Consider the following 72,089-nt stretch of genomic DNA (forward strand, 5'->3'; position numbering starts at 1 on the left):
GAAGAGATATGTGATGTTCACCTGATGATGCAGGAGAGGTTTTAATGGCTCTGATTTTCCATTGCTGAATGTGTTTACAAAAAGTGTCAACGATGTTACTTTATGAACATTTATATGGGTATAGCATAGAAGCAAAGCAGTGAAGTTTTCCAAAAGCACGTTTGTATCGTGAAAAATAGGTGCATAAGCTGGATTATAAATAAGTTAGCAATAGTAACGTAGAAGGAAATTCTTCAAGCATTCTCCTCTTTTGCCTTAATAAAGTGAAACCTTTATAGAAAAGCTTATGTGTTTGCCTTTCCTTGTAGAGAAACTTTGCAATAAGAGTGTCCCCACTTGCCACTAATTTTGAGCTTCTCATAGAAGAATACATAATTTTCTTTACCTTTATAAGTAAGATTCCCCTCATGATGCACTAATGACGAGAGATGACCAACAAAATAATAATACACTAATTGAAGAGATTGAAGAGGGAGTTGATTTCTTGAAATCTTACTTTTTAACACTAATTAAGCCATTTGGCTTTCTAAGTTTATAGAATAATAATATTTATTTTGTATATCATATTCTAGTTTTTTATAATTTTCAATAATTTTGATTAATTCTTTTAAGTGAGATTTTTCTTGAACTTAACAATGTTGTGGTTGAGGTTGGAAAAGTGTTTTTTTATGAAAATTCCACATGTAACAATTTGTTGAAGAAAGGTGCACCATTGATGAGCTTAATTTTGTTTTAAGGAAGGTCTAGGTCATAGAGTAGACTATGAATGTAACAAATAATTTTTCCAATCTTTCTCCTATAGTCCTATTAAAACCTAGTGAGATAGGGAAGTATTCTATACAAGACAATTGCTCCTCAATTTCTCTATGAACGATGGAAGAAAGAAAAAAAAAAGTAAAGAAGATTAAGCCATAACTTAAATATTAAGTTTTTTTTTTACTACATGATTCAAATTTTGAGAGTTATTTTTTTAGAGATTTTTTCTTTTTTTCTTTTTTTCTTTACACAACTCACCGATCCTTAAGAGACATTATTTACATAAATGAATCTTTATCATTATTGATCATCATGATTTCTCTCGTGAAAATATTTGTCTGAGCAAAAGTTCAGCACCCTATTTTTTTAGGGTTAAATATGTTTTTGATCCCTCAAGTTTAAGTGAATTTTGGAATTAGTCTCTCTTCAAAACTTTACACCAATTTAGTCTTTCATCTTTAGAAATGTGTGGATTTAGTCCTTCTTACCAAATTTTGTTAAGTTTATTTAACATTTTAAACGCATTTTATGATAATATTTGAGTTAACATTGAAACGAAAATGTGTCAAACGGTGTAAATAATTGAAATACTATCATGAAATGCGCTTGAAACGTCAGATAAACTTAACAAAATTTGGTTAAAATGACTAAATTCATGCATTTTTTAAGATGAAATATTAAATTGGTCAAAAGTTTTGAAGAAAAATTAATTTCAAATTTCACGGAAACTTGAGAAACCAAAACATATTTAACCCTTTTTTTTTATGATGTGCTTAATACACCACAACTTAGAACATGAAAAATTTGTGCTTATATAAATTATGAGTGCAACTGTTTCATCTGACAAACAATAAAACATCATGCAAATCTTTTCATTATGTCTAATACATGATTAATGATTATTAGACGATAAGTACAACCTAACATTAAGTTGACACAAAAAATAATCCTAAAGTTTAATTTTGTGATGACGAGAATTGTGTCAAATATAAGCTTTTTTAAATGTCTCGTATAATGTGAAGTTGCATTGTTTGCCAATATCCTACAATGCACACTTAATAAGATATCCATAGTTCAAATATACTCAAATATAAGCTTTTTTAAATGTCTTGTGTAATGTGAGCTAAAGTTGCATTGTTTGCCAATATCCTACAATGCACACTTAATAAGACATCCATATGGTTCAAATATACTCAAATGGCAAAAAAATTTCAGCAATGACTTCTTCATGATCCTATTTAAAGACATTACTTGGAGAAAAAAATAACCATTCTTACTTTTTTTTCTTTCCATTTTCTATCTATTCCTCTATTTTCTAATCAAAATATACTTACATTATATTATATTAATAGTATAGCATTTATATTTGTGTTATTTTAATTTGTAAAATTTAAAACAAAAGAAAACACTCTATATAATAGGAAAATGGACAAAATCAACTTGTCATTAATTTCTTTAAAATGAGTTGGATGAAATTATTGTAAATTACAAAAATAGATTAAAAATTTTAGTCTACTCTAATTTAGAAATAGTTTACATACCAAGAAAACAAATCCCAAAAAATAAAATATTTATTCATAAAATTAATTTAAATAAACAAATTTACCTTTTTTTTTCATGGATTGATAAACCAATTACTTCTCAAGTGGCTCATGTTTCTTATCGAAAATAAGAGTGATTGACATATGGGTACCATATTTTACCTTCAAACTATAAAAGACTTTTTTTTACCATCAACCTTTGACAAGGAACTTAAAAAACAGAAAGAAAAAGAAAGAAATCACACAAAAATTCAAACTCCTAATAGTCAAAGTGTAGGGTTATTCCAAATGGAGACCAAAGTGAACCTAGGATCTCATTTACCACATTAAAGATTCTAAACAACCCAAGTTACATTTGATAATATATCTTACCAATTATACTATGAAGTCAAAACAAGATAAACATATAGTTTTATAGAGTCCAATGATGTCAACCTATTATTCAAGTCTTTATTGTCCCTTTGTTTTGTCCTCCACAACCAGTGCCAAGATTAACAAATCCATACAACATTATTTTTGGTAACAAAAATAAAAATGCATGCAATGTTATTTTGATGAAATTGGATAATAAATTAGATAAAAAGTAATCAAAATTGATTGGAGAATTCTTCTAAAACCAACCATTAGAAGATAGCACTATTATTTTAAAGGAGTCTTGTCTCCATCTTATGTGCATCTTTGCTTTTATATTTTTTTATTTGTCAAACACAGGTGGAGGATTGGTGTGGCACCACTACATATTCCAAGTTATATAGTGGCAAACTTTTCAGGGATGAAAACAAACACCCAATCGATTATACTTATTCTATTTTTCCAAGTACAATTTCATATTTATTTTATATAATGACTATAATTCTCTTATTTTTGTCTTTGGTAGATAATGAGTATACTTATATTTTTATTATATTTGTTAATTTAAAATATTAATTAAATAATGTTTTCTTTAAAAAGATGAAAGTCTTTGCTTCGTAGTTGCACCTTGGCCACCAATACCGATTATGACTTCTCTCTTCCTCTTTCTCTTCTTTATCTTTTTGTTTTATATTTCTCATTTATCTCCACTTAATTTATAGAAAAAAAAAACAATATTAAAAATAATTATATATCTTTTAATTTAGTTTTAAAAAACAATAAAACCTTTTACGTTATGATAGAATTGGTTAAGCTAACTTTGCTAGCATTCAACATTAAACAAACTCTATTGATATACACACCAATTCGATACTAACATAAATATTTATTTATTAAAAAAGTTAAAAATAATTTTATATTTTTTTTAAATTAAATTTTTGCATTACTTAATGTCCGTTAAAAGTTTAACCAATACTAATATTTGAAAATTAATTTAATATGTTTTATAATATTTGTTGAACATTCTTAATCATCTATATATGTGTGCGTACTACTAGAACTTTTCCCACAGATTTGGTGTCACCGGCAACTTTCGCATAAAAATATGAAAAAAAAAAACTAATTTCTTACAAATTTTTACAAATATAAATTAAGTAATAATGTTATATAATTAAGACTAAGTTCTGACACACATATAATAATATTGAAAAGAATATAGGCAGTTATTGAAAGAAAAAAACACAGGAAAACGTAAGTTATACACATATGTGTATTCTCTCGCATACATATATATAATCGGTTTAATGTATTGAAGTGGATTTAATTTAAGTTTATAAATTGCAGTTTTAGTATGACATGATGCAGAGTGTGGTAACATGGAACAGCAAAAACCTTAAAATCCTAAAAGCTTATGCCAACTGGGAACAAATAATGGAGCTAGGAATGCATGTATTTGGCGTTATTCTTACCGTACTGTTACCGTAGACGTCCTATTGCACAAAACTCCATGAAACTGAACATGCATGAATGTAAACTTAGGAGACATAATTAGACCTACTTGATTCTCTTATTTGGTTTCTTCTTCTTCGAAACACTCATAAACTCAATCATCATTTTTCTTTATCACTTCATGGACACCCTGTTTCACATTATAACTTCCACTTCTCTCCTTTTCATGCATCTTTTTTCCCCCTCTCAAAACATCATATTAATCACACATATAATACATATATATCAGGGTTTTACATAACGGGCTTTTTTATATTTTTTTATCGTTTGATCATAAATTTGTAAAATAGAATTCGTTGATTCGTTTTTTTTTAAATTGGAATAAGTTGTCACGGGGAGGACAACATTAAAGATGAAGTTGTTCTCCCTCAGCTAGTTTTTTTTTTCTTCAAAAAGCAATGTCGTTAGGTTCGACTCTGATTTTTGTACATCTCATAGTGAGCTCGTTGTCTTATATAACAACTTCACTTTTAGTTTTTTTTTTTTTTGTTTTTTAACGTTGCAGTTTTATTTGTTTTTTTCAAATTTTTCACTTTTCAGTTTTTTTAACCTTGCATCCAACATACCCAAAAGATGACCTAAATGTGAAACTGGAGGACATAGATATAAATGACTGTCTTATTAATCTCTACTAACTTAATTGTTGTATTTTAATTTTTAATCAATGTTAAAATATATTAATGCTTATTTTTATTTTTATTCCAATTTTTTTATCACTTATTGTTCCAATACAAAAAAAAAAAAAAAACTAGAAGTGAAGTGGTCATCTATGAAGACGACTTCACTGTTCACATGAACAGAAGTCGAACTCATTCTTGATAACTTTGTTTTTTGTAAAAAAAAAAAAAATATGAAACTGGTTAGATGGAGGACGACTTCATCTTTAATGTCGTCCTCCATCCTATCGACTTGACTCTGTTTCGTAAAAACAAAATTAGACAGACCGTTTTTACAAATTGGAGTTAAAATCGATCCCCAAATAAAAAAAACTTACATAATGACTTCCATTTCATACTTATAATTTATTCTAATATTTTGTTTCTTCTTAGTATATATTTTGTATAAGTATTCTTGTAGTTTTAGAAGGTCAAGAAGGTCATGAATGACTAATATGTTCTACTTCTTTAATGAGATTCTTTAGTTACCTACAAAGTATATGTCACGTAAACCTTCATCTTTCCACTACAGTTTTATTTGAATCTTACTAAACTTTTTGAAGATTTTAATTAGGAGAAGTAGTCATAACTATGATCCAACTGAGACAAGTTCCTTTTTTCAATTCTTTCACAGATTTTTTCAAGCCCACTGAAACAATATCGTTTACAAATATGGTGATAGTGGTGTGTATTCTACATGAAGAAAAGCAAATTGGAAAGAGAGCAGAACAACCAAAAGCAAATGTATAAACTTCACTTCTGAATAAGAACTATGCAAATCCTTTATCTTCAAGGAAAAAGCTATAAAATATATGAGGAGAATGTGAAAGAAAGGAGTACCTTCTTTTGCACAATGGAGGGACAAAGTCTATCAGAAAGAGATTCACTACAACATATTATTCTGCAAAAACCACAAAAAAATGAGAAAAGAAACAACACTTGAGCATTTAAAGTGCAAAATCTTGACTAGAGAAAGAAGGCAGAAGCATATCAAAGTGATAAAACCAGTCTACTTGTCCATTTTCCAAAGAAATTCAACTTAGGGTGCAGAAAAGGGTAATAACCAAAAAGCTTTTAATTAATGTAAGACTTAAATTCAGATTCAAAATTGGAATAACAAGATAGAGGTTACCATAGGTACTAGGAGGAGAAGTCTATAATATAACTAACTACCCTGTTTTTATGCAGATGATTATCTATTGGGAAAAGAGACAATGAAAATGCAGTATGATGAAAGCATTAGTTTTAGCACAAACCTTCATGGAGTGAAATCCGAGAAACAAAGTCGAAGGATCGAAGGGCACGACCAAAAAGGAGAATTCTGAATGAAGATGGAGCAGACTATAGTGTTTGCTCAGCTATTACAGGATTATGTTGCAGGAATGTGAATCTCTGTATATGGGCTTCATAATTTCAAACCCTCTTTAATTTCTTACTTTCTCCTAATAATTCCATATAAGAATTCATTTTAGATTTTAACTTATTGCTTTAATTTAATATTTTATTATTCACAAGAATAGATGTGTCAAAAAAAAAAGTAATCTCATTTTATAAAGAACAAAATTGTTCTATTTTGACCAAGTGAGAATGAATTGAATAAAAATAATGAATATAGAGATTAAACAAAAATAATAAATATAGGACTGAATTGAAAAAATTAATAAATATAAAGATTGAATTGAACAAAATAAAAAATATAAGGACTAAATTGAACAAAGAAAAATAACACAACTACAAATTGACATGTAATGTAAGGCCCATCAAAATTCTGATTCTTTTCTGCCCTAAATTAAAAGGGTTGCCCCTAATTTAATGGGCCTAAGGGCTGGCCCAAAGGGGATTCAGACCCTAATCTGTCTTAATTCCATTCTTTCATTCACTTTACAGAAACACGCTCCTCCTTGCCTCCTTGAACAGCCGCAACTCTCTGCTAGGGTTAGCCATCAACCTTCTTCAAGCTAGCTCAAGCTAGGTTTTCACTCCACGTAAGTCATTCCTCAGCTCATGATTCCCCTTTTCTGGGCCCATTTTCGTTTTTACCATTAGGGTTTCGTAGTAACTCGTTCCTATTCTATTTTTACCGATTATTTTCATCTCTTTGGCCTCCTTAGGACAGTTGTGCTCACTGTGTGCGTATCGAAGTATTCCGCTAGCCCTTTTCCAGGTATGGGAAGTTAGGGTTTCTGCTAAATCGTTGGTGTCCATGATTGCTTATGTAATATTCGTGTGATTTGATGGTCTGTATACTGCTCTGAGTTTATGAAATGTGTTATTGCGTTGCTTGGATTGGATTTTGGTCTGTTATGCGAGTGAACAATGGGTGAGGACTGATAATCTCGCCCAAGCGGGCTTGCCTCGCCTAGGCGAGATGATCAGAGGCTCGCCCAGGCCTTTTCGCGCTAGGGGTCGCTCAGGCGACCAGCTCAGTTTGAGCGAGCGAGCGTCTCGCCTAAGCGAGAACGCGCAGAGGCCATTGTTCCCAAATGTCGAGCCCTCGCTTAGGCGAAGGGAGCTCGCCTGAGCGAGAGTCCCTCTCGCCTGAGCGAGACCCTTCGGCCTAAGCGAGAAGCTGGGCGAGAGTGCTATGATGTCGGTTGTTTTCTCTGTTCTTTGATAATTGGCCATGGTTGAACTGATTTATTATATTAAAAGCATGAGGGATATGATGTATGGGTTGTAAATGGTAATTGTGGTATGGTCTTGGCATGTGATTCTATATGAGAAGGTTGGTAATCAAAGTGGCATGGTATTGACATGAGATAAAATTATATATATTCATGATTTGGGGAAGAATGAGATAGTATGGATTCAACATGGAATGTGAATGAGGATGAACTACAGAGGTTGTTATGGGTTCTTAAATGCATGAATAATATTGTTTGGCTGCTTGGATATGTTTGGTATGAGGTCAGTACGTAATTCCTTGAAAATTCTTAGGTGGGATTTCAGGATCGTGCTTCAGTAGTCGGGACATAATTCCATGGCCCCTATTAGTGGGTGTCCATGGTGGTGCCCCATCTATATAATTCGGTAAGGATTCAAGGTAAGGATTGCATTCGGACACTCTAAGGAGTCAGTTGGTCTCACTTAGAGCGGACTAACTCTTGTGGTGTGAGTAGTAGGAGGCCTGAAACTCATTAAGGGCTAACCTTGTGTGTGGGAAATTGATTCATTGTAACACTTGTAACACATAGCTCGGGAGTAAGCAGAGGTATCCACCACAAGTGCAAGCATCTGCTGAATCCGACCAGATTATATGTATCCAGATGAGTCGAGTCAGAGTCTAGTGTATTGCTTGAGAAAGTCATAACATGTTGGATGATTTATAAATACTGCTTGGATTGAGTGATGGTATGTGACTGCCTGATGAATTGTTTTCTACTCTAGCTTACCCTACTATTTGTTGTTGTATGTTCTGTGGTGTGGTCTTTTCTTTTGCAATGATCATCAACTTGTTGATGTGAGCAGAGGTGAGAACTCCCCGAAATCATCAGGGTGATGGAGGTTCTGCTGCATAGTCTGCTTGGATTGGATCTAAAACTTTTTGGGCTTTCTTTATGGGCTATGGCCCATGTACTAGTCTATCTTTTAATTCCCTATTTTGATTATGTTGCACTTTGTTTCTAGTTTGGTTTTTGGGTACCGTGGTATGCCTTGGATTATTGTAAGGAGTTAAGTTTAAACTCCGGGACTGCACTGTTATATTATATTAGTATGACGTTTCCTTTAATTATGTTTATTAATTAAATGGGTGTTACATGTAACGTGCACAATTAATTATTTAAACATAAAAGATCAAATTGATAAAATTTGATGAAAATAAAAACTTAATTGAACACTCGATCAAAGGACCAAATTAAAAAAAAAATCAACAAAAATATAAACCATACTTATATTTAAACCTTAAAAAATTTCATTAAAAGTGTTACTTTCGAAGGACACACTTTTTCGCATTATAAGAGTTAATATTCCTTTATCTTTTATGTTTACTAGTTAAAGTTCACTCTATAATAAAGAATAATTTTTAAATATAATAAGTGATTCTATTTTGTAAATCTAAAATCCTAATCCAAATTGTGAATTAAGAAAAACACAAATAAAAAAATAAAGAGAAGTTTCATTTGGATAGATTTGTGGAATAAATGGTAACTAGTGTACTTCCTATTTACACCTCTCATCTCCTTCCCAGCTATCCTTCTGTTTTGGACCCTTTGGCCCATCCTTTGGACCCCAATTCATGCAATAATTTAACCATGGTGCCACTCTAATCTGTGACCCCAAACATTCAGCACCAACTATTTGAAACCCATTTGCCATATCCATCACTGCATCACTTTTAGCAGCATCATTCCTCACCCCTAACCCTCTCATCCCTTGCATAACAACCCCAGGCTTTGAAAACAATGCATGCCCATGCAAGGAAGAATAAGCCACAACCCTATTCCCATTTTGGAATTCCAACTCACATGCATCCACCCATTCACCCCCACTATGTTGTGACAAATAAACCTTCCACAGTTCTCCATTGAAGTTGCTCACCCTTAATGTCACATGCTCCCAATCCCCAACATGTTCCCCTTTTCTCCTTAGAGGAATGTTGGTGCATGCCACCTTTGCCCTTGCACCCCCATTAAATGGGTAGAAAACCCACATAACAATGTCACTGAAACTCCCACCCAACATTGCTTTCACATGAACATAAGCTTCTGCACTTGCCAAATCTCCTTTCTTTACTTTATCCCTCTTGGCTTCATCCAAAGGAAGGTCCAACCAATAGGTAACTTCATCATCAAAGGAACCACCTTGGGGAAGGTTTGACCCATTTGGTTTTATTGCATTCTCCCTTGTCACACCCTTTCTTTTCTCCATCAGCACTGCCCCATTGCTGAAAAACCAGTCCACAGAAGAAGGGAGGTACTCTTCCATTGGGTGCAAGTACATGTATGGAGAATAGGCCTTGATCATGGCCTCAACTTGAGATAAATTGGGCATGTAGGAAAACTTGGCCTTTGTGTTTTTCAAACAAGCTATAGGTAAAGGTTTAGTGTTTGTCCCTCCTCCACTTTGAGCTAGGAAGGTTCCTACACTTACTCCTTCAGCTTCAATGCCTCTCTTCATTGGTCTAACATCAAACACACCAAACCTCTTGCTTTCTGTTCTCCACAGCTTCATTGAATGGTGTCTTGTGCATTCATCAGTCAGGTATGATCTGACACACCTGATTCTGTCAAGAGAAGGCTTTTCTGGTGAGGTGGTGACGACATAGCCCACAGGTTTGTACTCATCTGGGGCTATTGGTAACCAAATGTAACCTTCTTCTTCATCTTGCTTTTTTTTCAAACACCTGGTGGTCCACACCAGGTTGTAATCAACTGGTTTGGCTAAAGCTCCATTAGAGAGTGAAGAGTTATCTTTGCCCACAAGAACCCAACCATGAAGAGGCTTGTTGTTAGGTTGGCAGTAACATCCCAGCATGAAGAATCCTTCGGATAAACCTGTTGGTTCAAAAAAAGTGACTCCAAGATTGTTCGGTCCACCTTCAAAGGATGTCCAAACTTTGTTGAATGTTGTGATTTGTGACACTAGCAACCCACCACCAAGGTCAATGGTGCCTGTTGCAAATCCACCACCTACAAAATCCATGAAGCATCACAGAAAATTACCATAACCAAATGAATCAGTAATTTTGGCCACCTTGTTTCTTATCTCATTATGCAGAAAAGAAATGAAGAAATACATGATTGAATGAATAATGCTGCTACCTTGTGGCCAAATTGGTATATCAGCAGGAAGTTTAAATGTGGTTCCAATGGGCAAATGTTTCTTTTTCTTCTGAGAACCGACCATTGTTTTAGAAGGTCGAATGTTATGATATGTCACTTTTGTTGTCCAATGAGGCTATTCATCAAACATTAACAAAAACTGTGAATTTTGCAAGAAGAAGAATATTCTTTTCGTGAAACTTAGCAACAAAAATATAATTGTAAAATGGGGTTTAGTAGTAATGTAATGAGAAAATCCTTCAAATATTTCTCTTGGCGTGAACGAACTAGCTAAGATATTGTGATCCATGCAAGATAGAGGTTATACTTTTGGGTATAGGTGATCCAGCACTTTGCTTTTTCTCCAAGAGATACTTTATTTTCATGAAGAATGAGAGAATCTTTTTTCTTTTGGAAAAACTATTCCACCACCAACCAAGATTCTATGAGAAACAGCCAGAAAAAAACAAACTAAATGAAAACAATTAATTCGTTTTATCTTAAGAAAGAAAAGCCCTTTGGATATTTAGTAAATTAAAAAGAAAATATGAACACCAGATGTGATTAGTCTCTTTATCATATAAACGGGTTTTGTAGCGTTTATATATCTTAACTATTCATTATCCTTTTCGATTGTTTTTTGTTTTCTTATGCTAATCAAGCATTATGTTATCCTTTTATTTTCCCTGTGATTAATATTTCTTGCTTCTTTTTCTATTATTTAATTAAAAATTGTGTGATTTTCCTTCTATTTTAGTTTTTCACTTTCTTTTTAATAGGATATTAACAAGGTAATGACCGATCTTTCTTTAATATTTTTTTATCAACAATAAAAAAATATATAAATTATAGAGAAGTATTTTAACCCTTTTACATATAGTAGATTATAAAAACAGGGATGGAAAGGTAAAAAAACAAAAGTATTTTTTTTTTCTGGTTTTGTTCTAGTCAAAACTCATCTTGAAGTGTGTATCAAAGCTTGGGCTCTTTCTTTTTTCACTTGATCTAGTCTTCTCTCTAGTTGTAATTTCTCATTAAGTTGGGTTTTAATGATTTATGATCAGGTCATGTCATCACGTTAATAATTTGACAATCAATTGACGGCAAGGTAAAATGTTTTGATTTTGAATTCGTATGAGAAAATTTTCAAAATTGAATATGTAAGATAAAATTTCTAAAAGCATATATAACAGTGTAGTTGTAAAATATTCATTTATGTCTTTTTACTATAAATTTAGTGGTGACATGTCCAATAATAAATAATATTAAATAAATTCAAATAAAATTTTAAATTAAACTAATTAAATTAATGTTAACTCTATAATTCAATTACATAATATATTTATTATTTTATATAAAAGAATAAGTGCACATGAATAATAGTTAATTTTGTAAGTCACTTTTAACCATAATATATTATGAACAATAATATTTTATTTCTTTTAATATTGTTATTATTTGTTCTATTTATTAATTTACTCTCAACATTTTATTTTAGAAAAAAAAGTATAATTTACTTAAACGCATATACTTTAAAAAAAGTATTGTATTTAATTAGAATACTTATATTAAAATAAATTAATATTTTATTTTGTTAGAGATGGTAATGAAATCTCTAGTTTAAGCTTTGTTAGACAATACATACGGAATAAGACTATTATACAGCAAACTTCTCCCAGCTTTATTTAATTGTGTTCCTTCATTTTATACCTTAACTAAAGGTCAAATTTATTCAATCTTCTAAAGTAAACTTTTTGTGGATTGTTTATTTATGTTTTATTTTGTTGTGTTCTTTCTTTGCCTTAACATTGTATTTTTTGTATGCATAGGTACTGAGAATGAAGAACTGATACCAGAATTTGTTTATGAAATCAAGAATCGAAAAGGTTCATCAAGAATTTGGATTTTTGTTAGATTTTTGGTATTATTACTTTACTATGTCTTTAAAATACATTGATAATATATTTTAAAGTCTCAGCAAATTTAACAGAAAATACAAACTCATTTATGAACTGGTTTGAAGAGATTGGTTGATGTTAGCTTTTCATTTTCTTAATATATTTTTCCAGTATACAGTTGGTATTACTCAATTCCATTGTCCACAGAATAATTATCATTCCTGTAACCAATTTGAAGTTTACAACCACCAATGTCTCCAAACTCTACAATCTTCACCTTTCATCTCCATTCCAATTATCCTTCACCTTTGGCCCTGTTGGTCCTTCCTCTCCCAGCACTTCACTAGGCAACTTCTTCACAATATTTTCTAAAGTAGATTTTAGCCTCCCAGGTAAGATCTTCTCAAGCTTCTTCACCTCTTCATCTATGTTATAATCAATTTTAGGACCCCATTCTCTGTAATAGTTCAGCCATGGAGGCTCCACAACTTCAGAACCCAAATACTCAGCAGAAACCAACTGAGATGCCCCCAAATCCAAAACACTGTCACCTTTATCAGTATCATTCCTTATGCCTACATCATTTTGCCCTACCAGGTGAAGGCCAGCATGAGGGTATGATGCATGACCATGCAGGGAAGAGTAATACACTGGTTTGTTCCCACTTTGGTACTCAATCTCAGAGGAATCAAGCCACATACCCTTACTGTGTTGTGAGAAATAGACCTGTTTTAGTTCACCATTGAAGTTGCTTACCCTCAGCGTCACATGCTCCCAGTCACCAACATGTTCACCTATCTTCCCCAGATTAAGGGTAAGGAACTCAACTTTGGCTCTTGCAGGTCCATTGAATGGATAGAATGTCCATATTGCAACATCAGTGAAGGTTCCTCCAAACATTGGCTTCACATGCACATAACTTATGGCACTTTTCAAATCCCCTTTCTTCACCTTCTCTTGTGCTGCTGCATCTGAGGGCAGGCCTATATAATAGGCACCATCATTGTGAGGATCCTGAGGTAGGTTAGACCCATTTGGTTTTATCATTTCGGGATTCATTTGCCCTTTCTTATACAACACTGCCCCATTGGTGAAAAACCATTCCACAGAAGATGGAAAGTAGTTTTCATCAGGATGCAAGTACATGACTGGAGAGTAAACTTGGAGTATTGCCTTGATTTGTTCCAAGTTAGGCATGTACTTTGGGATTGGATTGTTGTTTTTCAAACAAGCAATAGATGGAGGGTTAGGAGTCCCAGTTTGAGCAGCAAATGTGCCTACTCTAACACCAGGAGCTTGAATTCCCCTATTGTTTGGCCTTACATCAAACACATTGAAGGTGTCCAATCCCCAAATCAAGTTATTTGTCTCACACTGATCTGTGAAGTCTGACCTGACACACATGACTCTGTCAAGGGAAGGTTGATCTGTTGTGTTGGTGACAACATGGCCTACAGCTTTATAGCCATCAGGTGCAATTGGAAGCCAAACATAGATGGGACCATCTTGGTCAATTTTCAGAGATCCAGTGTTCCATACAAGTGTGTAATTAACTGGTTTCTTTAAGGTGGGGTTGTTGGTGTTTGCAGACACATCTTTTGCCACAAGACTCCATCCAAAGAGGGGCTTGTTGTTGGGTTGGGAGTAGCTTCCCAACATGTGGAAACCTTGAGGTATTCCTGTTGGTTCATACACTGAAAACCCTTTACCATCATCTCCACCCTCATAGACCCCCCAAACTTTGGTTAATGTTGATGCTGATGTTGACGCTTCATACACTTGCAACCCACCCAGATCAATTATTCCACTTGCAAAATTACCACCTGAATGTAGCAATTCATCACCAAATAATCAGCATGCGTTTAACTAGGTTATTCTGTTTCATCAACTTGAAACAAACATATGTTTCTGACATAAACCATTCTTAAAACAATCACTTGTTTAAGGTAGAAAACTGTTCATTTCAAAAGCAAGCAAATTGAACAAACACATAAGAGAAGTTGAAATCTGCTTATTTTAGTGAAACAAATTTTAAAAGATAAGCACATGCAAAATCACCCTTTATCAGAATCATAAGAGAATTTGAGCATTCTGATTATGTTTACCTGGAGGCCAAGCATTTTTAACAGATGCAGGAAGATTGAACGTGGTATCAATGGCAAAAGCTTGCCTTTTGTTGACGAATTTCTCTGCACAATAACATGAACTAAGACAATTACCCATTGTTGAGTTTCCAAAGAATGCGTGTCAATATATGCAAAACATGATTCCTATACAATAATACAAGTTTCTGCAAGAGCTATAGTATATTCCTTAGACCATAATTTGAAATTTTGAAGGTATTAAGATAAAAAAATAAAAATAAAAAGTGAAATTTCCGATGTTCTGTGCATTTATTTTATTTCCAACCACTGAAAAAATTACTTTATCCTTTATGTTGGAATTTTTCATAATTGTTTGTAGGGAATATCTGTGGTGTTAGTAGAATTATCATATATTATTGTATAAGCTTCACTTTTTTATGGACATAGGGTAGGAACTAGTGAAAAACAGAGTACTCTGTTATTTAAACTTTTCATGTTCTTCGTTTAGTTTTTGTGACACTAATTTGCATAGGTTTGTATTTAAATAAAACTGAACAGAACATTTTAGGTATCATCAACTGTCAAACTTTTCAGAAATGAAATAATTAATGTTAATAAAAAAAACATTAAATAGAAAACACTAAATGAAGTATAAAACTATTTTTCGTATAAGAATTATTATTATTACTACTGTTAAAACTTTACAAAACACATGAAAAATTACTAAAATAATTATAAATCACAAAAAAATATGTTGAGATTTTTTGACTATGCAAGACAGAAGAACAATTCAATTGTATGTATGAAATAGTATAAATTACATTGATCTATTTTCTTAAATGATTTATTTATAATGTATACTTAAAATATTCACTAAAACCTATTTTAAACTAACAATTACAACATTTACAACAGTTATACGATAAAAAGTATTTGTGTTTATCATGTGAAGAAAGAATAACAATGAAATAAACTAATTAAAGATATTTCCATCAAACAATAACTAATGCAAATTATAATTAGAAAATTGTCAGACAATAAAATTTCAAAACAACATCTTATAATTGAAAATGAAAGAAGTGTGATTTATTATGTAAATAAATAAGTTATATTAAATTACTTTACTTTTGGCCAAAAAAAGTGCTCCAACTTTTTAAATTTATATTATAAAACATTTGCATACTTGCTTTTCTTCTTAACTGTCTATCTTATCAATTTACTCTTTTAGTTTTAAATAATACTTCACTGTTAAAATTTGACAAAAAACAAAAGTAGCATGGTATCAAAATTAATATTGTTTGCTAAATATAAAATATAATTTATAAACTTTCCTAATTTATTGTTTTAGAAAATAAACTAAAATACTCTCTTTTTTTGTTTATTATGCCATAATTAGAACTTCCTTTTTCATAGAAGCTTGGTTTGGTTCCTCAAAGTTTTATTCTATTCTCAAGACTCTATAAAGAGATTTAAATTACTTTTTTTCTCAAATAATTAATTTTTTTTCTCTCAGGCTTTCTTATATCTTTCTTAATCAATAATCATCTTATTATACAATCTATTTTTAGCAAAATGGTGTGTCTTGAAATAGTTTTATTTGATATTAAAAACAAAAATATTATTGTTTTTATAAATATTAAATAAGTGAAAAAATATATAAAATATATTCCATGACACAATTAAAAAAAATATGTGGCTTCCTCGTGCCACAGTCCCCAATTTATTCCTTTTTGGTGGATTTTTTCTATAAACTAAAAAGAATGTTAATGGAAACATATGCCAAAGACGAAAGGACAAAGAAAGGCTTTAAAAAAAAGGTTTGGCCATCCACACCTGACTAACACCAACTGTGGCTAATCAATAGCATTTATCTATGCATTAAACAAAACTTTACCATTAATTAATCTCTAATCAAATAAAAATTAATATATTTATTAAAAATGAGATTATTTCAGTAAAATTAATATATTTAGAGAAAATATATTATAGGCAAATTATTTTGTTTTAACACATATATTTGTTTGTTTTAACAATGTTATAGTGTGAATTAGAAGCAGGAGCAATTAAAAAATAAAAATAAAAATATAAAGTAAATATAACGTTAAACAGATGAGTTTTAAAACATATTTTCCCTTATCAGTTTCTCTGCACATAGTTTTGATTTGTGAGTGTCATATACTATGTTTTTTCCCTATCTCTTTCTTATGCAGGGAAAGATCTGAGTAAAGAAGAGAGAAAAGAAGAAAAGCAAATCGAAATAAAAGAAGAAAAAGAAGATAAAGCAAGAATGGCAGAGAAGAGAAGAAAAGAAAGTACCTTTAGAATGATGGTTCTTCCATGGCACATGCAGCTTCTTCCATGGTGGAATTGCAGGAACCCCTATTACCTGTGTTGCCAGCACAAACACAGCAAAAACAATCCTCACATTGCCACCCATTTGTCACACTTTTCAACTGTTGTTAATCTCAGATCTCTCTCATATACACTCTTTGCCAAACCCAAATAGTCAAAAAAAACTCACCCCAACTGCAGCAAAAAAAGCACAGTGTTTGGTTGTGGTTGGTGTTTCACAATAATCAAATTAATATATAATGGAGGTGTTGTTGGGTATGGGTTGGATTCACTAAAGCTTTTGTCTTTTGGCTGATTGAAACTTTTGTGGCTATGTCTCTTCCTCTTAAAATAAAGTATTTGCAAAAAGTTTACCATTAAGGTTTTTCCCTCTTTTGCTTCTCCTGTGATTCTTTAAATCTATCCAATTTTTCAAGATATTGGAACTTTTTGGTTTTTCTCCACTTCGGTTCTCCCTTCCATCTTATAGTCATAAATTAATAAATATTGTGTATAAGAGAAATGATAATCAATATTACTTGAGAAAGTATAATACTAAAGGAAAATATTTTTTCACATGCATCAGTTGACAATTCATTTTTTAAAAGTATTTAATTATTAAAAAATTTAATTTTTATATTTATAAAAAAATATATTAAAAAGTAAAATAGTAGATATATAAAGTATATGTACAAATTTATTGATGTCAAAATAATAGTAACTGAAACTAAAAGAGCTTTGAATGTTTTCAAATATTATACAATGTAAGTGTTTTTCATTTGACACTTTTAATGGAAACTATTAAAAAAGAGGAGATATCACGTGATAAGAATTATAATATATATAAATCCATGATTTGCATATGATGATGAATACACCAAAAGGATCATAGAGGTTCCACCAGTTTAATTTTATAGAATATTTTAATGAATTATATTAATTATTAAATATAATGTGATGGATGCTTTTGGTTTTGGAATTTAAGTCATTAAATATATTTGACTTTTATTTAACATTCTTAAAAATAATTAAATGCTGCATAAAAACAGGATAAGCTCATGTAAAGGGTGGAAAAAAAAAAGTCTTTAAGCGGATATACCAGGAACAATAATAAATAAGAATTAATATTCTACGTAATAAGAATGTGAATGAAAGGGATAATAGAAGTGGAATACTATTACCTTTTTAGCAAAAATCATTTGGTACTTTCTTTTATGTGTAGAATAAAAATACAATAAATTTTCATAGTTCTAATAAAATGGTAGTAGAAATTTATATTTCTTTTTTTTTTCTTTTTTTCCATCTCAAAAGAATACACGCATGTGTAAATTAATTAAAGTTAAATAATGAGATCTTAAAAGTTCAAATAACAAATAAATAGATTTTATTTTTCAAATATTTAATTACTAAAAAAGAAACAAGGAGCTACTTTCTTACTTAGATTAGAGCATCTCCATTATAGGATGATACATTGAATTATAAGAACAAAACATCTCCATTGAAATATACTAACATGGGAAAATATAAGACATGGTCATAAAAATAAAAAATTATTATTTTTTATCCTAAATATATATAAATAAATAAAACAAAATTATTAACGAGGATGTTGATTATAAAATTTTGCATTAGGAGAAAAATTAAGAAAAACTCTCAAAATAACATAATTCAGTGAAATCAAAATTAAGATATATTTTTACTAAATACTTTTAAATTTTTGAAAAATTAAAATTACAAATGGCTATGTGAGTTTTGGTTCACATCCTCTCAATTCATCAAAATTTGATGGTGGAAAGAATTTAATTTTTAACCTGTCACTCTATTTTGGTTCATTCTTCCTAATTTATCAAAATGCTCGATTAAAGATGAGAGGAAATGAATTGATTATTTTATGATCAAAATTAAAATTCACAATTAATTTAAAAAATAATTTTTACATGTCATATTATTTAAAGATGTAATAATATAATAAATTAAATTTCAATTACAGCATATCAATCTGTTTGGTTAACTGTGAACCGACGACAAAACGAGTTTGGTATTAAATAATCTAATTTTTAAAAATTTTTTTATTTAAAAAGTATAAATTAAAATATAATTGCATAAAAAGATGAGAATAAAAAATAAGAATTGTAGTATAATTATCCGATTATAAAAGAGATAAATAATGTCTTTTTTTTACTTTTTAAAAGTAAAATAGTGTAGTATTTTATTTCAAGTTATGACATAAAATGACATGACATAATGAACGTTACCCTCATTACGAGAATGAGAGGATGAGGTAACGTAGATTTGGTTATTTCAAGACTGTGGGAAATTTCGCAGCACAATGATCCAATTACTCGCACTTTTGTTGCGAAGCTGATAACGCGTATTCGTCGAAAACTGCGTAATTAACCTAACCAACCACAAATACACCAAAACGGAACACAAAATAAGGTTGCTTCTTGTGTATACTTGGTTTGTCAGAATTCTTGAATTTATTTTATAACCAATCAATTACACTTTATGTTTAACAGTCTTAATTAAAATTTGTCAACATGTCAGAATATTGTTGATATATTATCAAAATTTGTGTCCAATATTAATGTCATAAACCAGTTTTCAAGAAATATTTATTAGTCTTTATTGCTACTTCTCTTTGTGTTTGGCAGATTTAACAGGGTAGCAAACCATTTATTTTATTAATTTATTAGTCAATTTGAGTAAATACAAAAAGAATGAATCCTTAAAAGTAACGTAAAAGTACCTATAATTTATTTAATTTTATTTTACTATTTTTTTCTTTATATTTTAGTCTATTTATTTTATTGTTTTTGACTTTTTTATATATTATTATTGTGTGAACTAGAAAAAGGTTAAAAGTACACTGCTGTTTAAAAGATAATATTTGATTATTTTAGGTTAAAATATTCTTTTGTCCAATTTTTGTCAAATTTTTTTAAATAAGTCATAATTTTAGTTTTGTGTTCAAATAGGTTCTAATTTTCGGCAATTTTGTTCAATTGGATCTTTTTTGCTAATATCGTTTAAATCATTAACGGCCATTAGAGATGGCAAATAAACCCGTCCCCGTGGGTATTGCCCGAACCCGTCCCCGTTTTGACGGAGAATCCCCGCATTGACTGGTATGGGTATGGGTATGGGGAATCCCCGACTTTTTCAATTGGGTATGGGGATGGGTATGAGATGTACATATCCCCACCATAATACCCGTCCCCGCCATATCTTCATTCTCGTTTAAATTATTAAAATATTCACAATTAATTAAGTAACCCTATATATATATATATATATATATATATATATATTATTTATTTATTTTAATTATTTGGTTTGTCATGAAACTCATTCGTATGTTATCATAACCTTTATGTAATTATGTTAAAATGATGTATGTTAATTAAAAAAATTGTATGCCTCACATTTGAATATTTCTATTATTTTTTTAATACTTTTATTTATTATATATTTTCCTTTCACATGAGAATGTTTATACTCTCAATTTAAGGTAATATAAAAAAAAATTTACTTATTATTATTATTATTATTAACTTTTGTTTAATTTGAAGAACTCTTTTGTTTCATTAAAATAATTTTCGTTATTTTTAAACCATTGAGTATATATGTTGATATTTGAAAAGTTTTCTTAGTTTTCTAAGATATTTTTCATCTTATCATACATTAATTATACATTTGATTTCCTTTGTGCGATTTCTTTCGATAGTCTCTCAAATTATTTTTAAAACACACATTTGTTAGTTTTTTTTATATTTTTATTTATTGTTTTTATTTTCAATGTAGAATAATATTTCGATATATTCTATCTAATTATTTTTTATTTTATAACTCATTATTAATCATACTGTAATTTTTTTACTTTAAATTATGTTTGAAGTGGTTAAAATTATATATATATATATATATATATATATATATATATATATGTAATGATATTTAGGAATAGTGTATCATAATTCACTACAAGAAAAATATGAAATAGTGACTAATTTAGTCAGTAACCCATATCAGTCACTATTTTTCGTCATTGGTGGTAGTAGTTGATTTATTTTCTGAATCAATGATTAAATTAGTGACCGATTCAATGATCAAATCGGTACTTGATTTAGTGACCAATTTAATTACTAATTTATTTGTAATTTAATGACAAATTTTTTGGTCACTAATGATATTTCTATTTAATTTTAACCACTTCAAACATAATTTAATAATTAGTTCTCTAAGGTATTTTTCATCTTATCATACCTTAATTATACATTTGGTTTCCTTTGTGCGATTTCTTTCAATAGTCTATCAAATTATTTGTAAACACACATTTGTTAGTTTTTTAATATTTTTATTTATTGTTTATTTTCATTATGTAGAATAATATTTCGATATATTCTATCTAATTATTTGTTATTTTATAACTCATTATTAATCATACTGTAATTTTTTCACTTTAATTGTATAAATAACTTTTATTTACTACAATATAAAAATTTAATGTAATTGTTATGCATTTTTTTTTGTTACTATCCAACATATATTGAAGTTCAAAAGATACAAAATCTATGTCAAAATTTTATTATTATGTTTATTATTTGTTCTTTGTGTCATTTTGATCAAGTAATATATTATAACTTTTATTAGTGTATAAAAAAGTGATTCATTAGAATTTAAAAAATTGAAGTAAGCAAACATTTAAAATATATTTTAATTTGAATATTTGTTTTCCTTTTATATTTTTTTGAAATATTTTTTAATTTTATCAACTAAGTTAATTAATGTTGTAGTTTACAAATTTAATAAATGTTTTGGTTCTCATGAAATTTTATTTAGTATTCTAATCTAAAATGTAAACAATTATAATTTATTTCAAAGTATTTGATATGGAAGAAACAATCATCCTCCTAATATTGAATATTTGATAATATTATGTTTTCTTTACCGTAATTTTTTTCTTTTATAGAAATTAATATTGAAGTAGTTAGAACACGGGTACGGGTATGGCTACGAGATTATACCCGTTACCCGATGGGGATGGGAATGGGACAAAAGTTTGATACCCGTTGGGTTTGGGTATGGGGATGGAAATGAATTTTTTATGCGGGGATGGGTATGGGATAGCGAAACCCGTCCCCGTCCCGCCCCGTTGTCATCCCTAACGGCCATGAACAGTGTTTGTCACGTGTCATCGTGGTTTTTTTTTTGAATTTTTTTGATTTTGATTTTTTATTTTTTTTTAAGTTTATTTTAATTTTTTTTAAATGTACACATGTCAACCCAGTAGCGTGTCATGTGTCACTTCATGGTTTTTTTTTGTTTTTTTTTTTATTTTTTTTTTATTGTTTTTTAAATGTTCACGTGTCAACTCAGTAGTGTGCCACGTGTCAAAGTCAATGTTCTATATTCAATTTGGTTCCTATATTTGTTACTTTTGTTCAATTTAGTCCCAATTTTTGTTAACATTAACCAATTTGGTCCCTATCAAAGATGTGATCAAATTTAATTTTTATATCAAAGTTATAATGATGTGAATTTTAATATATTATATAAAAATATTTAATAAAAAAAGTGAATTTTAATATAAAAATTAAATTTAGTTTCAATTGGAAGAGGGACCAAATTGGTTAGTTTTAACAAAAATTGGGACTTAATTGAACAAAAATAACAAATATAGGGACCAAATTGAATATAGAATATTGAATTTGACACGTGGCACGCTACTGGGTTGACACGTGGACATTTTAAAAAATTTAAAAAAAAATCCAAGAAAAAATTCAAAAAAATATAAATAGTAAAAAAATTCAAAAAACCACAAAGTGACACATGGCATGCTATTGGGTTGACAAGTGTACATTTAAAAAAAATTCAAAAAAAATTCAAAAAAAGAATCAAAAAAATTCAAAAAAAACACAAAATGACACGTGGCAGTCAATGTTCATGGCTGTTAATGATTTAAACGGTGTTAGCAAAAAAGGACCCAATTGAACAAAATTGACGAAAATTGGGACCTCTTTGAACACAAAACCAAAATTAGGACTTATTTGAAAAAACTTGACGAAAATTGGGACCAAAAAGGTATTTTAACCATTATTTTATTACTAAAAAAATTTAAATATGTAATTTTTATATATTTTTTATTAATTGAGTTTATTTTATAAAATTTATCTTTTTAAAAAAAATTATTCGATCATAATCTTAAATAAAGTAAGTTTATATTTTATTTTAGTTTTTTAATAAATTTGATGCATGTGAGTATTGTTAGGCTTGTATGTGTCATCTAAGAGTTCAAGATAAATATTTGTTCACCTATAATTGTTAAGGTATTCTTAGATTGTTGAAATGAGTTTTTTTATGTGCTAATATTATATCTTGTGTGAGTGTAGGTCTTTAGAGCCAATAGAGTTCTTTGCGATAAAAGCTCGCAATTAAGATAATGGAAGCTAGTATTTCTATAATAGTATTTAAAGTGTTTAATTGGATGTCATGAAACTCTAATACATTGATTAAGAGTAAAGTAGCCATGATGATTGATTTAGTATATTTGAATGGTAGAAATGTTGAGTTTTAGTTGTTTGTATGTGAACTAAATTATTTTTGGTAAACTTTTATGTGAGTTGAGTTATGAGTTAAAATAACCCAGGTAAACCAAAAACCAAATGATCAGTATGATACATATAATTGTCTCTGAAATCTAATATGACGTTGGATGGGACTACAAGACCGTTGGACACTAGAAGGAAAATAAAAATCCAGAGAGAACTAGAGTTATAGGGCCTTGGGCATCATCCAAACATCGTTGGGCGCTTAAGGCGTTGGGAGCCAACAAAATCGTGATAGGTGCCATCTAGAATTAAATTCTAAGGAGCTCCAACGACTTAGGGCACTAGGCACCAAGTGGCTATTGTTAAGCGTCAAACAGGGCACTAGCATTGGACCCTTTTCGCTAGGCGTAAACTACAACTTCAGTTCCAATGGGCCTTGCTAGACGGAAATGGGTTAGCACTGTGCACAAATAACTAAATTTCAAGAATTAACATGTTTTAGATTTTACATTTATGTGTATGTGTTGAATACTTATTGAAAAGGTTAATGTGATGTATGAATGAAATGAATGAGTGATGTTAAAATGCTCTAGATTATATATATGATGAAGAATTTTTAGAGGAGAAATATTGATTGTTGATTTGATGAGAGTGTAGTGGCTTTCTAAGTAGAAAGTAATTCACTCAATCGAGTTTTAGGGTGTATTAAAGGGGAGTTTGAGGAGATTGTCTTGGCTCTGCTAGTATCCAACTCATATAAAGGAATGTACCTAGTTGGGAGAGTCGAGGGAGATTCCTACTATTTGTGTTAGTTTGAAAGAAGACCAACCTTGTAAATAGAAGGAATTTACCTTGTCATACTTAAGGGAGACATTTGTCCTAGTTTATTGCTCTATGAGAGTACGCTCCTTGTGTGAGATAGTATGATAGGTGCATCATCTCTGATTTTACTCAATATACGTGTCTTATGGAAGTAGAGTCAAATGTCTAGGTTATCATAACCATGTGGACAATGGTTTTATCACTACAAAAAAAATTGCATTTACCTACAACTAAAATTCATAGGTAATGACAAAAATTCATGGGTAATAAAAAATTACCCACAGATTACTGACAATACAACATCCATAGGTAATCATCTTGTAAGTACTAACTTACGGACTTTTGGTTTGTGGAAAAGATCAATCCATGAGTAATACATACAGACCACCATCCGTGGATAATTTCTCACGGATCAACTTCTGTGGATAATACATAAGGATTACCACTCGTGGATAATTTTCCACGAATCAACATTCTTGGTAATACGTACAAACCACCATCTGTGGGTAATGCCTATGGGTATTTGTTGTCTTTCAATGTAATTTTTCACACCTATCCAAATCAAATCAAATTATAACTTAATCCAAAATTCAAATGAAACTAAAACAATCCAAATTTCAAATTATATTGAAACACAATCAAAGTTCTAAAACTTAAACACAAATTCAAAAGTAATGTAAATAAAATAAACATATAAATCACTAAATAGAAAACATCAAATGTTTACTTTAACTATTAAACATCACCCTAGCAAAAGTAAACATAAAGCTCTTCAAGAATTGATTCAAAGCTCATAATGCCTCTTGATGCTCCTTTTCCTCTACATGATCTTCCGATTTGTGACCAACTATCAAGAGAGAATCCATGAAGGTAAGTCAACACCATGAACTTTCCCTCTCCTAGAATCCTTGCCCCTTTAGCACAATAAGAAACCAAATCACTAGATCTTACAACCTTCAAGGAAAAACTAAACTAGTTATCTCCATCCTTTAAAGTAACAATCCAGAACAATAATTAACTTGTTTCATATAACTCGTGACAAATATACACATATACACCTCTGTAACAACATCTTGGCTAATTTTCTATTTTCTATGGAGATAGACAATAAAAATTCAATTACGATACTTTCAACTTATGTTTTTAGATAATTGTGCATGGTTACAAACATATGATCAAACATCCTAGGACCTAGACCATGTGTCGAGAAGGAAACCCAAGTAAGTTGAACAAACCTAAATCCAACAACTTCCAAAATACTAGCATGAAGTTAAGGTACTTCAAGGCTCAATGTTTATGATCATAATAACAAACATCATGACTTCTTGTTAGAGAGAATATCAAAGTTACAAATTCTATACCAGGACTTCCATATTTAAAGAAAGCAACCATGCATAAATTGCTAAAGAGGAAAAAAAAATAAAGAGACAGCAGTTGAGCGATACCTTACTAACTTTTGACTTCTTTCCTAGACCATTCAATATTCTTGTTATAAAAGCTTTCATGGCCTCAATATGAATGCCACCATCAATAGTGAGTATATTATTAGCATATCCCAGTATTGCATCTGAGTATGCATCTTCACACCTAACAAAGAAGAAATTAATGGAATCACATATGATAAAAAGGAATTACTAATATTATATAGAAATCTCCATTTGCTCTAGACGTAGTCAAACACTTAATCCTTTAGAAGTTTAGCTCTAATACCAACTACAAAAAATAACCAAATATGCAAGGAGAGAGAGTTGAATTGGTATTTAATTATTATTTTTTTTTGTAGTTTTTACAAAGTATCAAATATTGATTTACACTTAGGTGATAATTTTATACAATGATGTCATAAACTTTTTAAAACTTAGTTCATAAAACTTTCCTTCTTTTGTTGGTGCAAACGATAATATGAAATGAACAATAAATAAATGGAAAGAAAGATTTAATTTGTTTTTTTACTAGTTCATTTATTAAAGATTACATCTAATCCTTAATGAACAAACTGACTTCCAATAAGTGCACTAACACTACAAAGATACAAATGAGTATTATTTGGAACATAACTATTTCTTACTAAAACCTAAGTATTATTTGAATATAAATCACTCATAGATAAAAACCTTAATTATTATTTGACTTCAATCACTCTTGGCTAAAATCTTGAGTATTATTAGGAACCTAGCCACTCCTGCCTAACCCATTGACTATTATTTGAAAAACAACCACTCACGACTAAAACTAAGTATTCTTTGGATAATAGAAAATCTTGGTTAAAAAAGAATATTCTTTGGACAAGAACCACACATGGCTAAAATTGAAAGGTTGACAAAGAAAATTATCTAAAAGATAACTTGATTACTCACTAAAAGATGAGTTATATCTTATGATGAATACAAGATTTAGTTCACTCTTTTAGAACATAAAATGTTCTTCCTTACAATTACAAAGGTTAATGAGAACTCAAAACTTGTGCTTGTTCTTGTTGCAAGACTTTTGTTAGTCTTTCTTCCTCGAATAGATCTTCTACATATAGAACTTAAGAAGAAAAGATTTGTTGCATATCCTTTATAGTTGTTGTGTGTATCTTCTTCTATTACCATTTTTTTTGTATCTAAGCATGTTTTAAAGCTTTAAGACGTATTAAATGCTCTTGACTTAACATTAAATGTGTATGATTTCTTTGGCAACACTTTTGGAGTATGAAAAAGTTTCTTCATACACAATTGACTTCTTTACATATTTTGGGTAAAATAAGGGCTTGACACAATTGACTGACTCCATAACATTAATATCCACCTTTTCTAGAAAAAATGTTTATATGAACATTGTTTAGTATGATGTTCTTGAAAGAACAAAGAAGTGTATAGATCCTACAAGCATAAAATAAACATTTAAGGTGTGTTCACCTATGAATATGAATTTGAGGGAGAATGAATGGATAAATTTGAGGATACAGTTTTTTGTGTTTCTTTTAAGGAATTTGAAGATAAAAATTGATGAATTTAGAGTAAAGTTTGTAGAAATTTGTAAGAGATTTAATGAATGTGATAAAATAAAAAAATTCAATAAATTAAAATATAAAATTAGTTTTTTGCCCTTGTAGTTATTATTATTATTATTATTATTATTATTATTATTATTATTATTATTATTATTATTATTATTATTATTACATAACCACATTTTTTTTTAATTCTCACAAAAATTTGAAGTTTTCAATTATTTAACGTAGTATAGGAAAATGACAATAAACATGTCTCTTGATTTGAATTAAGATTTACGTTATAATATTAAAGGAAGAATCACCACTTAATTTTTACAAAATCTTTCATCTTATTTTTGTTTAGGAATAATGCAGGGAACATAGTTTTCATTCAAAGCAATGGATATGACTGCTTTCAAAAAAGTTGGTTGGCTCAACTCAAATCCACCATCAATTGCTGACATTGCTGGAAAATCTTAATGATAAGAAAGATCATGGATCCCCAATACTAGAATAGATTCCCTCAATACTAGAATCAATTCCCCCACTTCTCATAAAACCAATTTATATATGTAAACCGTGGGAATCGGTTCCCCACGTTCATAACCGATTCCTCACACTATATATATATATATATATATATATATATATATATATATATATATCCAATGCATAGCTGATTTAGATATTACATTAATATCTTCTACTTTTTTTATTTATTTTTCATCTTTATATTTAACTTTTTGTTGTTTTTTTTCTTCATTCTCTTTTTGCCTATTTTCTTTATGTTCGCTTAACAATCTTTTATTTTCTTCTCTTCCTCTACTTTTTTTTTTCTTTTTTTCTCTTTTTTAACTTCTCACTTATTTTTTTCTCCTTATTCTTTCTCTTTGTTTCTCTTAACACTCTCATCCCTTCTCATCTTCTACTATAAAACTAAGAATCCAAACTACTAGGGATATTATCCTAAAGCCCACATCTGAAATTTTGCCACGTCTCTTTTTATTTGGCTTTTTGGTCTTTTTATATTTTGAAATTGTAGTTAGAAAAAATCAACCACCTCACTGCACCAAATCCTCTCCACAAACGAGCATTTGATTTTTTACATGACATTTTGGTTGGCGCGAAAGCAAAAAGCAGATGATGTGATTGGCTTTCTTTTCAAAGCAGAGGCTTGATGAGCAAGCTTCTACCACCACCAGCAAGGGTTAATAAAATATTGGAGTTGGTTCTTGAACTATCCTTCTTTTTGTAGTTCCTTCTGTACATCAGGAACAAGCTTCCTACTGTTGTATCTCGAGTATGTTGGTTTAAGGTTTTCTTCTTCATTTTCGTCTGCCATTATTTGTGATGTTTTTCTTCATACATCTTTTTTTCCATTGATCCTTCTTCTCCGTAACTTCATACATTATTCTCCTCTGTTGATCGTTGTTCTTCATAAATCTTTCTTCTTCTTCATCAAAAGTTAATTTTTTTTATTTATTATTTTTCATGCATCATTCTCCTTTATGCATGGTTGTTCTTCTTGATCAAAGGTTATTTTTCTTCTCTTGAACACGTTTTTTCTATGTTGTTCTTGATGAAAGACTTTATTTTTATAAGTTTTTTTAGTTAAATATGGTGTACCCGCGATTTAGTATTTATTGAAAGTCATTTTCAGATGTTGTTCTTTGTGAAAGGTTCATTTTTTTTTATATATTTATTTTCAGTTGAACCTTTTGTTTATTGATGAAAGTTTAAATATTTTTACTTTTTTTCTGTTGAACATGGTGTCTTCATGTATTTTTTTTTTTACTTCTTATGTGGTCCTTCTTTTCCTTCTTCGTGAACTGTTTAGTTTTTTTATTATTTTAGTGTTGAAGAAGATGTGGAGTGTGGTGGCTGCCAGGGTGGTCCGTGGAGCGTGGTAGCTGACGTAGAAGTTGCAGCGGTGAGTTTTAATTTTCTTTCTTCTCTGTGCCAAAGTTTCTATTTTTCTTTATTTTTTTCCATACAATTCTTCATTATTCTTATTATCATTTTAAATTTGTCCAGCTTACCCTTTGATTTGATGAACGTTTATCGTGTGAAGGGTTGTTAAGGATCACAGAATGTCAAGGAAGGATGTTGGATAAAGGTTTTGCTTCTGGAATCAATACTTTTATAACTTTGGGAGGTAAGTATTTATTCTAACATATTCATACACATTATTGGTTGTTATACATCTCCTTCCGTAATTTGATTCTTGGATATTCTTTTGCTTCATTTTGATTTTATATTTACATTATTTCAATTAAAATGTTTAAACTATGATGATAAAAATGCAACCATTATTTTGTGATGGTTAAAATACTCCGTTGGTCCTCGTTTTTGTAGCAAAATCTCAATTTGGTCCTAGTATTTTGATTGGTCTCAATTAGGTCCTCATTTTTGTAAATTAGTATCAATTAGGTCCTTTCCGTTAGTAGAGAACTAACACCGTTAAGTAGGTGCCACGTGTCAGCTTCTCATTTTTTTGAATTTTTTTGAATTTATTTTTTTTTTTTGAATTTTTTTTAAATTTTTTTTTAAATTTTTTTTAAATTTTTTAAAAAAATATTTATGCCACGTGTCACTTCTGTAATGTGTCACGTGTCAATCTAATATGGTGACACGTGTCACATTAATGTATGAATCTCAATTTGATCCTTATATTTGTTAATTTGATTTGATTTCAGTCCCAAATTTTTTTAAAATAATTTTAATTTCATATTCTCCAAATTTAGAACAAATTTAATTTTTTTATAAATGTAATGATGATACTTTTATTACAAGTGATATTTCTATTACATATTTTTAACAACATTTAATTTATTTAAATTTATATTTTACATTAAACTTTATTTAAATTTTATTTTAAAATTATAAATATATAAATTAATAAATTTATATTCGAAATATTTGTATAATATTCAATATCAACAATATTTTAGAGTTGGCTTAAAAATAACAATTTTATAAATTCAAATTTAAAATTTTAAAATAATTTTATAAAAAATTAAAATAAATATATTTAAAATTTTAATATTAAATATTATTAATATTATTAAAATATTTAATAAAAATATCAATTTTAATAAAAATAATCATAACATTATATAAAAGTAAAATTTGGTCTAAATTTGGATTGCCCGAAATTGAAATTTTTTTAAAAAAGTTGGGACTCAAATCAAATCAATTTAACAAATATGAGGACCAAATTGAGATTCATACATTAATTTGACATGTGTCACCATATTAGATTGGCACATGGCACATCACAGAAGTGACACGTGGCATAAATATTTTTTTAAAAAAAATTAAAAAAATTTAAAAAAAAATTAAAAAATTAAAAAAAAAATTAAAATAAATTTTAAATAAATTTTAAAAAAAAATTAAAATTCAAAAAAACGAGGAGTTGACACGTGGCACCTACTTAACGGTATTAGTTCTCTACTAACGGAAAGGACCTAATTGATACTAATTTACAAAAATGAGGACCTAATTGAGACTAATAAAAATACGATGACCAAATTGAGATTCTGCAACAAAAACGAGGACCAACGGAGTATTTTAACCTTTTGTGATCTACATTTACTACTTTATTTGTTTTGTCCACAACAGGGCCTCATCTTTTTCTTTCCAAACGAAAACTTTTGAATTGCATTGAGATTGAGAGGTACTACTCAAAGACTACGTTCGAAATACTAGCTATAAAATAAAGGAAGGAGTGGATCATGTGGGAGGGGTTGAATTCCATTTATGGCAAGCATGTAAGCTCCATTTTCAATTAATGTGTCACAGTTGCACATTTTATATATGTTAATTCCGTATTTGAGAATGGCATATTACCTATGTAATCTACTTTTTCTGTTTTTGATGTTCTTAGGCTTGGACTTATGAATTGTAATATAGATTTGCAATAACAAATTTGTGATTCAAGGATGTTTTCTATGCTATCAATTGCTTAGGCTGATGTTGATGGGAACAAAGTATTCAATTATGGCGAGTTTGCAGTCATGATAATTCACTTGCAAGAATGATGAATATTTCTAAAAACATTCATGTTTTCTGACAAAGACAATAGTCATTATATTGAGTTTGGCGAGCTAGAGACAACATTAGTAGATGAGTCAAGAGAAAATGACACCATTATATTAGATGACAACATGGATTATACATGATGAGGTAATACATTAGTCTCTTATTTATCTTTTTTAATCTGATTACTTTTTTGGTTGAATTTTCTAGATTTTTTCCTAATATGATATTTTGATTATTGATTGATGATTTTATTACAATGTTGCAAAGAGGTTCAAATATAGTGAATTGGAAGTTGATATCCTGTAATTATTGAGAAAGTTACAACCTTTTAACTTCTTCAACAATGAATAGTATTTTTTGAAGACATGATTGATGCTTTTGTTCTTTGCCATTGGTTGGACCAAATGAAAAATGTACATGGTCAAGTTGATGGTGCAAATGTACATGGTCAAGTTGATGGTGCAAATGCATATGCTGAAGCTTTATTGATTAGTTCTCACATCGTAGACATTATGTAATTATTGTTGATGCTTGGATGTTTGATGGATCCATAGGAATAGTCTTTGTAATTTGGAAAAGCTAAAGTGTCTCATTTTGATAATTGCTTTCAAATGTCCTTGGATTAATGTAAGTTTTCGTCTTGAAATTTATTTTATTAAAGCTTTAAATGTGAAGGTTGGTTGTGTTGTATTCTTCCGAGTTTGGATTTGAATTTCATTGTATTATCACCAAAGAATGAATATGATTTCGTAAGTTGATTTAATCTAAAAGAACATTAATCTTAATAAAAAAAAGTTAATGGCCAAATTATACGATACAAAAATCTCAAACAAACCAATATTTGTTTGACTTTAATCAGATGAACTCTAATATGAACTCTAATATTAGTAATTAAGCAAATTAATCATAAATAATAATACATAATATTCTGTTATTAAAACAAATTAAAATCACTCTCTTATATAACTGTAAATAGTTATAATAATTAAATACATCAAATTAAGAAAAAAGAGTATATTTTTATTGTCTATAATGGGATGACAACAGAATTTAAAAAAACATAAACAAAATTGATTAATGAAACTTACGAGATTATATTGCACAATATATCTACGTTTAAATTTAATAATAGCATACAAATTATATTTCATTTTAATATATTATATAAGTATAAGATTTAATCATAAATGTTATAATATAATCATTTTATTTTATTATGCATCACTAATAATAAACGTTAATGTAATAAGATTTTATTATTTATCCTCATCTGAAATAAAAAAAAATATTTAACATTATAAGAATAAGCATTTAAGGTAACAATTAAGCTACTTGCCATAAATTATCTTACAAAACGTACTTAAAAAATGTCCAAATTATAATATTTAAATACATAGATTATGGAACTTAAATATTTAAATATAAACTATAGCAAAATATTTAAACGAAATAAAGAATTTGCACGTTTAAATATTGATTAATCTAATAATCAATAGTCAATAGATAATGGAAGATTTGATGACATGGAATAAATGAAATCAATAAAATTGATGCTAAAATGGTGTAACTGAAATAAAGAATTTGTACGTTTAAATATTGGTCGTGACCATGCATTCAAAATAATTTAATGATTCATATTTAATGTAAAAATATTTTTTCAAACTACATTGAAGGTAATGCTTTTATATTTAATATAATAAATGTAAATAATTACTTTCAATCCAACGCATTCTAATAAAAACCTGAAAGGAAGGAATTTAAGGTAATAAATTAAAATTATTTACAATAAAACTAAAAATTTAACATATTTTCCAAAGACTTATACAGTGATGGTAGTTGTGTTCCATGAACATAATAGATCTTATGACAACCACATCAAGAACTTAAAGTAGTTACAAATGTTAGAAAAAAATTCATTTACACAACAATGCAGATTATAATATATTCTTCCAATTAATCAATGAAATATTTTTTTTCTTTTTCGATCATCGAAAAAGTAATACAATACCTTGCTTAAATAAAGAATGGAAACCCAAAATGGATGCCAGTTGAGTAAGTATTTGAGAAGATGAAGTCATTGAAATGAAGATTTCAAGTTTTCTCTATCTGTGATTCTTCCGCTATATCATGGAATCTGAAAAGGCAAAACCATATAAAGGAATGAAAGTGACCGTTTAAATTGACGGTGGGTTATGACAATGTAATTAATGATCTCCACTTTTTAATTTTATATTTTATTTCTTAAATATAAAAAAATTATCACTACTCATTACATTTTTTCCTTCATTAAATTGACAAGACATTAGATAAAAAATTTTACCAATTAATAATATTTTTTGCCTTTTTGGCGCCATGGTGGATTGAGTATTAGTCATCTCTAAAACTGGAACAAAAATTTATTCTGCAACGAATATCAAGTGCTCAAACACAGCACAATGAAGGCAACTGAAATAGCTACAAAGGTTCCAAAGCTCATTACACAACACTAACAGGTTATAATTTATGATAGTTAATATAATAGTACATTGGGACTTACTATATTTTTCTTCATTGTTTTATATACTGAAGTATATGAAATTTGGCTAAGCCAAAACTCATTATTTTGATTGTAAGATACAATTAAAGATATTGGTTTTCTCAAGTATGGATGATGAAAATAGCAAAGCCAGCATTTCTTCCGCACAATCAAGATTGAAAAGAAAAATGGTATCGAAGGAGAATAGGCAAAATAAGAAATATGCTGAAGACTTTTGCGGAACGTCCAAAAGCCAAAATCAAAGAAGAATGTGCACTCCACTATCTGACATTACAATTGAATCTTTTAATGATGAAAGACTTACGAATTCTGGAATACTACCACGTCAGAGAGATAAATGTCCCTTTCCACATACATCCTCTACGCATCGCCAAAATCTATTACATAGATTTGAGATGATTTCCTCAAACCAGGACAAAGAAAATCATTGGCTTCTGAATAAGCCAAGTTCTTCTCCACAATGTCAATTCATTTCAACTGAAAGTTATACTGCTGAAGAAATAGTTCATATCAGTAGCAATGAAAGAGTTAAAGAAGCTACGAAAGGTATGAATTAATATGTTTACAACAATTCATATTTTATTGTCATGTCTATAACAATTATGTTATTTTATTGTTATTCCAGATATCAATAAAGTGGATAAAATGCAATTTCAAAAATCTGGATACAAAAACACATTTACAGATTCAACGAATGAAAGTTCCATCCACTCAAATGAAAGATAAGACATTTATTACCTGTATGACTTCTTTATAATGTTATATATAATTTAATTTATGTTTACTAAACAAACAATACTCTTTCACTGATTATGCAGATATAGGTGATCCAATATTTATTTGTTCAAATTGTAAAGCATACATGTGGTATGAAGAAAGGATAGACAAGCATAAATATTGTGCTAATCCAAAGTTTCAAATGTGTTGTGGAAATGGAAAGGTTCAATTACCTCTATTGAAGGATGCTCCTATTGTTTTGAAACAACTGTTATTCAACTCTGACAGTAGAGAGGCAAAGAATTACCAACAACATATTAGAACATACAATATGATGTTTGCATTTACATCTCCTGGTGCCAAAGTGGATAATAGCTACAACAATGGTCATGGTCCACCAAACTTACGAATACAAGGCCAAGCTTGCCATAGAATAGGTAGCCTCCTACCACCTGCAGGAAAAATGCCTAAGTTTGCCCAATTGTATATATATGACACTGAGAATGAAATACATAACAGAATCCAATCTCTAAGGTATATGAAATGAATAATTGGTTTTTTGTTGACTGTAATCAAATATGTTTCATGAAACTAATTGATATTCTAATCTTTTTCAGCAATCAGAACAAGATTGATGTGGAAATTGTTAAGAAGTTGACAACGATGTTAGATGAATTCAATGTGCATGCTAAATCATTTCGAGTTGCTAGAGATCGATATAGAGAACAACCATTCCATGATCTTAAATTGAGGCTTATTGCTGAAAGGACTAAGGATGGAAGGATATACAATATGCCGACCGTCTCTGAAGTAGCAGCCCTAATAGTTGGTGATGTTGATAGTGCTTCTCCAAGAGATATCATAATGGAAAACAGAAGTGGAAATAGCAAAATAGCAACTGCAGATGACATTGATAGCAAATACCCAACTGCTGTTTTTGCACATCTACTACCACATGCACATCTACTACTGTTTTTGCACCAAAATAGCAAATACCCAACTGCAGATGACATTGATAGAGTAATTTCAGCTGAAATTCCATGTCCAATACAAAATCTAAAGCTACATCAATGTGTTAAGGAGCATATGATTCATGGCCCTTGTGGAGTAGTCAATAAATCCCTTCCTTGCATGAAGAATGGTAAACGCTCACGCTTCTACCCAAAAAATTTTCAAAGCATTACAACTATTTCAGAAGATGGTTTCCCACACTATCGTCGAAGGGATAATGGAATATGTGTTTAAAAGAATCATGTTTCCATAGATAACCGTTTTGTGGTTCCGTATAACCCAAAGTTATTACTTAAATATCAAGCTCATATCAATGTTGAATGGTGCAACAGAAGTACGTCAATCAAGTACTTATTCAAATACATCAACAAAGGTTATGACAGGATAACGGCTGCTATAGTTAATAATAGCAATGAATTTGGTGTTATACATCAAGCATCAGATGAAATCAAACAGTACCTTGATTGCAGATATATATCACCATGTGAAGCATGTTGGAGGATCTTTTCATTTCCGATTCACGGAAGAAACCCAGCTGTAGAAAGATTATTTTTCCATCTTCCTGGACAACAAGCAGTGTACTTCAAAGATGATGATTACATTGACGATATCATAGGAAAGCCAACTATTGCAGAGTCCATGTTCACAAGTTGGATGGAATGTAACAAAAACTACGAAGATGCTAAAAGCTTAACATATGCCCAGATGGTATCAAAGTTTGTATATGTAAAGAAAGATAGATGTTGGAAACCAAGGAAAATGAGAAACACAATTGGAAGACTAATTTGGGTGCCACCCAGTACAGGAGAACTTTTCTATCTAAGAAGAATGCTAACAGTAGTAAAGGGGCCACTATCTTACGAAGAAATCAGAACTGTAGACAATATATTGTATCCTACATTTAGAGAAGCCTGTGAGGCATCCGGATTTTTAGCAGATGATAATGAATATGTAGAAGCCATCAAAGAAGCAAATGATTGGGGTACTGGACTACCTAAGAAAACTTTTTGTTACAATGCTATTATCTAACAGTGTTAACCAACCACACCAACTATGGGAAAAAACTTGGCAATGGTTGTCTGATGGCATACTCTATATGGAAAGAATAAAAGCTTCAAATCCAGGTATTGTAAATTTTATTTGGCCGCTCTAAAATCTTAACTAATATTTTAACATAAACATTTGACTAGCTTAATTATATGCATGCAGAACTACAGTTAAGCAATGACATCTTGAAGAACTTAACATTATTGCAACTAGAAGAGATGTTACAAAGAAATAGAAGAAGCCTAACACAATTTCCATCTATGCCTTATCCTGATGGTTTTGTTACAGCTCATTGTGGAAATAGGTTGATATATTCTGAACTGGATTATAATGTTGTGGATGAACAGAACCTATTTCAAAAAAATTACACTTCCATGACAGGTAAATAATTCTTACCTAACTTGGTATACAAAAATTGTAGAAATTATATAGTCATTATTGATTTATGGGCATTTAATGAGAGGATTAAAATTTAACAGATGAACAAAGGAAAATTTTTGAAAAAGTCAACCAGGCTGTTGTTAACAATATAGGAGGAATGTTCTTTTTGTATGGATATGGAGGAACTAGAAAAACTTTCATGTGGAGTACTTTATCTTCAGCATTACGTTCCAAGGGAAAAATTGTACTAACAGTGGCATCAAGTGGTATAGCATCTCTTTTGTTACCAGGAGGAAGAACAGCTCATTCTAAATTCAGAATTCCAATCCCAACCATGGACAACTCAATTTGCAACATAGAGCAAGGATCTGAAGTAACAGAATTATTGAAAGTAGTTGATCTTATCATTTGGGATGAAGCACCAATGGCACACAAATTCTGTTTTGAGGCTTTAGACAGAACTCTTAATGATATAATGAAACACCACAAAAAATCGAATTCAATCTTTGGAGGTAAAGTTGTAGTGTTTGGAGGTGATTTTAGACAAATACTACTTGTCATTCCTAAAGGGACTCGGTCAGACATTGTAAATGCAACAATCAATGCTTCATATCTTTGGGAACACTGTCAGGTTATGACACTGACCAAGAACATGAGACTACTACAAACAGGTTTAGAAACCAATACAACTTCAGAAATTCAACAGTTCTCAGATTGGATAGTTAAACTTGGTGATGGTTTATTATGTGAACCAAATGATGGAGTAGTGGATATTGAAATACCACCACAATTTCTGATTTCAGATTTTAGTGATCCAATCAAAGCAATAGTATCAAGCACATATCCTGATCTACTACAGAACTATAGCAATGCTAATTTCTTGAAGAGCAGAGCAATATTGGCCAGTCGAATAGAAACTGTTGAAGAAATCAACGAACACATATTATCCTTAATTCCTGGTACATATCTATATATATTTACACATTTCATATATATTATGTTTTAATTATATGTCTAATGACGATTATTAATAATGCTATGCAGGAGAAGAGAAAGAATATCTAAGTGCAGATTCAATTGATAGATGCGACAATCCAGTGAATGATGACTACGACGTCATTACTCCAGAATTCCTAAATTCATTGACAACTTCTGGAATACCCAGTCATAAAATCAAACTGAAAATAGGAGCACCTATAATGCTTCTAAGAAACTTGGATCAAGCAGAAGGCCTCTGTAATGGAAGTAGGTTAATTATTACAAGATTGGCAAAACATGTAATAGGAGCAAGGAATATTACTGGAAACAAAGAGGGAAATGAGGTTTACATCCCACGTATGTCTATGTCACCATCTCAATCTCCATGGCCCTTCAAGTTGATCAGAAGACAATTTCCTATTATGTTATCTTATGCTATGACTATAAATAAGTCACAGGGCCAATCCTTATCTTCTGTTGGATTATACTTGCCAAAACCAGTATTTAGTCATGGTCAGTTGTATGTTACTGTTTCTAGGGTTCAGAGTAAATCAAGATTAAAGATCTTAATCCATGATAATGACAAAAAACCACAGAGTTGTACAACAAATGTTGTATTCAAAGAAGTATTCCAGAATGTATAACAGATTAAAAATGTGTTATCTTTTGATATCTAAATTGTGATGATTATATAATATTTGCGGTTTATATATCTAATTCGTATAAAATTAAATTAATTACCATCAACTTACCAAAATGTTTAAGCTATCTAAATTAGCTTTTCGACAAGCTAATGCAACCAGTCCAGTATATAACATTATACAAATTAATCTGAACTAAACATATATACAACAGAAGATTTGAAAAACCATACCTGAATGACTAAATATTCAAATGAAGAATAAAAACCGAACAAATTCAAGGATAATTGATTGTAAAATCATAACTGAAAGAGGTTACAAAATAACACAAATCAAAACGCAAATTACAGAATATCAAAACTCATGAAAAACATACCGTCAATCTTCTTTTTTATTCTTCATTCATTGATAACATTACGTTACAAATTCTATAATATACTTCAAGCAGAAGAAAACTGCATTATCATTTAAAGCAATAGCAACCGTCAACCAACCCACAAAATGATAATAAATAATGTAGTTATGGACTCAACACCCACATTTAGTTTTTCTATTCACACCACCACAAATTCAATTGAAATAATCTACTCATTTATAAATTGAATTCAGTGTAGTCGATATGCTCCGACTAAATTCATCGGGAAAGCCAGACTGATAAATTAATACTTACAAGTGTCAAAATTATATTATCATATATAAATAAAATACTAACTACAGGACATTGTTACCGTATCATATATAACATTGTGTAAAAATTATATTAATCAATTAGTACGTTTAAGATAAGACATCGTTTTAAATTACAGGAGATTGTTATCCATATAACCAAAATAAATTTTACTAAAGCATTATAATAAATAAAATATTTTCATAGACGTATAAAAATATAATCTTAAAATCAATAACCAAAAAAGACATTCTGATTCATAACCTTTAATTATTTTAATTTTAATAAGTATCCAACAACACTTACAAACATTGCTAAAAGACCAATAAACCAGCAAATGTTTCAAGTATAGAAAACACACGGTAAAATAGAAAAGACTTCTATTGAAAATGGTGATGGGGAACTGATACACAAGGAAAATCTGCAAATGAAAAACCAAATGTCACAAATCACATATATTTTGCAGTGCTGAAAAGATATATTGCAATATCTACACACATTCCTATTTTACATTTATCTAAAAACAATAAATGTATTTAAATATATTTAAAAAATAAAACAAACTATTACTATTATTATTATATTTGGTATAATATTAATTTGGTATAAAACTATATAAAAATAAAAAACAAAAAATAACTACCATAAATTAAAATATTACTATTATTATTGCATTTAACAAATAAATTATTATTTTTATATTATGTATTTAACGGTTCTATTAAGATTATATAATTTTAAAAAAATACAATAAATACTTCAGAAATTTATCAACATACAATTGTAAAAAAACAAAAATAAAAAAACAAAGACCCGTGCGTACGCACGGGTCAGATACTAGTTACTAATATAATATAGAAATGTTAATATATATATATATATATATATATATATATATATATATTTAACGATTAAACATTATTTTATATAATTTTTTTAGTTATTAAATTTTAAAATATGTTGAGTTTTTTCGAATAAAAATCAAATCATTATATCCAAACTTATACCTTTACGAAATTTAATTAATTTATTTGAACAAAATAAATGAAATTAAAAAACTAAAATTAAAACAATTCAAATTTCAAACATTTCAAATTCCCTAAAATTTTAAAATCTTTCATCTCATCACAACCTTAAAAATGAATTGACAAAAAATTTGGTTTGGCTTAATTTGAGGAATCATGAGAGTCTCAACATGAGTTTGAAAGGTTATTCTAAAATATGTCTCAAAATTTCTCTCAAAAAGCACAATACTTTTACATAGTACACTTACACACACAAAACAAAATAGACATTTTCAAATTTTTACTTGTGGATTGTAAATGTATCCTTATCATATTTGAATCAACAACTGAGAATTATCAACTGATTTAGTTTTGTAAGTGAAATGATTAGAGGAATAATTTGAGATATAAAACATTATTACAACTTAAAATACGTTATTCATAGTATATATTGGAAAATCTCAATACAATACTATCTCCAATGAATTCGCGATACCCATATCCTTAACTCTTAAGAAAAATAATTTTGCATGATTTGAATAAGATAGTGTGTTAAATTTAACTATTAAACTCCATGGTGAATAATCAATTCACAGTATCTAAAATAAAACTGCTGGAGCTTTTTTAATGAAATAAAAAAAATGAAAAGAATTAATTCTTAAATATGTAAAACGCTACAAAGCTAATTTACTGAAAGGACGAAAAATTAAATTTAACTCCTCAATATAAAAAATATACAAATTAAGTTTTTAACATTATAGTTTAATGATAAAAAAAATTAATTAAATGTCAAATTAATTCTTAAAATTATATTTTAGCAATAAAATAATCTAATAAATAATAATAAGAATAGAACATAATCATGATACGTTTAATATTTTCAGAAAACAAAATCAGCTTTTTCTGTTCAAAATTAAATTATCAGCCTGCTACCACCTTACGAAATTGGTTATCTTTCCAATGAAATTTCTTTGTTTCTTAGCAAGTCCTCCCCCAATCATTTGCTCTTCTTTTTCTGCTTAATATTATAAGGTATTATTATTATCAGGACAATAACACAGATATACCTTTATTTTATATATATTTAGTAAAAACTTAATGCTTTTTCATATTTCTCTTTTTGTTATATTATTTTTCTTATAAATTTATAACTTCTTTTTAGATATATCCCAATGTTAATCAATATTTTGAGTATATATAAACCTTTTCAATTATTATTATTTTTATTAAAACAATTACTATTATTATTGGTACTGCATATCCATCAGTTCAATCTTTTCTCCTAATAGAATCCAATTTTTCCACTGACCAAAAGCAACCAATAAGTCAATGGCACACATTCCAATCAACAAAGAAAAAAATATTCTTTACTTCCACTCACTTTTAAAACACATCCATAGATAAGTTATAGTTACACAAAGTTAAAGTGAGTTGAAAACATTATTAGAATAAGGTAAAAATATAAACATTCTCTTTTTGAACAAACATCTATTTCATAACCTTCTATTTTTTTCTCTTTATCTTATTTTTTAATTTTATATCTTATAAATATGTCCTTTCTCCTTCAACACAAATAAATTTGCACAGGTTTTCATAAATATTTTATACGAAAAAAGAAGGTATAATTACTCGTATAGTATCTAGTTTGAGACTAGTGTGCCAAATAGGTACTCAGTTTAAAAAAAGTGTCAATTGCATCCCAACTTTTGAAAAAGTGCTTCAATTAGATCCCTTTTAGACAAAGTTGACTAACGCCATTAGTCAATGTGCCACGTGTCAGTCTGTGGTTTTTTTGATTTTTTTTAATTTCTTTTTTAATTTTTTGAAAAAAAAAATATAAATGCCACGTGTCAAGACCCTGTGTGTGACACATGGCATTGTCAGTGTCACGTGGCATTGTAATGCCACGTGTCAGTATCACTATCAGATGTCATTGTGTTGATTTCGATTTAGTCTCCATATATGTTTTTTTGTTTCAATTTAGTACCTACTTATGTGTATCTGATTCAATCTTGACATAATATTTTTTAATAATTAAAATCTATTTTTTATAAAATTAAAAGTAAATAAGTATAAAAGTTTTACAAAAATTAAGTATTTGATATTTATATTAAAATTTAGTGGTAAAAGTAATTTTTAATAAAAAAAATTAGTATAACATTCATATCAATAGAAATTTTGGTTTAAAATTAGTAAGAGACAATATCGTTCTATTTTTGAAAAAAAATAAAAATTAACAACACATGAGTACTTAATAAAAAAGTAATTAATAAAGTAATATGTTAAAAAGTCGTTTTTAATAAAAAATATTAATATAACATTCATCCAAATAATAAATTTATACTGAAATTGAGAGGAACAATATAAATATTAGTACTTAATTTTGTAAAAATATTTATACTTAATTATTTTTAATCTTATAAAAAATGGATTACAAAAATATTTTAATTATTAAAAAAAATTGGGACACAATTGAATCAGATACACATATTTAGCTACTAAATTGAAACAAAAAGACATATATGGGAACTAAATCGAAATCATCTAATAGTGACACTGACACGTGGCACTGACAATGCCACGTGACACTAATAATGCCACGTGTCACACACATGGACTTGACACGTGACATTTCTTTTCAAAAAATTAAAATAACCACATGGCATGTTGACTAACAGCGTTAGTCAACTCCGTTTGAAAGGGACCTAATTGAAGCACTTTTTCAAAAGTTGGGATGCAATTGACACTTTTTTTAAACCGGGTACCTATTTGATACACTGCCCCCAAACTGGGTACTATACGAGTAATTATACCAAAAAAGAAAAAGAAAATCTTTACGAGATAAAAAATTCTGCTCCCTGAAACCCAGAGGGCAAAACATTCCCAACTCAGTGCCTCAAATAGCAACGACACGAACATGATCATGATGCAAGGAGAATAAACCATGTTTCTAAGATATTTTCCACTACTTTTACTTTTGTCATGCATAAGGTTCATCAGTAATGCAGAAGAATCAACCACCACCATCATCAATGTGTGGCCCAAACCAAGGAACCTCACATGGTCCCCACCATACCAAACCACCCTCCTCTCTTCTTCCTTCACCATTATCACCACCACCATCCACCACAACAAACACCTCTCTGCCGCCATCTCTCACTACCACACCCTCATCAAATCAGAGCACCACCATCCTCTTGTGCCTCTTGGAGTCACCATCTCCAAGGACCTTCCACCACTGCAAAATTTGACTATTGCGGTAGTGGACCCACATGCAGGACTCGTTCACGATGTAAACGAGTCCTACACTCTCTCCATCCTTCATTCTCATGCCACTCTCGCTGCACAAACTGTGTGGGGTGTCATGCGAGGTTTGGAGACCTTCTCCCAACTCGCATGGGACTGTCCTACACAGATCGCAGTGGGAGTAGAAGTGTGGGATTCTCCGGTGTTTGTTCACCGTGGACTGATGGTGGACACTGCAAGGAACTACTACCCCATGAAGGACTTGTTGAGGACAGTGGAAGCCATGAGCATGAACAAGCTCAACGTGCTCCATTTGCATCTCACGGACGCAGAATCTTTCCCTTTGGTGCTGCCTTCAGAGCCTGCGTTGGCTGAGAAGGGAGCTTATGCACCTCACATGGTGTACACACCAGAGGATGTGAAAACACTTGTAGAATTTGGCCTTGATCATGGAGTTCGTGTGATTCCTGAGATTGACACACCTGGTTAGAAACAATTTCTTTAACTTTGCAGCCTTTTTCTTGGTTTTCAGAAAATTTCCTAACTTGAAAATCAGTGCCGAATTGATTAATTGGCTGATTACTTAGCTGTTCTGTTCCTCTCCCCATGTTGGTCTTTTCTAGGAATTCAACCAGATGTTTGTAAATTACAGTAATTAGACTAACATGGTATGTTATTGTTGCTACATAATCAAATTCCTTATTCATATGGTCAAATTCCTTGTTCATACAATTGTTGTCTGTGTATATAGAAGAGTATGGTTAGATGGTGTTGATATTTTACCCTGTCAGTTTCAAACATATAGCAGTTGAGTTGAGAGACATGCCCTTATAATGATGATACCAAAAATTTTGCATCTCATTCCAGGTTAGGAAGACACTTTCTTTGTAACAAAATAATGTTACAAGTTAGGAAGATCAATCTCTTCATTCTGCACAACAGAGCAACTTTGGTTATTAATGTGTCTGAACTGTTACCCTGAATAGTAGATCTCTTATATAAAATGGTGAATGTGATCCTACCATTGTGTTGAATGAAGTGAACCAGTTTGCAGAGTTTATGTCCGAACGGTGATCTTTAGTTTCATTGTTGATAAGGCAGGAACTTTATTTTAGGAGTTAGTAGTATTTGCTTTTTCTCATTCTATTATGTTTGGTGAAATTTCTTCATAAATACTTTATAGAAAAGTAAAATAAGAATGAAAAGTGAAATCAGCTTCTCCAAAAGTTAAAATTAGTTAATGCATAAACTAATTTGTACAAATCTAATCTTTAAATTCATGGATAAGCTGATTTTAGCCTATAAAAAGACTAATTTAAGTTTTCTTTCTTATTTTTCTTTCCTAAAGGTGTTTATGGATAAATTTCCTCCAAACAGACCTCATTATATTACAATGGTATGTTTCTTGGAATAGTGATTAAAATAGTGTTACATTAGCAAAGCTTGAAGGATCTCAGGATACATCTCACCATAACAATGTTAGTTCTCTGGCTAGCGATTAGTGATTAAATTGAAGTAAACATTGGCAGAGAAGAAAGGATCTTCAACTGCAGTTTACCATTGGAATGCCAAATTCTTTGCAGTTACAACCTCACTTCAAAGTAGTGTAACCACAAGGCCCATTAACTAGGCTTTCTTTTATGATTACAAAGTTTGAAACGTTGTTTTAGCAGTGATACTATGTTTGATTGAAAACCATACTTTTATTTGTTGGAGATCTTACATCGACTAGAGTAAGACGAGTTTATAATATAGAAGTAACCTCAACTTACAAGTCAGTTTTGTAGGATTGAGTTAAGCTTGAAATTCACTTCTTAACATAGTATCAAAGTCATTTGAACCTATCATAGGGAGATTTATTGTTTGTTGGGTCTATTGTGTCACTTGCTATTAGGAGATTTGTTATTTGTTGGGTCTATAGTATCACCCTCTATCGGACCACTGTTAATGTCGAGTCTCACGCTCAAGATCTACATACCTCGAAGTGAAAGATAAAACAAGTTAACTTATAGTATATAAGTGAATGCAAACCTCATTTTATAAGTCAGTTTTGTGGGGTTGAGTTAGGCTTGAAGTCTACTTCTTAACATTCTCTTTTCTCTTTCACAAAATTTAACTTCACAAGATAGAAATTCTGAGAATTATGCTAATCACTGATTGATATAAACTACATATCTGCAGGACACACAGCATCTTGGGCATTAGCCCACCCAGAGATTGTGACATGTGCCAACATGTTCTGGTGGCCAGCTGGAAGTGATTGGTCTGAAAGGCTAGCTTCACAACCAGGAACAGGACACTTGAACCCCTTAAACCCCAAGACATACCAAGTCCTAAAGAATGTGATACACGACATAACCAAATTGTTCCCAGAACCATTTTTCCACTCAGGTGCTGATGAGATAGTACCAGGTTGTTGGAAAACTGACTCCACAATTCAGAAGCATCTATCAGATGGTGGAACCCTCAACCAGGTTCTTGAGAAGTATATCAACAACACCCTCCCTCACATTGTTTCCCTCAACCGCACTGTTATCTATTGGGAAGATGTTTTACTAGATAAAACAGTGCATGTGCCATCCACAATCCTTCCAAAGGAGCATGTGATTTTGCAGACATGGCTCAATGGACATGATCACACCAAGAAGATAGTCTCTGCAGGATACAGAACCATTGTGTCATCTGCAGAGTTCTATTATCTGGATTGTGGACATGGCACCTATGTTGGAAACAACAGTGCTTATGACAACCAAGATGGGAACACAGGCAATGGTGGCTCATGGTGTGCACCCTTTAAGACATGGCAAACAATATACAACTATGACATAACATATGGGCTGAGTAAGGAAGAAGCAAAGTTGGTTTTGGGTGGAGAAGTGGCACTGTGGTCTGAACAAGCTGATGGAAGTGTTTTGGATGCAAGAGTTTGGCCAAGAGCTTCTGCAATGGGTGAGTCACTTTGGTCAGGAAATAGGGATGAAAATGGTGTGAAGAGATATGCAGAGGCCACAGATAGATTGAATGAATGGAGAAGCAGAATGGTGAGCAGAGGAATAGGGGCTGAGCCAATTCAGCCACTTTGGTGTGTTAAGAACCCTGGCATGTGTAACACACAGAATTCAGTTTAGTTCCGTTCTTCCTTTGTCACAAAGTGAAAGAATGAATTGAAAATAAGGCTCAGTTGAAACAAAATAGTGAGTACAGTTCATATCTTTTTTGTATGAAAAAGTCTAAACTTTTGCTCTTACATGAAATACTCCTTGTAGTTAACAATATTTTCTTTTGTTGAAGTTCTCCTGTGATACCAATATACACTTACGTTTGATCCTTACGTTAAAAGTTCTCTATTCTTAACAATTTTTTTTTTTTTATGGGGAAACTTCTTTAACGTTGTTCTAATGTAAAAAATATTACTAAGACTAAAATTTACTAATGTAAAAAAGTATAAAATCATGTGTTCAAATAAGTATTAAACTAACCCAAAATTAAAAATAGAGGCTATTATGGCTAGCCTCCAAAACTTGATTGAATTTATTTTGCCTAGCAGCGGTGTGGTTCTCCTGAAAGAATAATTGCTTGTTTGTTTTATCACTAGAATCAATTGGCCAGTGCATATGCTTCAATTCAAAATGTATGGCTAAAATTAATCTTGGTAGGCATTTCAATTATATCCAATTATTTAAAATTAATTACATGGATACTTTGCAAATGGTGAAGAGAAATGGAAACATTTTAAAAGGTGTTAACTTTTTTTAATAATTAATTTTGTAAGATTAAATTAAACTTAATTTAAATTTAAATATCAAATTTTATATTAATAATTATAAGATTAATAATAAAAGTTTACAAATCTCTTTTGAAATATTTTAACTATTGAAGGTAAGAACCTTATTATTAGGATTATCCCATAAGCATAAATTATCTAATCGCATTGTCAACCCATTTAATTGATTAAAATAGAATATTTAAATGAAATAAAGCCTTCTTGAATTAATTTATAAAATTAAATTATGTCTAAACTAAATTCTAAAACTTTTCAATAACTACGGAAATTTTAATTCAGAATTGTATGTGTTGTGATTATGATGTGGGAGTAAAGAAACCATAATTTGAATGAGAACAAAGGAGTGAAGTATTATTCATGTTCTTGAAATATATAATCGTTGTCTAATTGGTCTTTGAAATATGCTCTTGTTCGTCATGTATTTATGCTTTCCACTTCAGATCTCGAAAGAAACTTCAAGTCACACCAATACATAAGAGATCATATATGCCATGAACAAACACACGTAGCCTTACTTTTTAGATGCATTATAAAAAAAAAATTGTATTCCTCCCAAAAATTAACAGCTATACAGCTACCATTAGACTAAAACGAGAGAAAAGTTGCATCAGCCAAAAACCAATTGCAACGTATTGGAGAGAAGAACCCAAGATTTTATTATTTTGTAAACTGGACATATACCCATAAAAGGTGTGCATTTCTTTGAAAATTATAAAGCTCAACAATGTATAAGCATGGCAGTAAGGTCTTACAATTCACAGTACGGTCTAACTGAAACAGACAAAATTGTCATGCAAACCAAGGTTTCAGAATGTCTGTCCATACATGATAGTGAAAGCAAGGATCAAAGTTTTAGCATGCTAGTGTCACTATAGTGGGAGAGTGCCCTTGTCTACTATAGGAGTTCATAGTGAAGCTAGTACAACAATTTAGTGCAACAGTCTAATAGAGCAAATAGTGAACTAAAACAGTTTTGACGGCGGCGTGTTAATTCAAAGAAAAAAAAAATCTAAACAAAGACATTATATCCTAAATCTCAAACTCTTACAACTTTTAGTAGATGTAAAAAGAGTGATGATTAATTATTCCTATATAGGAAACTTGAATTTGACTCGATAGTATATTTTTGTATTTTTTGTTAAGATCGTCGTTAACATAAATGTGTTTAGTATACATGATATAAACTATGTAAAAAATTCAAAATAGTGACTACCCCTCTATAATTTATCCCGCTATAGCGAGGTTGACCGCTACGTGTGGTATCTCCTCTTCTCTGTCCCCCATCATCATCTAGAAAAAATAAATAAAGGAACCAGAAACATTAGTGTATATGAACTAACTTGTCAGTATGATCAGTACATAAATCTAGTATGATGTGAATGATTCTATGACAAGAATTGATTACAATACAGTCCTGAACCTCTTCTATCTAGCTAGGATAAATGTAGTTATTTTAATTGAATATGGTATTTAGATTAGTCATTTTGATAATAAACAAGCAACTCAACAGAAACACTTGGGATACATTTCATTCTCAATATGGATTACATTTACATATTGCCGGAAATTCTATTGTCATTAGGTTGTTCGAGTTTTAAGGCCTGCTAATTTATTTAAGAACTTCTATCTAGCCATCTTTCAAGCTACACGATTATGCATTCAACAAAAACAACAATGTAAAAACTTCCGACAGTACAAGTGACCCAACAGCACATTTGTCTAAATTTCATCACAAGCATTCATATCAATGTCATCCCTCATTAGTTTACTAATATATATTTAACTCACCACATAAATTAGAGACTACTATGGTCATATACACCAATTTGCTAAAACATACAAAATAAGATATCGATATCAATCAGTTGCTCCAAAAGTATGTGAAACGGCAGGAATCATGGTACCTTTTTGGCATTGGAGGTGGTTGCCATTTGTCTGATCTGACTTCGCTCCAATGGCCAAAGGACAACCTTAGTCTTACCATGCCTTAGGACTCTAGGGTTTCAACATTAGAAAACCTCAAGCTCGCAGAAACAGAATCCCAACGAGTCCCATGTTTCTTACCTCACCACACTCTGCCAGACACGATCTTCTTAGCATCAGAAGGCTGGTGGAATGTTTGCAGAATGAGCTGTGAAGTTTGGCTACTGATGTTTTCTATGTGGCTTCATCTCAATGTGTGGTCTCGTTTCAACTAAGCGTTGCCTAAGCCTGACAACACTAAGGACCAGCACGCAAATTCCCAAATGAGAACATTGCTCGCCTTTTTTGCAGGTTGCAGTTGACGAATCTCAGATACCCTTTAAAGCAATAATAAATTCAAAGAGCAATGACTTGATGTTGTTTAGGTACACCACATCTCACATGGTATACCTCAGATACCAACATCTTTTTATCTTCATTTCATGACAATTTTCGTCTAGCATGTTTGTTTGGGTAAAGTGTCGCCATGTATTACATTGTCCAGTAATCAAGAAAATGTCAGAGGAGTATGCAATTGACGCCTGAAGGACGTTAGCTGTTGGTTTGATATGCAAGTTTTTTTCATGCATGCTTCCTATTGGCTTCTTTACTCTTAAAGTTATGTATCTGTTTTATGCTAGAACTAATAATATATTCAACAACTGCTCTATTTCCAACAATCCTGTCAATTTAACCATTAGGATGTTTTGATGTTTTATGTAATAGTGGAGTGGAAATTGATTTTCATGATGACTAGAGCATTTATATAATAGTGATGCATTAATAATGAATATTACATGATTAGACTATAAAGAGCTCCCATCACCTTTTATGGTGGGAACAGCGGATAGAAATATGAAGGAACAAGTTTGCTCAAACTCTAAGTCTAAATTGATAAGATCTATTTTTTATTTCAGGTAATGATGGGTATTGGGGTAAGCTACAATTTTTCTTTCCTTCATAAAATAAATTACTCTTTCTCCTTGAATCCTTACAGTCAGACGAACTGGCCCTACCATCTAGATTTGGGGATAAAACCAGTGGACAAGTTTGGTCCTTAAAACTAGTTCAGATTCAGGGGTTACTTGACAAGAATTTTGACCCTTGATTAAACATCAATTTGTAACTGACAAGTTTTCAAATACAGCTAAGGGGAAAAAGGAGCGTTTCTCGAAGGATCTTAAGGTCAATTCTGCAAGTTCAAATCAATAACAAAAAGCTGACAGCAATAAAAATATATTCATTGATTAAGATAATGCATTGAAAAAAAAAACTACAGGGTTAACATAACAAGAATACATCGATCCACCAATTTGTTTTCACGTTCAAAATATAATAATCCACGAATTTTGACATGATTGTTGGTTCTCAACTTCAACTGCAGTCATTAACTCGAATTGTTAACTTCCAAAAACAGAAGAGGACAACATGCAATAAGCACAATAATAAAATTTGAATTGAAATCATTGTGTCAAAGCCACTCACTCAATCTTAGCTGCAATCTTGGAGTTAGCATACTCTAAAGCTTTGAAAACTGAAGCATATCTATGGTTACAAATAATCATGACGAGGATGTATATGTTGGCTGCTAGAAACAGTAAGCTTGCTGACCAAAGCTGCAAGAAGACATTTTTACCCTTGAACTCAAGCAGGTAGCCCCACATCAACCAATGGGTCTGAGCCCCAATCCACAAAAGAATGCAAGATAACCCATCCCATCTAAGTTTCATTTTACTCCAAGGAAGTATTAGGGGCAACAAGCAAAAGAACCAAACAAAATACTGGGCTGTAATCACCTGCCAAATATACAGAAATCAGATATGTTATAATATAAGGAAACATACAAAAGGGGCCAAAACCAAAAGGCCTCCAAGCCTCCCCTACAGATATGACTCTGCTTGAAATAAACAATCTGATTCGCTGAAGTCTACAAGCAAGACTTTAATTAAATGTAACTAGACAAACCTTATTGAAAGCCACAAAGGCCACAGTCTGCACAAATATACAAAATGGCAAATCTTGTGCAAAGCTGAAGATAAGAACCAGCTGAACCAAAAATTGGGGCAAAAAGGAGATAAGCTTTTCCACCACTGAGGTATCATGCCCATAATGAAGATATATGTGATAGAAATAGATGGAGAAGTTATGCCTTGGATCAGTTCTAGTAAGATGGTACAACAGAGCCTCGTGTAGGAATTCCCACTCGTATAAACAGTAGAAAAGACCAGTACAAAAGAGGAAAACCAATCCTGAGACAAGTCCAAATATCAACCTGTTCCACGTGAATATGTTTTTAAATAGATTGTGTAAAGTATGCCAGCCACTTTCATCTTTGGGTCTCTCTCCTTGAACAGAACTCCAGTTCCTTAGGACAGGTTTTTGATCAGATGGGAAGAAGTTCGGATCAAGAACCAGGATTATAGGAATAGAGTAAATTATAGGATAAATCCTGAAATGGACAACAAGTCCATACCAAAATGCTGACTGTAACACATTACCTGCAAATCAGAGGGAAAAAGTAGAAAAAGGCATACCATCAAGGCACCAAGAGATAGGCAAATATCAAAAGCTTCTACCTTTTACGAAAAAAGGTTTTCATTGTGTATCAACCAGCAATGATAGAGCCAGAGATTTTAAGCTACGCAGCTCTAAAATTTAACATGGTGAGTATAAATATGAATTATAGTGAAACCATAAAATCACACACAAAAAAGTATAACTTAATTCAGTTAACAACATGATCAAGAGGATGTTAATATCGGCCATGTAACCATGCTTGAATGGTAAAGATTATTTTAGTCCAATCTTACCTTAACCATTCATTTTAACTAAAGCCAAGATTTGCTTCTTTCACACTCTCATCTCTCACCCAATACATGTCCTGAATATATACATATGTATGTACACACACACACACACACAAATGTGTGTGTATATATTACCAAATGGGTTATCAAAAGTACTTTCGTCTTTATGTTGCAGAGAAGGGCATCAGTTAATCATCTAAAAACTATTCCAGTTGTTAGAACATAACGAGTGTTACAGATTAAAAGATGACAAACTAAACAGTCCAACTATATCAATTTAAGCTAATACAGATACAGAACCACACCTTTCAAAAGACAGATCATGATCCACAATATCACAGCACAAACAATAGGCTCACAGTTTCCTCGTGTCCCAATGGTGAAAGTAAATGGATTAAAGAGCCATGCCATGACAGAAATGTTGCACATATTTTCTGGAGCCTTCCGTAGCTTTAGAATATAATATATGAAATATCCCACAAGTATATCTGCATTTTACAAGATGACATTTACTTAGGTGTAATGACTGGAAAAACAATCAGTATATTCATTAGGTAACAGCATATTGATTTGAAATAATGCAAGGGGAAAAATGGTCACTTAAAATCACAAATAATGAAAATTTTTCAACGTCCCAATTCAAACAAAATTTATTTTATACTTTCCCATTATTTTGGTTTTGTTGGAAATAACTTTTTTCCTTTTAACTACGCAAGGCTACATTGGTTGCAACCCAAACCAATGCCCGTGGGCAAGTTATCTCCAATATTGGAAATGACTTTGAAGCCTTCACTCAATTGATCATACTCTATCTAGTAACAATACTTGTCTTATCGTTCCTGCCCCCCAACCATGGGTCAGTCACTAGGCTTAATGTTGACTAATAGTAAGCCATTACGTTCAATACTTTAAAATCCTTTATTGTATGTGCTACCCATCCAACTCACTTTCACCGTCATGACCGAATTGTTTTCATATTGAAGCATACTCCTTGGGTCAGGGTAGGCAGACAATTTGCTGCCATGTCAATATGCTAGACAAAAGTGCAAAATTGTGACTGTTGATTGGAAAACCAATGACAGACAGTGTGATAACATTCACAGACATATAATATAACAAAACATAAAGTTGTTGAAATTCACTTCGTTGATTTTTCAATTAAAAGTTTACCAGTCTAGTATGCACTTTTGTCCCTAAAGTGTAACCCTCATTCTTAAGGAGCCGAATTTTTATATCTTAAGTTTTACAAATTAATGCCACATATAGTTCATCAATATTGCTTTAACTTGGTGACTGAAAAAGAATGTTAGCAGAGATTGCATTCAAAAGGTTGACCATACCTGAAGCCGAGAAAAGGAACTTTCCCCATGAGCGATGGATAAATGAATTTGGAATGAGAAGAAAGGCAAGCAAAGGGGAATAACGATAAGTGGTTCTCTTATAGGGGGAATCACCCGTAGCCATTAAAGCAGCAGCATCAGAAAAGACAAGGTAGTCAACATCAGTGTATCTAACCTCCATATGAGTATCTTGCCACTCTCCATACACAATCAAAATAACTCGAAAAATGGCAGAGAATACAAGCAGTGAACGAATATCTAAGGATGTCATTGCTGAAAGTTAACAACAAAACATGCATCAGAAAAAGAACTTGTCAGCTTCAGAACCACAATTACCTCAATACTACTTGAATATGCGATTTAACTCTGAACTAAATTTCCTCTTTCCTATTAAAAATTAAATATTTTCCATAATCTAGTCTTGTATTATAGATAAGAATACACTACGCTTAGATAACAAATCTCTCTCATTCTCCCCAATCTCTCAATAAGACATTTTCGATATTATCTATATATTAAACTTCGTTAGTTTATCCAAAGAAAATGTCAATAAATAAAAATAGCATTGCAATTGTCAGAGTAAACTATTCACAATAATGCAAAAATATCAGAACATGAAATAAAATCTTCAATTGTTATATGAGGAGTACGGTACAACTTCTGTTGATAAAATTTCATTGAAAATTATAAAATATTCATTTTCATAAAAGTATACAAATTCATAATATATAAATTAACGTCAATTTAATGTCACACACGTAACATACTCCAATAACGCTCCAATAACGCTGGATAACATAAATATTTATTTATTAAACAAACTCTATTAATATAGACACCAATTTGATACTAACATAAATATTTATTTATTAAAAAAGTTAAAAATAATTTTATATTTTTTTAAAATTAAATTTTTGCATTACTTAAAGTCCGTTAAACATCATAGTTTAACCGATACTAATATTTTAAAATTAATTTAATATTTTTTATAATATCTGTTGAACATTGTTAATCATCTATTTCTATGTGTGCGTACTACTATAACTTTTCAGACAGATTTGGTGACACCGGCAACTTTCGCATAAAAATATGAAAAAAAAAATCATTTCTTACAAACTTTTACAAATATAAATTAAGTAATAATATTATATAATTAAGACTAAGTTCTGATGCACATATAATAATATTGAAAAGAATATATATATATATAGGCAATTATTGAAAGAAAAAAAACACAGGAAAACGTAAATTATACACATATGTGTATTCTCTCCCATACATATATATAATCAGTTTATTGTATTGAAGTGGATTTAATTTAAGTTTAGAAATTGCAGTTTTAGTTTGACATGATGCAGAGTGTGATAACATGGAACAGCAAAAACCTTAAAATCCTAAAAGCTTATGCCATCTGGGAATAAATAATGGAGCTAGGAATGCATGTATTTGGCGTTATTCTTAACGTACTGTTACCGTAGACGTCCTATTGCACAAAACTCCATGAAACTGAACATGCATGAATGTAAACTTAGGAGACATAATTAGACCTACTTGATTCTGTTATTTGGTTTCTTCTTCTTGGAAACACTCAAACTCAATCATCATTTTTCTTTATCACTTCATGGACACCCTGTTTCACATTACAACTTCCACTTCTCTCCTTTTCATGCATCCTTTTCCCCCTCTCAAAACATCATATTAATCATATACTAGGGTTTTATATAATGACTTCCTTTTCATACTTATAATACTTTTTTTCTTATTATATATTTTTGTGTAAGTATTCTTGTAGTTTTAGAAGGTCAAGAAGGTAATGAATAACTAAATGTTCTACTTTTTTAAGGAGATTCTTTAGTTACCTACAAAGTATAAAGGCTATGTATGCACATAAGCCTTTCATCTTTCCACTCAAGTTTTATTTGAATCTTACTAAACTTTTTGAAGATTTTAATTAGGAGAAGTAGTCATAACTATGATCCAACTGAGACAAGTTCCTTTTTCCAATTCTTTCACAGATTTTTTCAAGCCCACTGAAACAATATCGTTACAAATATGGTGATAGTGGAGTGTATTCTACATGAAGAAAAGCAAATTGGAAAGAGAGAAGAACAACCAAAAGCACATGTATAAACTTCAGTTCTGAATAAGAACCAATGACCCAGTAGAAACATATTTTATGCAAATCCTTTATCTTCAAGGAAAAAGCTATAAAATATATGAGGAGAATGTGAAAGAAAGGAGTACCTTCTTTTGCACAATGGAGAGACAAAGTCTATCAGAAAGAGATTCACTACTACATATTATTCTGCAAAAACCACAAAAAAATGAGAAAAGAAACAACACTTGAGCATTTAAAGTGCAAAATCTTCACTAGAGAAAGAAGGCAGAACCATATCAAAGTGATAAAACCAGTCTACTTGTCCATTTTCCAAAGAAATTCAACTTAGGGTGCAGAAAAGGGTAATAACCAAAAAGCTTTTAATTAATGTAAGACTTAAATTCAGATTTAAAATTGGAATAATAAGATAGAGGTTACCATAGGTACTAGGAGGAGAAGTCTATAATATAACTAACTACCCTGTTTTTATGCAGATGATTATCTATTGGGAAAAGAGGCAATGAAAATGCAGTATGATGAAAGCATTAGTTTTAGCACAAACCTTCATGGAGTGAAATCCGAGAAACAAAGTCGAAGGATCGAAGGGCACGACCCTGTTTTTAGAAATTTTTTTCATGATTTCAGATTTTTAGCCAGATTTCAAAAAAACTTTCATAATATTTCACATCACTGTATCAAAGAACAGAAGAATGAAGATTGAAAGTGTACTGTCTGGATAAAGAAAAGGGCCAAAGTAACGAAAATGCACTAAATTGTTTTCGAAAGTGGAAGGCAAATTCATACTTTCAATAACGTAAACAAAAATCCATAATCATACATAGTATGTGAAATATGAATGTCACCAATATACATATTAAATAGTGGCAGAAACTATCACCAAATGAAACAACAGAAATGGCAGAAACTATCAAGAAATGGAAGCAATAGAAATGGAAGAAACTCTCGGCATATGGAAGCAATGGCAACCGACAAAAGCAAAGCAATCAATCAGAGCAAGACCTTGACCAGGGGCAAAGCAAATTAGGGCAAAGCAGATTAGGGGAAATTTTAAATTAGGGCAAAAAATTAGGGCAAATCGCAAATTAGGGAAAATCCCCCATAAACGAACATGTTCTTGGTGGTTGAGACCGCCGGTCGTCGCAGCGTGCCTCTACTAACGTGGACAGGTTGTGGTCGCGTTCAAGAGAGAGACTCGTGGTGGTGGTTGCGTCGAGACTCGTCCTGGTGTGGTGGTCGCATCTCGCGATGGACGGTTGGAGGCGTGGTGGCTGTGCTCGTAGAGTCCTGGTTCAGTGTCGTGGTGGTGTGGAGTTCGAGGGAGAGACGAGAAAGTGATTGAGAAGAGAACGAGAATGAGATGAGAGTGAGTGAGGAAACAATAGGAACACGCTTTTTTAATTGAAAACGAAAAATTTCAATTGATAACATCTAAGGTCTGAAGCCATAAAATTTCAAAGGAGAAAACGAAAAATTAGTCACAAATAGTCTTTGAAAACAGAGCCAATAGCTTCAGCGAGAAAATGATTCAAAACCTGAGAGGACGAAGAAGCGCACTGCAGATCGGATCGGTTCGGTTCAACAGATAGCTTGACCCGAAAATCCAATTGATAAACGCTTAACTTTACGAAAATCTCAACCTTTGTGAACAACTCTAACGAGTACCGAAAAGGTTAAAAACCAAAAAAGATAATTAAAAATTATTAAGTTAAATTATCATGGGATAAGGCTTAAGGCTTTACAAAGAACTCTTAAAATAAATAAATGTTTCCATGAATTGTAATTAATTTAATGATAAGTGAATTTGAGTGTTTTTATCTGTTTTTCTTAAAGGTTTTTAAGAAAAAAAAAACTAAAAGGAAAAAGTTTCATTAATTAAATTAATTTATAAAAAACTCTTTTATATAATTTTTTCATTTTTATTTTTAACTCAGTGCATGTGTTAAAGAACTAATTTTTTTTATTTTTTTCTTTTAAAATCTTTTATATAAAATTTCTTACAAATGTTTTATTAATTAACGAAACGGTAAGTATTTATAATAATATATGTTTAAAATTAATAAGAATATATAATAAAATATTCTTTTAATATATATAAAAATTATTTTTCTATTTTATTTTTAATTACATTTTAGTATACTAACTTTCTTTTTATATCACGTAAAATAAAACACAAATCTTTTGAACAAATCATCTTAATATATTAACTGACACAAAAAATTCTGGTGTAAAACAATTAAATAAATTGAAATGATTATATTTTTAATGTAAGGTCTATTAAGAATAATTCTTTTCTGCCTGCCCTAAATTAAAGGGGTTGTCCTTGTAAGTGGACCTAAGAAATGGCTCAGTATACAAAATCATACTTCGTTGCCCTAAGTCTCACTTTCCACTCTTTTCACATAACCTAGAGCTGCAATCGCCTCCTCTGCTAGGGTTTTACGACACCTTCCGTTCGCATTCAGCTTGGTCGTCCCTAGCTCACGTAAGTGCTCTCCAACTAGCAGTTATCCCTCCTTGGTCTATTCTCGTAGCTTTTGTCAGGGTTCCGTAACGACCCGCTTTTATTCATTGTCTTCCAGCTCTGAGTCTGTTCTTAGAAGCTGTTCGTGCTCCACAGTTGGGTGTCGAGGTTTCCAGCTAGCTTTATCCAGGTACGGGAAGCTAGAACCTCTCTGTTTAATGTGATTGTAAGTTGTTTACGGTATATTTTTATGATCCTTGAATTGGTATGTTGTTGTGAATGCATGAGATGGTTGGTATTGTTGTTGGCATGTGCAAAATACGACTGTTATAGGCATGGCAGTGGCGACGACTGTTAAACTCGCCCAAGCGAGCTCATCTCGCCTAGGCGAGGTGAGTAGAGGCTCGCCCAGGCCTCCTCGCGCAAATGGCCGCCCAGGCGGCTCGTTCAATTTTGAGCAAGCGAGCGTCTCGCCCAGGCGAGAGTCTCGCCTGAGCGAGAACGTGCGGAGACCCTTGTTCCAGATTCGTAAACTCTCACCTAGGCGAAGAGGACTCGCCTGAGCGAGAGACCCTCGCTTGGGCGAGACTCCTCAGCCTGAGCGACGGGTTGAGCGAGGTTGCGTTCAGCTTGGGGTTTTCTTGTCTTTTGATGGTTGAACTGTGCTTTATTGTACTATTATATGATGGCATCAGGGAAGTGAGTATGCATGTTGGGAGGAGTTTATTTGTGGGGAATTGTGAGCTTGGCATGATTTCTATATGAGTTGTACATGAGAAGTTGGATACATATATATGTGTGTATAGTTACAAATTTGGCATGAGCAACAATAAATCTTGATGGTTGGTAAACCAGTGGCATGGTTATGTTATGAGGAGAAACACTTTACTCATGGTTGGGAATAACGAATTGGTAATGATTCAACGTATGAGAATTGAGGAGTTGGTTATGGGTGTTGGCATGAAATTTCATGTGTGATGTATGTGAAAATTCTTGGCTGTTTATATAAGTCGGTCTATGTTAGTGCGTAATTCCTTGGAGTCTCTATGTTAGACTTTCAGGGTCGTGTTTCAGTGGTCGGGACGTAATTCCATGGCCCTTGTTAGTGGGTGTCCATGGTGGTGCCCCATCTATATGGTCTGGTAAGAATTCAAGGTAAGGTTGGATCCTGACACTCTAAGGAGTCAGTTAGTCTCACTTAGAGCGGACTGACTCCTCTGGTGAGAGTAGCAGGAGGCTTAGAATTCATTAAGGGTTAACCTTGTGTGTGAGGGAAATTTGATTCATTATAACACTTGTAACACTTAGCTCGGGGGTGAGCAGCTCGGGGGTGACAGAGGTATCCACCACAAGTGCAAGCCTCCGTTGAATCCGACCAGGCTATATGTATCCAGATGAGTCGAGTCTTAGTGTATTGATTGAAGGGTCATAACATGTTTGAGTGATATGTGTATGTTGTATATGTGTATATTGGCTATGAAGGTACATTTGATTGCATGATGAAATTGTTGTTGGCTCTAGCTTACCCGTTCTTGTTGGTTGCTTTGTATGTTGTTCTTCTATCTTCGCGATGATCATCAATTCTATTGATGGGAGCAGACGCGAGAGGTAACCGTGGTCAACAAGGGAGAGACGAACCTGCTGCTTAATCTTCTTGGGTCAGACTTTCTGTCCTTCTTGGGCCATCCTTAGGGCTACAGCCCATGTACTTGTTCGCTTTTACATCTTTCTAGGATTCCAGTAAATTGTTTAACATGTTTCTTTTATTTTTTTTGGTGGTATCTTGGTGTGCATTGGTCTGTACGGCGCTATGTTTAAACTCCAAGACTGCATGGTTATATTATAATTGTGTGACGTTTCTTTAATTACGCATATTAATTAAATGGGACGTTACATTTAACATGATAAACTTTATTTGTATACTAGTAAAATAAAACACCAAACCAATAAATAACTAATCCTCAAATTTTTATATTTTTATTGACCAGAAAGTATTGTATAAAAAATTAAATATACTGAAAAGATAAATTGCGAGTGATTTATAGTTTGAAACTATAACATTCTATTTAATATAATAACTTTAATAAATAAAACATCACATATCATATTAAAATAAAACAAAAAACAAAAAATATATCTTAACTATTTAAGTCATCCCAAATATACTTAAAACAAAAGTATCACGGACACACAACAATGTCATAAACATGTCTTAAAACATAAACATATTGGCAAAAGATTCCTCAACAGAACAAGGAAATATACAAGATATTAGTTTTTTAAAAGATGTTCAAAAGAGCAATAACCAACATTGCCTAAACTACACAACAACATCTTCATCGTCTTAATGATCACCATGGTCTTTGTATCTACTCATACCAACATTTGGTGATCATTGCAAAAAGAAAACACAACATGGAAACAAACACATAAAAAAAAGAAGGCTTAATTACTCGAATCATACCCAGTTTGGTTCTACAATTTTAAAATGGTACCCACTTTGAAGTTTGTTTCAATTTAATACCCAATTTTGAATTGTGCATCAATGTAGTACATTTTTTTGACGTCGTTAAGTTGGTTAACATCTGAATTATTAATGTGGGTAAGTTACTAAATTTTTACTGATGTGGCAAGGTTGGAGTGTGTGATGTGTCTTAGTGGGACTATTATTTAGGGCTTATCAGAATTAGGTTAAAATTGAATTGGGGATTTGATTGTGAGAAGTGAGGTCGAAGTCGTAGCTCCCAGGTGCATTGCAATTGAGGATTTTGTTGAGAAGGGCGTCCATCCCAACTTCGGTGAAAGGTGCGCCACTGTCCCATTTATTGTTTATATCTTCTGATTGAAGTTTGTGCTATTGCCATTACGAGGTTTAGGGTTTTTTTCAGTAATGGTTTCTGTTTTTGAATATTGCGATGATTTGATGGTGGGGTTTAGTGTTTTCAGTTGTTTAAAGTTTTGTGTGTTTAATTATTGTGTGTTTTTGGTGTTATGCGATTAATGGAACATTTGAATATTACTTTAGTTGATAGTGTGGTCCCGCGTTGTTTTGAGCTTGTGGTCCCCCATTTTAATTGTTTTGTTGATGTGGTAGTGGTATGAAATGTAATATTGGCTTTATTGGGTGGGTTTTTTGAAATTTTTCAGGGTTGTATAGATATAGATTTGTGTGTTCATATGAATGATGAACATTTTGAAGTGGTATTTCACCATGGGGGAAGGTTTGAGAGGAATGGGTCACTGCAATACGTTGAAGACTTAAGTATTTTGGCATGTGACCCAAACACTTGGAGCTACTTTGAGATATTGGGTATTTTGAAGGAAATGGGTTATGCAATTGTCAAGGAGATGTGGTATTCAGTTGGGGAGATTCTGTTTTTGAAGGGAGGTTAGAATTATTGTCTGATGACCGAGGGGCATGCCATATGGTGAATATAGCCACACTCAATGGTCAAGTTCATTTGTATGTTGTGCATAGGGTGGACGAACCTCAAGTAGTTAATATGTTAGAATATCATCCTATTGAGGATGAGGCTGAGGTTAATGTGCAATTGGAAGGGGACAATGAAGCTGCGATTGAGGTTGATGTGGGTATGCACAATGGAAGTGAGGTAGAGGTTGATATGGGTGTGAGTGAGGGTCCAACTTAGGTTGATGTGGGTGTGAGTGAGGTCCTGTTAAAGTTGATGTGGGTGTGAGTGAGGGTCCAGTTGAGATTGATGTGGATGTGAGTGAGGATCCAGCTGAGGTTGATGTGGGTGTGAGTGAGGGTCCTATTGAGGAAGATGTGGGTGTGAGTGAAGGTCATGTTGAGGAAGATGTGGGGGGGAAGTTGAGGAAGATGTGGGGGTGGAGGCTGAGTTTCAAGAGAGTGTGCATGAACCTGATGGGAATGACTTTGATGTAAGTAGTTGGGATGAGTCCGTAAGGGATTCTTTTAATGAAGAAGAACTGATGGATGTTAGTATCCATAATGAAGATGACTCTTTGGAAGATGATCATATGGAAGGGGAAGTTGGGATTGATGAAGTTGATTTCAGTGTACCAACTGTTGCTAGAAGTAATGTTTAAGATAGGGATTTATCTGACACTGATTGGGAATTATACAGTTTAAATAGTGTTGAATATAGTGATTCATCTGACACTAATAAAGACATTTTTGGAAAGTTTGAGATTTTTTCAATGCCCAAGAGTGTGCAAGACTACAAGTGGGAGGTGGGGACATGCTTCACGGAGAAGGAGGAATTTGTAGAAGCTATAAGAACTTATGGTGTGCACAATGGAAGGAAGTTGAAGATTTTTAGAAATGACAAACGACGAGTGTGTGTCAGATGTTTAGGGGCAAATGGAACATGTAATTGGTATGCTTATTGTGGTTATAGAGCTGCCTAAAGTAGTTGGTAGTTAAGATCAATAATCAACCAACATAACTACAGTAGGGAATTAAATATCAGGTTGATGACTTCAAAATGGCTAAATCAGAGATTAGAAAAAAGTATTAGAGATAATCCTGAAATAAAATTGACAAATATAAGGAACAAAGTTGGAAGGCAATGGAATGTGGGCATCTCTAGGGCTACTGCTCATAGAGCAAAAACCATTGCATATAAGAATGTTGAAGGTTCTTATAGAGAACAATATAAATTGGTATATGACTATGCACATGAGTTGTTGAAGTCAAATCCTGGATCTACTATGAAAGTTAGTGTAGAAGACAATGAGGATAAGAAAATCTTCAGGAGACTTTATGTGTGCTTAAAGGCTTGTAAAGACAACTTTGTAAGCTGTTAGACCTATTATTGGGTTAGACAGATGTTTTTTAAAAGGAAAATATGGAGGGGAGTTGTTAACAGTTGTGGCAAGAGATGCCAATGATCAAATGCTTCCATTGGCATACTTCGTGGTAGAAGTTGAAAATAAGGAAACCTGGACTTGGTTTTTGAAACTTTTGGTTGATGATCTTGGCGGACCTAAATTGTGTGCAGGAATAACTTTTATGTCAGACCAACAAAAAGTGAGTTATCTTGTCTCAATACTTTGTTGTATTTTTACTTCCATTTTTTTGTTATGTAGTCTAATTATGACAATTTTATTTTACAGGGTCTACTGCCAGCATTACAAGAATTACTACCTAGGGTTGAGCAACGTTTTTGTGTGCGCCACATATATGCCAATTTTCGCAAAAAAAAAAATAAATCTTGGGAAGAATGTTAAAAGACTGTTATGGAAGGCAACAACATGTACTCACCCTCAAGCTTGGGAGGCAGTTATGAGAGACATGAAGGAGGTCATTGAAGATGCCTTCAAGCATTCGTTAGCTATTCCACCAAGGCAAGCTTTCCATTCACTTTTATTGTAATTTGTCAACTGTTAACAGCTTCTATAGTACTAATTGTTGCCATTCATGTTGATGTTTTCCACTAGATTTTGGTCTAGGTCCAATTAAAGACCAATCTGACTTTTGACTCGATATCTGGATTATGCACTTGATATAGAATTCTAAGGAAATATGTATCTGCATTGATTTCTAAAGTCTACAGAGTCTAGTCACAAAGGATTATCACCTGTCAGCACTTAATTTCATCCGGACGAATAAAAATGTTTTTATTAAGCTAGCCAAAATTTAACTGTTAATTAACAAGGATAAAAAAATAAATTGTCTTAAAAATAATAATAAAATGGATTAAAAAAGGTTTATGTAATTTATGTTTTTAAAAGTTAAGTAAAATAAAGATTTTGTGTTTAAAATTAAAAAATTAAAAAAAATATTAATTACTTATTTTATATTTTTTAATTAAATTCAAAAATTAAAAATTAAAAATAAATAATAATAATAATAATAATAATAATAATAATAATAATAATAATAATAATAAAGTAGTTTTAAGCATGGGGAACAATTCTTCTTAGGGTTTCAACTTTCTGATGATTTCAACTTCTTCTGAACCACCATTCACAACCGTTAGATAGTTTTTTACTAATATTTATTGGATAGAAAAAAATTTGGAGATTCATTTTTTATCACTATTGTATTACATTTGTGCAAGCACCATCATTTTCCTCTCTAACATTTTAAGCCATCATCAGCCATCCTTTGCACCCATTTTCATGCACATTCAAACCACTTTCTTCCAACACCAATTCACGCATCACCCTTTGCACCCACACATTCACACATTCAAATCACTCATTTTCACATTACCATATTGTTGTTGAATTCGTACAACACCATAAGTGATTAAACACAAAGAGATAACATTGAGAGTAAAGGCAAGATTGGAGCATATTGGAACACAATCAGGTTCATAATTTCCAAATGATGTTTTGTGTTTATTTCGTTATTGTGTATGATTAATGGCAGTAGACATTCCGATCAAAAATAATAAATTGAAAGTTGAACATCAAACAAGAGATTCTCTATTTTACACAAACAGTAAAATTGGCTAACTAATAAATAAAGGAAATGGAGGAATAAGAGCGCTGGTGTAGTGGTTTGTAGTGGTCGCCAGCATTGTTGTAGTGGTCGCAGCAGGGGAAGTGGTGTGCCATGGTTGAACCTTAAGTGTTTGATTTTGGGATGATGCGAACAAATGCGAGAAGGAGCCGTTATGTTGACGTTGCTGACATCGTGGACGACATTGGGGTCGCACTGTCGTTGCTGGTAGTCTCGCGGACAGTGGTGGCTCGATGAGGAAAAGGCTAGGCGTATGGATAGAGGCGAATCCATGGTTGTTGTCGTTGTTGGTGATAGCAGGTTCGAGAGTGGTTGTCGTTGTCGCCGCTACTACCGTCGTCGGTGGTCTGGTTGTGGGTCTCGAGTAGGGGTGTTTGCGTGGTGGCCGTTTGCGAAAGAAAGAAGATGAAGTTTAAGGGTTAAGTTCGAGATGTTGTGTTTTATTATGACCTAGGGTTGACAAATTTAATTTTTTCTCCATGCACCTCCATAATTTAATTTGCGCACCCCTACTTTTAATTTGAGCTCTATTTATTTACTACATGCACTCCTCAATGTAATAACCCCACACCCCTTGTATTTAGTTTTTTGATAACTTCATGTACCTGCGTTTTCACTAAGCACACATCTCATTCCTTTAATTTTCTTTTTTAGGTTAGGATGTGTGTTTACTTTATGCAAAGTGAAATTCGAACAGAGAGCAAAGTGAAATTATGTTATTTTCGCTTAAGCTATAAATTCTCACTTAAGCTACATTGACCTCGCTTAAGCCAGAAATTTTCACTTAAGCTAGACTGATCTCGCTTAAGCTAGAATAACAGGTTTTTACTAGTTTTAGCATGCAAATGCAAAAAATCCCAAACAACACAAATAGAAAACATAACCATAAACATCAAAGCAACATTTTAAGCACGATTCAAGACCAAAACCATGCAAGACAGTTAAACAAAATTTTAAAGCCCTAGCTTCCCTTACCTTAACAGAGAGGTTAACTCAGTAAAAAAAGTCATCCCCAAAGGAAAGGTACTACAGCTCCAGAAACAACTATAGAGCTGAAAACACAAGGCACAAGAAGGGAAAGTAAATCTCCATACAAGAATCGAATTGGAACTATAGTTATATAATAGAAAAACGAAAATGGAACAGAAGTTGGAGATTGACTTACGTGGAGGAAGGAACATTCCGCTAGCTCGGAGGAGAGTTTTCGTAACTGCCCTAGCGCAGCTTTTGCTTCAAAAAGGGGAGTAAGAAAATGAATTGTTTTGGAGAAATAAGGCAGAATGGAAGTAAGTGAATAGGCTAGAAGGATTCTGGAAAGACAAGTGGGCTGACCTTGGACCCTCTAATTAAAGCAGGCCTAAAAAGATATTTTTTTTTAAGTAGGCTTTACATGGGCACAATGGAAAAAGCCAATGATTTGCAGAAAAAAAAACAATATTGGTAATTACATTAAGATAAGAAATTGATACAAATAAAAATTCTAATTTAGTTGGAAAATAATAAATTAAATAAAACACAAGGACTTAAAATAGGGAGATACAGAAGAAAAAGAATTAAAAAATGAAATAGGGTTTTTGGGATCTCAGGATTACTTAAGTTAAAGAATTCTCCCCTTACGTGCAGAATAGATTATTTCTTTTTCTCATCGGTTTTATCGGATGGTTTATCCTATTAGGATGAAGTGAATAATTTCATCCATAAATATTTTATTTTTCCTTTAATTTTGAATTGATTTGATTTATATTTTTCATTTTTGAACATTTGTTATCACAAATCAATTTTTCCTTAATAAGATAAAAAGTAACAAATTGAAAGAGTATTTATTTATTTTTATTTATAATAAAAAAATAAAAAAAATATTATAATTATAATTATAAATTTAAATATAATTAATCTTTTATAATTTATTTTAAATATTTTTTGTTTATTTTGTAGGTAATCTTTTAATTAAAAATATTTTTTAAGTTTAAAAAATATCAAACAAAATAACAGTTAAAATTTAAATAAACAGTTACTTAATAAATAAAATTTATAAAATAATTATTTTAATTTAAAAATAAATAAAGATGAACAAAAAAAATCATATCTATAACTATATATAAATGAGATTCTCTCTTTTGTGTCTATATTTCATAATTCCAACTTTATCCTTTACAATTTAATTATTTATTAAATTTTTAAAAATTAACGGTTACTTTTACAAGTTTTTATAAAACTATTTACTTATCTCCTTCTTCTTTTTTCTCTTACTATTCATCAACAATTATTTTTCTCATATTTTCTCCATACATTCCACTTTAATTTTTATAAATATACTTTTATTTTGTTCATTAACTTAATAAAATTACAATATCATTAATTATTAATATAATTCAAAAAATGCGTACACATAGACGCGACAACGCCTGTGTTTACGCTTATATATATATATATATATATATATATATATATATATATATATATATATATATATATATATATATATATAATGGCAGATGGGGCAGGCGAGGCAACGGACTCCCAAACTTTTTTAACATTTCTAAAATTATATATATTTGAAATTTTTAAATTATATATATTTTTAAATTATTTAAATTATAATTATCACTTTAAATAAGATAATAACACATTGAAAATTAATGAAAATTAAATTAAATATTTTGTTTATTTCTTTTATAAAGTATAACATTTAATGTTAATAAAGAGTATAATATAAAATTGAATATAATAAATTAAAATTCTTAAGATAATTTATATTTTTTTTTCACATTGTTTTTTGTGTTTTTTTACGTATTGTACTCATCTCTCATCCTTACTTGATTTCTTTTGTTATTAAATAAAAAAAAATTAAACAAAAACTCATTATTTCTGTCCTCATTTTTTTCACATATTCTCTCATTCTTAAAGAAAAAAAAAATTATCTTGTCTCACTTGGTAGTGCAATAATTGTTTAATATTTAGCCCTTTTTTTTTTATCTCATCACCCTTTTATATATTCATTTTTTATGAATATAGAAGAGCAAGTAATGTATTATGTGATTTTTTATAGAGGATTTTTAATTGTAACTCGATTATCATACTTTTTTTAGTAATTATGTCTCTCAATTTTTGATTATATTATAATAAAAAAATTTGGTCTTAAACTTGTTTTATAGATAGGTATATTGACAAAAAAAATAAAAGAATAAATTCATCTTTTAAAATTCATAAAAAAAGAAGGGAAGATGAGAACAAGACAATAAGGTTGCTCATAGCATAAGCATAACAATGATGAAATGAAAGTTTGAGATGACTTTTGAATTGATATGTGCACATTAATAAAATGAAAAATGAATATTTTACATATAATTGATTATTTACATTGAACAAAAAATAGTTGCAAAATTTAGTTATGATTCAATTATTTGATAAGTTCAAAAACATGAAAAAACAATAAAAATAGTTTAGATATGTGTATTTTCTGTTATAGTTATAACTATATTAAATTATGTATTAATTTTAAGTGAATGAGTGACAAAAATATTAAATATTTAAATTTTAAGTATATTATTTTGGCTACCCCAGAAATTTTAGTCAAGATTCGTCACTATTAGGGATGGAACCAGGGAGGGGCGAACACGGGTTTCGCTATCCCATACCCATCCCCGCAAAAAAAATTCATCCTCATCCCCATACCCAAATCCAACGGGTATCAAATTTTTGTCCCATCCCCATCCCCACCGGGTAACAGGTATAATCTCGTACCCATACCCATACCCATTTTCTAACTACTTCAATATTAATTTTTATAAAATAATAAAAGATTATGGTAAAGGAAACATAATATTATCAAATATTCAATATAAGAAGGATGATTGTTTCTTCGATATCAACTACTTTAAAATAAATTATAATTGTTTACAAGTTAGATTATAATACCAAATTAAATTTCATGAGAACCAAAACAATTATTAAATTTGCAAATATTAATGAAACATTGTTGATAAAATTTAAAAATATTTTAAAAAAAAATATAAAATGAAAACAAATATTCAAATTAAAATATATTTGAAATGTTTGTTTACTTCAATCTTTTAAATTCTAATGAATCTCTTTTTTATATACTAATAAAAGTTATAATACATCATTTGATCAAAATGATATAAAGAACAAATAATAATCATAATAAAAGTTTAAAATAAATTATAATTGTTTATATTTTATATTATAATACCAAATAAAATTTCATGAGAACCAACACATTTAATAAATTTACAAACATTAATGAAACCTAGTTGATAAAATTTAATTTTTTTTTTTAAAAAATATAAAAAGAAAACAAATATTTGAATTAAAATATATTTTAAATGTTTTGTTTACTTCAATCTTCTAAATTCTAATTAATCTTTTTTTTATACACTAATAAAAGTTATAATACATCATTTGATCAAAATGATACAAAGAACAAATAATAATCATAATAAAAGTTTAAAATAAATTATAATTTTTCACATTTTAGATTATAATACCAAATAAAATTTCATGAGAACCAACACATTTATTAAATTTGCTAACATTAATGAAACCTAGTTGATGAAAATTTAAAAATATTTTTTAAAAAATATAAAATGAAAACAAATATTCAAATTAAAATATATTTTAAATGTATGTTTACTTCAATCTTTTAAATTCTAATGAATCTCTTTTTTATATACTAATAAAAGTTATAATACATCATTTGATCAAAATGATATAAAGAACAAATAATAATCATAATAAAAGTTTAAAATAAATTATAATTGTTTATATTTTATATTATAATATCAAATAAAATTTCATGAGAACCAATACATTTATTAAATTTACAAACATTAATGAAACCTAGTTGATAAAATTTAAAAATATTTTTTAAAAAATATAAAAAGAAAGCAAATATTTGAATTAAAATATATTTTAAATGTTTTGTTTACTTCAATCTTTTAAATTCTAATGAATCTCTTTTTTATACACTAATAAAAGTTATAATATATCATTTGATCAAAATGATACAAAGAACAAATAATAATCATAATAATAAAATTTTAACATAGATCTTGTATCTTTTGAACTTCAATTATGTTGGATGGTGATAAAAAAATAGTCATGACAATTACATTAAAGTTTTATATTGTAGTAAATAAAAGTTATTTATACAATTATAGTGAAAAAATTATAGTATGATTAATAATGAGTTAGAAAATAAAAAATAATTAGATAAAATATATCGAAATAGTATTCTACATAATTAAAATAAACAAAAAATAAAAATATTAAAAAATTAACAAATATTTACAAACAATTTGAGAGACTATTAAAAGAAATCGCACAAAGAAAAATAAATGTATAATTAAGGGTATGATAAGTTGAAAAATATCTTAGAGATCTAAGAAACCTTTTTAAATATCAACATATATACTCAATGGTTGAGAAATAACAAAAATTGTTTTAGCGAAACAAAAAAGTTATTCAAATGAAACAAAAACCAATAATAATAAAGGATTTTTTTATATTACCTAGTAAACGAAAGGTTATGCTATTAAATATTTAAATTGAGAGTATTAAACATTCTCATGTAAAGGAAAATATATAATAAATACAAATATTAAAAAATAATACAAATATTCAATTGTGAGACATAATTTTTTTTTTAATTTACATACATATTTTTAACATAATTACATAAAGTTTGTGATAAGATGAAAAATATAATTGCGATGCGAATGAGTTTCACGATAAACCAAATAATTAGAAGAAATAAAAAATAATATATATATATATATATATATATATATATATATATATATATATATATATATATATATATATGGTTACTTAATTAATTGTGAATATTTTAATAATTTAAACGGGGCCGGATATTGTAGCGGGGATATGTACATCCACATACCCATCCCCATACCCAATTAAAAAAGTCGGGGATTCCCCTTACCCATACCCATACCAGTGAATGCGGAGATTCCCCGTTAAAATGGGGACAGGTTCGAGAAATACCCACGGGGATGAGTTTATTTGCCATCTCTAGCCAATATATATATATATATATATATTTTTTTTTTTTTTTGATAGTTACATTTATTAATATTTTAAAGTATCATAGACGTAAGTATTTCTTATGGTATGCCAATAAACATAACTATGTATATTTTGTCCCATTCTTTTTCTCTTCTCTTTGACCTAAGACAAATGATAAGATACCACCTTTATCATTTTTTAGTGCACTCTTATCTTATAAAAGTTTATCCTATTTTTTGCATAGAATGTTTTCGTACGTGACTATCAAGAAGATCTCACAAGAAAAATTAACATGAGTGTTGAAGTGTGTCGAAGTCCATCGATATTTCTTAAAAAATATGTCAACAAATTATTTTAAAGGACAACTTGTCGCTTCTACATAATCCATCAATGTGATAGAGTCCTAACTTTTACTCAACATGAGACAAAAGTAATACGACCTAGGGCAAAAAGCTTATGTTGAATATTAAGATATTTTTTCAAGTACAAGTTTGTATTAAATGTTGCACAAAGAACAGAGAATGTCACTCTCAACATCTTGTTAGAATAAAAGACAAGGTTGAACAAAACCAATAGGGGTGAAATGGTTTAAAGTTAAAGTTTTGATTTTTAAAACTTTTATAGTTATTCAAAACTTGTTTTTAGAAAACTTTAAGTTTGTATTGAGTTGTAATGTCAACTATTAGATTAATAATCTTTTGGAAAGTAGGTAAAAATTAAATATTTCTTAGTAGTAGTGGAATAAAGACAACATGGAATAGAAGAGGTCATACAAAGAAAATTATATTGATTCAAATCAAAACAGATCCTACATGTATAGTTGATCCTACATCTAGTTGCAATCAATTCAAACAGAGCAATAACTAATTACTATCTCAAATTTAATATTACAACCATTAAACATAAGTAAAACATGCAAAAATCACAGTCAAGATAAAAACACACATTCTTTACAAAAACTCACAAAGAATAATAAATCACCTCTCTTGAAATCATAAGAGATGAAACACGCCTTGAATTCTTTTATTACATTTATGCTAAAATAAATGAATGTAAGAGTGTTTGTGAGACTTCCTTTTATCAATAAGCATTTAAATCCAAATAGCAAATAAGAAATATTATAGTATTATTAAGAGAGAAAAAAAAACACCACATAGTGAAGGAGTTTGTGTGCTCCTCACACATCACAAAAGTTCAAATATAATGCTTGCATGTAATCACACAAAGAAAACTTTTCACTAGTTTGCTTAACTTTAAAACATGGTTGTACTAGATAATTCCCAATAAATTATTTTCAGCAAAATTTGTTTAACTAAGGTTATACTTCTCAAAACATAAGCACATTTAATTTCAAAGTCGTAATGTAACACCCCATATGGATATTACTAGATAAAACATATTTCATAAAATTTCTTTTGGAAATTCAGACATTATATAAAGTTCCAAAGCGCGGAAAAATTTAAAACTTTTCTCGCGATAATCCAATCATACCACTCTATCTTTATTACATGTTCGTAATAGATAAAAGCATCATAATGTCTATTACAAAATGCATGAAAATAAAATATAACGAAAAATCTCCCATCGTCAGCCCCGCTCTGTCGCTA

At 30.5% G+C, this 72,089-nt stretch overlaps 6 protein-coding genes and 3 long non-coding RNA genes across 13 annotated transcripts in view; 4 read left to right on the forward strand and 5 right to left on the reverse strand.

Annotated features, from left to right (window-relative positions):
* The window catches only part of LOC114179809 (UPSTREAM OF FLC protein (DUF966)), an 11,138-nt gene extending 10,986 nt beyond the window's left edge, over positions 1-152 (reverse strand). Inside the window, exon 1 of one of the 2 annotated variants that reach the window (XM_028066273.2) lies at positions 22-152. The gene's annotated coding sequence lies outside the window, so the exon portion shown is untranslated. The remainder of the gene's footprint in view (positions 1-21) is intronic. The other variant, XM_028066281.2, reaches the window with a different exon arrangement.
* Positions 153-6,711: 6,559 nt separating this feature from the next.
* LOC114174167 (uncharacterized) lies at positions 6,712-8,496 on the forward strand. Its single transcript, XR_003602663.2, has 3 exons — positions 6,712-6,798; positions 6,925-6,977; positions 8,282-8,496. It is a non-coding gene; the product is annotated as an uncharacterized LOC114174167 (long non-coding RNA).
* A 414-nt stretch (positions 8,497-8,910) lies between these two features.
* Positions 8,911-10,863, reverse strand: LOC114162506 (hypothetical protein At1g04090-like). The gene is made up of 2 exons (XM_028046427.2): positions 10,576-10,863; positions 8,911-10,443 (listed from the first exon to the last, which is right to left on the reverse strand). Exons 1-2 carry the CDS (start codon positions 10,658-10,660, stop codon positions 8,975-8,977), a joined length of 1,554 nt encoding a protein of 517 aa, XP_027902228.1. The 5' UTR covers positions 10,661-10,863; the 3' UTR covers positions 8,911-8,974.
* A 1,716-nt stretch (positions 10,864-12,579) lies between these two features.
* On the reverse strand, positions 12,580-17,214 carry LOC114177325 (hypothetical protein At1g04090-like). Its single transcript, XM_028062654.2, has 3 exons — positions 16,874-17,214; positions 14,579-14,662; positions 12,580-14,296 (listed from the first exon to the last, which is right to left on the reverse strand). The coding sequence occupies exons 1-3, from the start codon at positions 16,992-16,994 to the stop codon at positions 12,747-12,749; spliced, it is 1,755 nt and encodes a 584-aa protein (XP_027918455.1). The 5' UTR covers positions 16,995-17,214; the 3' UTR covers positions 12,580-12,746.
* Positions 17,215-28,210: 10,996 nt separating this feature from the next.
* LOC114174589 (uncharacterized) lies at positions 28,211-31,953 on the forward strand. The gene is made up of 3 exons (XR_003602692.2): positions 28,211-29,168; positions 29,310-29,393; positions 30,860-31,953. It is a non-coding gene; the product is annotated as an uncharacterized LOC114174589 (long non-coding RNA).
* A 2,029-nt stretch (positions 31,954-33,982) lies between these two features.
* LOC114187657 (uncharacterized) lies at positions 33,983-38,593 on the forward strand. The gene is made up of 7 exons (XM_085665639.1): positions 33,983-34,361; positions 34,634-35,066; positions 35,150-35,673; positions 35,797-36,525; positions 36,879-36,971; positions 37,070-37,930; positions 38,016-38,593. Exons 1-7 carry the CDS (start codon positions 33,983-33,985, stop codon positions 38,591-38,593), a joined length of 3,597 nt encoding a protein of 1,198 aa, XP_085521765.1.
* A 4,542-nt stretch (positions 38,594-43,135) lies between these two features.
* On the forward strand, positions 43,136-46,838 carry LOC114194795 (beta-hexosaminidase 2-like). Its single transcript, XM_028085209.2, has 2 exons — positions 43,136-43,992; positions 45,689-46,838. The coding sequence occupies exons 1-2, from the start codon at positions 43,206-43,208 to the stop codon at positions 46,633-46,635; spliced, it is 1,734 nt and encodes a 577-aa protein (XP_027941010.1). The 5' UTR covers positions 43,136-43,205; the 3' UTR covers positions 46,636-46,838.
* A 1,559-nt stretch (positions 46,839-48,397) lies between these two features.
* PNT1 (mannosyltransferase family protein) lies at positions 48,398-57,188 on the reverse strand. 4 transcript variants are annotated; one of them, XM_085669721.1, is made up of 8 exons: positions 56,628-57,032; positions 55,645-55,705; positions 53,401-53,673; positions 52,366-52,548; positions 51,219-51,751; positions 50,739-51,049; positions 49,196-50,631; positions 48,398-48,581 (listed from the first exon to the last, which is right to left on the reverse strand). In XM_085669721.1, the coding sequence occupies exons 3-7, from the start codon at positions 53,669-53,671 to the stop codon at positions 50,628-50,630; spliced, it is 1,302 nt and encodes a 433-aa protein (XP_085525847.1). In that variant the 5' UTR covers positions 53,672-53,673; positions 55,645-55,705; positions 56,628-57,032; the 3' UTR covers positions 48,398-48,581; positions 49,196-50,627. The 4 variants fall into 4 exon arrangements, with proteins under 4 accessions (XP_085525847.1, XP_085525845.1, XP_085525844.1 ...); XM_085669719.1 differs by adding an exon at positions 56,061-56,112 and having other exon boundaries at positions 49,196-51,049; positions 56,628-57,031; XM_085669718.1 differs by lacking the exon at positions 56,628-57,032 and adding an exon at positions 57,052-57,188 and having other exon boundaries at positions 49,196-51,049.
* Positions 57,189-64,282: 7,094 nt separating this feature from the next.
* LOC114162247 (uncharacterized) lies at positions 64,283-65,731 on the reverse strand. Its single transcript, XR_003599169.2, has 2 exons — positions 65,600-65,731; positions 64,283-65,486 (listed from the first exon to the last, which is right to left on the reverse strand). It is a non-coding gene; the product is annotated as an uncharacterized LOC114162247 (long non-coding RNA).
* Between the last annotated feature and the right edge of the window lie 6,358 nt (positions 65,732-72,089).

Source organism: Vigna unguiculata, chromosome 1, assembly GCF_037176805.1.
Source record: "Vigna unguiculata cultivar grain cowpea cultivar isolate G323 ecotype 2 chromosome 1, ASM3717680v1, whole genome shotgun sequence".
Taxonomy (NCBI): Eukaryota; Viridiplantae; Streptophyta; class Magnoliopsida; order Fabales; family Fabaceae; genus Vigna; species Vigna unguiculata.

Bases quoted from the DNA above. Each gene is read 5' to 3' on its own strand.
- PNT1 (XM_085669718.1), bottom strand. From the start codon at position 53,671: ATGACATCCTTAGATATTCGTTCACTGCTTGTATTCTCTGCCATTTTT. The intron at 52,549-53,400 runs GTATGGTCAACC...TGTAAAATGCAG, and splicing joins GTTCCTTTTCTCGGCTTCAG to ATATACTTGTGGGATATTTC. The intron at 51,752-52,365 runs GTGTGGTTCTGT...TCTGATTTGCAG, and splicing joins CATGATCTGTCTTTTGAAAG to GTAATGTGTTACAGTCAGCA.
- LOC114177325 (XM_028062654.2), bottom strand. From the start codon at position 16,994: ATGGGTGGCAATGTGAGGATTGTTTTTGCTGTGTTTGTGCTGGCAACA. The intron at 14,663-16,873 runs GTACTTTCTTTT...GTTATTGTGCAG, and splicing joins GAAGAACCATCATTCTAAAG to AGAAATTCGTCAACAAAAGG. The intron at 14,297-14,578 runs GTAAACATAATC...TGCTACATTCAG, and splicing joins TAAAAATGCTTGGCCTCCAG to GTGGTAATTTTGCAAGTGGA.
- LOC114194795 (XM_028085209.2), top strand. From the start codon at position 43,206: ATGTTTCTAAGATATTTTCCACTACTTTTACTTTTGTCATGCATAAGG. The intron at 43,993-45,688 runs GTTAGAAACAAT...ACATATCTGCAG, and splicing joins TCCTGAGATTGACACACCTG to GACACACAGCATCTTGGGCA.
- LOC114162506 (XM_028046427.2), bottom strand. From the start codon at position 10,660: ATGGTCGGTTCTCAGAAGAAAAAGAAACATTTGCCCATTGGAACCACA. The intron at 10,444-10,575 runs GTAGCAGCATTA...TGGATTTTGTAG, and splicing joins TATACCAATTTGGCCACAAG to GTGGTGGATTTGCAACAGGC.
- LOC114187657 (XM_085665639.1), top strand. From the start codon at position 33,983: ATGGTATCGAAGGAGAATAGGCAAAATAAGAAATATGCTGAAGACTTT. The intron at 34,362-34,633 runs GTATGAATTAAT...CTGATTATGCAG, and splicing joins AGTTAAAGAAGCTACGAAAG to ATATAGGTGATCCAATATTT. The intron at 36,972-37,069 runs GTAAATAATTCT...AAAATTTAACAG, and splicing joins AAATTACACTTCCATGACAG to ATGAACAAAGGAAAATTTTT.